The following is a 72089-nucleotide window of genomic DNA, read 5'->3' on the forward strand; positions in this document are numbered from 1 at the left end:
AAATGGAGTAACATGTGATATGTCCTTGTCCATAGGGATGCCCAGGTGACAGGGCCAAAGATGGCTTCCCGTCTTCCCGCTCATCAATTCATCATTTATTTTTTTATTTTTTATTAAATCGAGTAACTTGAATAATTATTATGAAATATTTTTAATAAAATAGTTGTTAAATTTTTATTAATTTTTTTATACAATCAATTCCAAACAGACAATTAGATTTTAAAGGAAAATTACTCAAAATTTTAAATAAAAGAAAATAATTACCTATCAAATTATTCATATAATTTAACTTTTAAATATTCAATTGAAATATATTTATTATCTGGGTCATTAAACAATAAATCTTGAAATCTACATATAATATTTACATAATAATAATAACAACAACAATAACCTAACAATTAATTATTAAGGGGTCGTTTGGTTGTCAAGCTTTCTACATGGAAATTGACATAGGTATCTAATTCTCAAATTTGTTTCACAGTTTTCACCCATTTGCCAACTATTCCAGACATTTTCATTTCTAACATATAAAAGTTTTATATTCCATTAAAAAACTATGAGTTTTCTCTTTTCCCGTCTCTGTTTTTCATTTTACATATAATTTCACTTTGAACATAGTTAACTAATTAATTAATTAATATTAATTTAACAAAAATGTATAAATATTTACTTTAATAAATCAATAATGATATATTAAAATATTTACTTGACTTATTTTTATAATAAAAATTTATTAAATGAATGGAATTATTTTTTACATAAATTATTTATTTATTAACTAATAATATCTTAAATATATTTAATTAGTAAATTAGGATTAGTTAAATTGAGTTAGTATTAAACTTCATTTTCAATAATAGTAATTTATTACTTTATTTTTTTAATAATCAAGTGATTTATGGAGATTAATTTTAATTTGATCATTCATTATGAACATATAATTATCAGTGGTTATTTATAAGAAGTTAATTATTTATTGTGATTATTTTTTATTACTCCATTCATTATTAACATATCATATTTACAAAATACTTTTTAGTATTTTTTTTATTAATATATCATATTTTTATCTCATTTTCTTCACCTTTTATATAATATATTGTCCATTTAAATATTTTTTCTTATATTATTTAATTAAAAGTAAAATTACTAATGTTGAACTTAATTAATAATAAAAATGATTAAGTGTTATAATTAGTATGATGTTCATAAAATGCATTAACTGATTAATTTTAATTATAAAATTGTTAAAATATTTATAGTTATAATTAAAATATTGAATATTTATAATTATAATTATAATCTTAAAACTATTTATAATTAAATTTATTATTGATTCATAATTAATTAATTTTTTTATTGATATATTGAATGTTATTTATTCTTTAAATTATTAATCTATTACAATTAATAATAGATTTTTATGCTTAATTCCATAAATTAAACACAAGCACAATGTATATTCAATAAATTATTAATCTATTACAATTATATAAGATTTTCATGCTTAATTTCATAAATTAAACACAAACACAATTTACAAGTCATCATTGATTCCCATCAATTTTATTCTTAGACACATCCTTAATTCATAGAGAAAACCTCAATCCAAACGGCCCGTAAAGAAATTCACTTTTTGCCCATTTCCCAATGTGGGGACCTTCCTACAAGAAATGGCATACCTACTCGTCTATTTCGATTCACTTCCAAATTATATATATATATATATAAAAGAGATTTTTCACAATAAAAAATAAGAGAAATTATTTATATAAAATAATAAAATTTAATAATTTTAGACTTTTATCGATTTTTATAGACACTTATAAACTCTCATCCGGGTCCTCTATCACTATCAATAGTGTGTTTTTTGTTATTGTTATAATAGTTTGAACTTTTTTTTATTGCTATAAATAGTTCGAAATTTATTCTATCCTTGAAAATTTCTCTAAAAAAAGTTACTTTAGGAATTTTTTTTTTTTTTAAAAAAAATGGGTGTTTTTAAATAATATATATTATATATATATAATTTATGAAATTATGAAATTATTGCTAAACGATGATATTTAATGCTAATAATTTGAAATTTGAAGATCTCCAACAAAAACCGAGTAAGTTTTGCAGGTAAATATTTTTTTGAAAAAATATCCGATTTATACCCGTTTTTAAGAATTGTATCAATTTAAATAAGAAATTAATAATTATATCAATTTAAATCATAAAGTTTTATAAATGTATGAATTTAACACCCTCCATTACATTCCGTTTGGAAAAACCCAATGTAAAATTTATAATTGTATCAATTAAACCCCCAAACTTTTATTAATGAATAAATTTAAACACAAGACAAAATTTCCTTTGAAAGTTGTCCATGCATTTACTTTAGTCATTCATTTTGTTAAATTGACATTTGAAGAAGTCTATACAAGTTTGAGAATTAATACGTAAATGATTTCTAAAAGTAATCGTAATTAAAGGTCTAAATTGATTAGATTATGAAAATTTAGGAGTTTCATTAACTCAAATTTATAAAATATTGGCCGAACAAAATCTAAAAGAGATATAAATTGATACATTTACGAAAGTTTAAGATTCAAATAGATACAATAATTAGTTCAATATTCTCATTGATACAACTCTGAAATTTGATGGCATAAATTGATACTTGTTTATGTATTTATGTATTATATAAATTATTTAGATGGAATGCGTCACGGGATCGAAACTGTTACTATGGTCCACTTGCAAGTGTTGCAATTTGCACCATTTTTTTTCTTTTGTCACTTTGGAAGATGACACTCATTTCAATCACAAACAACATGTTTAGCAGTGAAAAATAATATAAACATGTTAGTTTTATCTATTCCATTTGATTTTTTTTAAGTTCTATTCCGTTCCATTTTGTTCTTTCTTTTATGCCTATGTTCTTATATAAAATTATTAAACGTGAAAATAATTCAATAGCTAGTAATTGATATGTAGTATCTTCCAACTTTAAATTCGAGATTCAAACATTTATACCTCTATTTGTACTAAAAAAAAGTCTTATGTAATGATCAATCAATATTTCGAATGAAACTTGTGGAAACTTAAATGTTAATTTAAAGAAAAATTGCACAACCATCCTTGAAGTATGTCGTTGGTTAGCATCTGGATTACAATTACATTCATGAACTTTCGATTTGATCAATGTGATTTCTTAATGATTGCAATCGATCTCTTTTGTTAAATTAATTTTTATTTGTGGATAACTCACACATAGATAAGAGGATAATAAATGGTAAAGAATACAATAATTTTTCTTCATATATATATAATATATATATATAATATATATTATAATAATGACACAACTTCTGTTTGAGGTGTAAATATTCAAAATATTACCCCACATTTATTTTTAATAACGGTGTACTTAGATTGTACTAAAATAAATAACATATTACATAAAAGTAAAATTCCAATAATCATCCATCTTAAGCTTGAGAGAATACACACCAACACCTTTGAATCACCTGCAACTTTTGGCATTCATCAGTTGGAAGAAGTGGGTTTCGGTCTGCGTATCCGCCGTGGCGGCGGTGGCGGTGGCAAGTTGATTTTTGGGAGTTTGGGAGGTTTTTTGGGGAAATATTTTTCTCAACCAGGGTGGGATGTTTTTCAAAGATCCCCCGGCCGCCAATGAGACGGTGGCGGAGGGTGTGAGTTTGTGGTGTGTCTCCGGCAAGTAATAAGGTCGACCAACTACTTGGGTGCTAAGAAGAATCACTCCAAGAACAAGAATAACCAAATATTTTTGACACATTTTTGTGGCTGATCTTCCTCTTTTTTTTTTCCTGGATTTGTTTCACTTGCTTGTTGAGATGCTCAAACTTAAGGTGCCTTTTTATAGCAAAATTTTGCATTATTTTTGCAATTGACTACATATTAAGGCTATGTCTGCGAAGAAATCTTTTGGTCCTCCAATCATAGTATAGTCAATGATTTTTTTTTAATATTATTTTATTTTCATCCATTAATTCATGTTGAGTTGTAATTTTATTTAATTCAATTTTCAAACTTCAATATCACAATGAGAAAGTAAACAAATTGTTGGGATTAAAGTATTGAGATTAATACTAAAATTTAATGAAACCTTTGAGGGATGGAACTGTTACAACTTCACACATACATATATGAACCTAAATTGTTATAAACTAAAAAGATCAATAATTGTTATAAATTTGAAAGGGGAACGACAAAGTTATTATAAATTATGAAAGTTTATAGACTAAATTACTACCTTCATAAAAGTTTAATGATTGTTAAAAAGTCATTTTGGGTCTAAATGCTTGTAAAAAGTGTCTTGTTTGTTTCAATTAGCAAAATTTTTACCTAAATTAAATGGTAAATTGTAAATTTGGTTGTTATAATTTGGCGAAAGTTATAATTTAGTGGCCTTAAATGTTAGAATTTAATCTTTATGATTCGATAAAACTTAATAAATAATAGTTCCTATGATTCGATAAAATCTTCAATTCTTTGAACAAATGACCAAAACCTAATAGACATTTATAAATGACCACTAAACTTTTTCTTTGAATAAATCACCACTAAACTTTTTCTTTGAATAAATGACCCAAAGATTGTTTTAGAATTTTTAATCAGATTTATCAAATATAAAAAATACACCTTATCTAAGTGAAATACTAGCAAATTTCAAATTCAAATAATAACCAACAAATCCCTTGAATAAAGGAATGTTAGGTGATTTATTTTAGTGAACCAACTTTTGAAAACAAATCCTAAAAACTAGCAAAAAAGAATTGTTATTAACAACAAATTAAAAAATATAACACCTAATATAAAATCGATGGAAATTGTAAAAAAAAATTTAAAAAAGTGTCATATATCTAATTTGGGATGCAAAAATACTATGCATGAAAAGAATAAAATCTAATTTGGGATTATCCATCATATACCATATACCCACTCACCCTACTCTTTTATTAATAAGCAAACCCTCTAGACTTTATTAATTATCTACTCTTCATAATTATAAAGAGGGTATCTGTGTTGTCTTATGCTCTCAATTTCTTTACTTCATATCCTTAGTATTCCACGTGTGTATCTTATACTAAAAATGCTAGAATTTTCTTATCGATTTTGTCATACAAATATCTTATACTAAAACTAGCTAAAATTTTCATAACTTTTAGCAACACAAAATACCTAAGACAATTTTAATTTTATACCTTGTAACAACTAAAAAAACCTTGTGCTAGCTAAAAATACAATTAAAGTGAGTCATCTAAATATGTACCTTGTACTATGGTATGCAACTACCTTGTATTAAAAATAACTAAATTCTTCATAACTGAACCATACAAAATACCGTAAACTTGAAGAAACCTAAATTTTGTCAGTATAGTTTTATTCAAGATTTATATCAAAAGATGCATTATATGAAACTTAGCCCCAAACCCCTTGAACTGTACATCGTCTTAGCTTTGATCAGTGGATTATAATGTGGTCTAGTGATTAAACAAATATCTAAGGTTAGATGTTAGAGTACACCATTACATACTTTAAAAAAAAATCCAACACTTAATGGTAGAAGCTTACTGCCATATTGATTGCAATCCAAATTTTGATTATGCATAAACGTGACCTTAGTTCGTTTTAGACAAAACTTTCAAATGTAATAAAAATATTACCAAACTTTCAAATGTTTATGGTTACAAACTTTCAAACATTCCATTATTTTGGACATTCAAGCATCTTCCTCTTGTGATTTATTATTCAAATATCCTTCATTTGTTATTTGTTTAATATTTGGTACGTTAAGTATTTGGGTTTCTGATTATCTATTTAATATTTCCTTTCATTTCTTTTATTGTTAAATTGCTCTATAGATAAGTTATTTTATCAGTTTCGTTATTTTACTTGGATTTGATCTTTTTGGAAATGACTAGTCAGTTATTGGAATGACTTGTCATAAAATCAACCTTTTGCTTTTGTCCCACATTCAAAGATTTACTCAAGTGTATAATTCCTTAAGATTTGAAAATGTTTTTCTTTAATAATTTAATTTAGATCCAAAACGTATTTCATACTTAATTTAGATCTGAAAATGTTGCATGTTCTTAATTTAGATCTAAAAAGTATTTTGTATTTCATTTAGATCTAAAAATGTTTTATGTATTTAGTTCAGATTAGAAAAACGTTTTCGTCTGCGTTCTCATTAATGATTGCCGGAGTTCTTTAGAAGGCCATCAGTTTAGAAGGCCATTAGTTTTTTTTAGTAGTCTCTCTCTATTTTTATTATTCTATTTTGAGTAAGGTTCTATTTGATTCCAATCCTTCTTTGACGAATTCATGTCTAAAAAGTGTGTTGTGTTAACCTTGGGGAAAAATTACCAGAAAATGATTTGGCATAGCAGTTGCTCTATTAGCACTCCATTTTACATATCTCGTATACCGATATTGGTATTCAAACGGTACATGTATCGATAATGTTATTTGTACATATATATAAATTTATATACAGACGTCAATTTAAAATGCTACTTAAACCATATGGACGATAATTGAATGAGATGGATGACGTGTGAAGGAAAATATTTGAAAAAGAAGGTTCACACAAAAAGAAGAATGGATTCTACACAATTATAAATGCATGGTAATCCAATTGATCATCATCTCATTTTTATAATCAGATTACAATTTTCATTGTAGGGCCCAACATTCATTATGATTATAAATTGTTGATAAAAATAAAAAATGTAACTAAGTTACAGTTTTTATATTATCATTGGTTGATTACGTTTATAGATGAGTAAAAATCTAGCTTAACATTGAAAAATTTAAAACTAAAATAATATTAAAACCTAAAATTTTAATAGAAGAAATAGATGTTGAACATATATGGTATACACTGTCGGCGAGAAAATTTATAAACAAAATCAACTTGCTCCACCGTACCACTGTAACTTTTTTTTTTCCCCTTTATTTCTACTTATCTTTTCTTTTACAAAGGTAAAATTCTAAATCACTTTTAATCTTCCCAAAATCAACCACAAACACGTTTTCAAGAAGATGGATGAGATACTCATTTCAGTTTTTAGTTTCTAATTAAAAAAAAAAATAAAAGACAAATTTCTTTGATAACTGATTTATTTCCTTTATTTTAAAAAAAAAATAGAGAGATGAAGACATGCTAGAAAGAAATGTGATGTGTGAGAGATGTAAATAAAAATATAAAAACATACACATAAATGTTTTAGAAAGAAAAGTAAAAGAATAAAAAATTTGGAAACATGAAATAAAATATATTTAGAGAGTGATATTTGGTTAAATTATATGAATATTAGTCTGAAAAAAAAAAAAGAAGAGATTGAGTGAATGCGAAAAAAATTTAGAGAAAATGTTAATAATAAAACCATTATAAGGATAGGAGATCGAATTCTCACCTCTAGGATGGGGATCAAACCTCTCACCTTTAGGATGAAAGACTGTGTCAATTAACGTTAAACTAAACTCACTTTGATCAACGAGACTAATTTTAAAGAGAGAAATCGAGAATATATGATATGTTTGAGAAATAAATAACAAAGGTGAGAAAATGAACAATCACGGTGAGTTAAAATATTTTTATCCAAAAAGTTATGATTTATTTATTAAAAGAGAGAAAGATTGAGAAATAAATAAGATAGAGAAAAAGAAAAGTTAGGAGAGAAAATATATATTTAGTTTTGATTTAGAAATTAGAGAGGTATTTTAGATAAGATAAGAAAAATATATTTATATTAACAGAAAAAATTTCAAACTGTTTATAGAAATGGTGAAAAAAAAAACATCCATAGGCACCGATAGAAATAGTATCAATATTAGATTTCTATCAATTTCTATCACGGATAGATACTGATAAACTTATATCAGTCTTTATCAACTTTTATAAAAAAAGATTAAATTTTGTTATTTTATATAAATACTTTTATTTATTTTTCTATTTTTAAAAAGATCTCTTAATTAAATATAATATATTAAAGGAAATAATCAAATTGACAACCAAGTTGGACTGCTAACATGTTTTGTCTTTGTCATCCGACATTTTCAACATGCACGACAATTTTATTTTTTCCTTTTCCAATCTTCACACTTGCAAGCGGCCAAGCGACTGTTTTAGTTTCCACCAACTATCAAGAGAACATGTCTTCAACTAGCAAAGAAAATCATAGGAAACTTCTTGTATCATTATATGATAGCCTCTCCCCCTAGAGAGAGAGTTGAATAATTGTAAGTACCAAGGATTATTAACTTTTAATATGGTAATCGATGGATTATTTATTGAGTTATAACAGATTTAACAATATATATATACAAAATTGCCATGGCTTTGTTCTAACCTACTAAATTAACATTTCATTACGTAGTTACCTTTTATATGTATAGTGTTTTTTTTAAAAAAAAAAATCCAACAACTATTGATAGTGGGAAGATTTTGACCTCTAACTTCTTGCTTGAAAATATATACCTTAATTAGTTGAGTTATATGGAATTTGATGATTTTCTATTAATACTATAGAAATTATGACTTTTTATACTTGGAATAGTAATATATATAGATATATCTTAATTGCTAATGTGTATGTTAGATAATGTAGATCTATCAAATAAATATATTACTGTCCAAAGAATACATATATTGCTTTCTAAAATAGTAATTTTTTAAAAAAAGAAAAATCAACAATAACTGACTTCAATTACCATTTTCAAGATTTTGAAAGGTATGAAGATAAATTGGATATGTGAAAATAATAGGGCAAAATAGAATGAAAGATGAAAATAATATTTTGATCTTATTTTTATTATTTGAAAGTCAATATAAAAAGACTTGCACATGTCATACATTATTCTATAAAAGGAGATAATTTTGAAATAGTTGAAGTAGATCAATCTAGAGATGTTCCATGTCTACTGAATAAAACTTCGATAACTAAAAGTTGGTAAATCAATTATAATTTCTTTGTAATTGATAAAAGAACTAGTATTCGACTTTGTAAAAGAGTGGTCACTTAGGCGGCTATATCTTTGCAAGAAAAACTTGATGGCGGCTATAACATCAATTGAACCATGTGGGGCAATGTCACCTACTTACATATTAATCCAAGAGATTACTTTACCACTTCCTATCCGATCAAGTCTCCAAAATTATTTAAATCATAATTTGTCATGTGATAAATTTTTCTTACTTCTTGTTAAAAATTATGATTTTTTTTTTTTACGTGGTTAAGGTGAGATACACAAAAATAGGTACATCTCGAGATGTACCCAAGTGATGCTCTTAATCGGATGTTCTTTTTTTTTTTTAAATAGGAAACATTTGAGGATTTGGGGGTGAACATGAATATCTCAACAACGTTGACACATTCACAGCACCCTCATTATACTCCCTGGAAGGCATTTATTCATATTAAAAAAGTACAAGAAAGTCCATGTGAGATACAAAGAGCAAGAAAGGAGCTTAACAATACAGAACCACCAAAAGCAGTAAAAGAGGCTAGAGATGAGACTTCAAATTCAAAGAAATTGATTAGGCGGTATAATTACAAAAAAAAAAAAAAAAAAAAGTTGCTTTAGTACACCAAAGTACAGCAAGAGCAATGATTTCATCCCATAAAGTTGATAAGGTTACACCACATTACCTTTTGTTTAGTGTTTTCTGCAGTGTACATAAGAGTGTGGATAAGATTGCTCACAAAAGAAAGTGCAGATATAGAGGAATAGTTTCTAAGATTGGACCAAATAGAAAAAGCATATGGGTAGTGAATAAATATATGATTAATATCTTCATAATTAACCATGCAAAAAACACACCAATTAGGATTATGGTGTAATGAATGGAAACGAGACTGACATTTATCTATCGTGTTTAGGCTCCTATGCAATGCATAAAGGTGTATAAAGAATTTGTATTTTTTAGGTAAATATAAGAACTAGAGAGACCCAACATTCAACACTGCTGGTGAATTTTCAAGTTGGGTTTCATGCGATTTCACAAAAAATAAACCATTAGAAGCAAGGGTCCAAATGACTGCATCATTGTTGTTGGTATCCATAGGAAGACTCTAATTACTAGTGAAGCAATCCCACAAATCAACTTCTCGATCAAGCAGTTGTCTTGTAGTTTAGAGGTTCCGTGCATCCGTGCCAGGGTTCTAAGCCTCCCAAACAATGGGGAGAGGATTCTTTGATAGTGAAAAAAAAAAATAAGGAACAACATATATATGTAAAGCTTCTTGATTAGTCCAATTATGATACCAGAATAAGACATTGTGACCAATCTTCACCTCCCATCTAACGTTATAGAGAAAAGTATCTTGTAAACTGGAAATATGGTGTCTAGGAGCTTTAGAACTTTTGTAGCTGCAAATAGATGGGATAGAGTTAGGGAGTCATAATGATATTTAGCATCTATAAGGCTTTTCCAGAGACTTTCGATCTCAGTTAGATATCTCCATAGCCATTTATCAAATTATGTAGTATTAGAGATCTTCACTTTATCAATACTAATGCCTCTTTTCTCTTTAAATAGAGTGATATAATCCCATCGAACAAATTGTGATCAACTAGTTTTGTCAGTTTCTTCCCACATAAAATTTCTCATGAACCTCTCAATATATTTGCAAGTAGAGATCGGAGCTTTGAACATGAATAAGTAGTATGTGGGAAGAATTACTAAGGACAACTTGTATATAATCGTCAGTCTGCCCCCTTTGAAAATATATGAATACTTCCATGATTCAAACTTCTTTTCAACTTTCTCAATGATAGGATCTAAAAAACCATGTGATTTGGGATTTCTACCCAATGGCAGTCCCACGTAGATAAAGGGAATAGTGGTAAGCGGGTAGCTCCAAATAGATTCTGCAATGGATAATTGTGATTGCTTTATGTTAAAGCCAGTGATGGTAGATTTTTGCAGGTTCACTTTGACATCGAATGCTTCTTTAATGGCTATGATAATAAAGATTAGATATCTTACCAAATTGGTATCAGCCTTCGAAAACAATAGAATATCATCTACAAAAAGAAGATGGGTAATATAAAGTAGTTTATTTCTAATTGTAAAGCCAAAAATAAGGCCCTTTTGCTTAACATTTTCTAATAAACTTGAGAGGTAATTGAAGGGATCGTGTAACATCCGAGTCCTCACAAGATTTCTTAGGTTGAGAAAAGAACTTAGACTTGAAGCCTTGAAGGAATTTTTTTGGTTAAATATCTATTGGAGGAAGTAGTATTACTTAGGAAAATTTTTAAGTGTTGGAAGCATAGTAAATTGGAGTAAAAAATTTTGTTAAATGTCCAAACTATGCTATGAGAATAAGAGTTGAATCAATAACATACAAAAGAATGGAGAATTTTGAGTAAGTGTTAGTAGAGGGATTTAACTCATAGCATAGTCAAGTAGGAGAAGTCATAGCATAGTTGAATAGGAGAAGTCATAGCATAGTTGGACAAGAAAAGTCCTAGCATAGTTGAGAAAGTTCAATTCATAGCATATACTCATAGCATAGTTAAGGAAGTACAACTCATAGAATAATAGAGTAAAAATCCTAGGCATACAATGTTGGGCATATGGTAGATGCATCTTAAGGGAAACTTTGGACAATTTTGGATGCATGGAGGATATTGGAAACTATGATATAAGAAAGAAGAAACTATGCTGTGAGCATAAGGAACTATGCTGTGAGCATGAGAACCTATGCTATAAGCATAAGGAACTATGTTGTGAGCATAAGGAACTATGTTATGAGCATGAGGAGCCATGTGTTGAGATGGGGGGATAAGGTGAAAGCATAAGGGAATAGTTGGTTAAGTGTTGAAACGAACAATGCATTGAACTATGCACAACCAAGAGAGGTTAGACGCATAGCACAAGCATAGTAAACACATGAGGGAGGTTCGAAGTGATCTAAGTGTTGAACAGCATAGGACTTAAGTGATGAAACTCTAAAGGAAGATAGTTGGACGCACACCTTGAGGTGAAGGTAGGCATAGTTGGATGCATACCTTATAGTCAAGAGAGGTGATAACGGACACAAATGCACGTTATCATAGTCCTAAGTTCTTAAACAATGTTGGATTGCGTTGATGAAATATGTTAAATTGCATCCATTAAGCATAAATTCTATAATATTGCGGTCGCATGGGTTCAGCGCATTAGAACTATTGATTTTTGTATTTTTGTGTAGAATATGCATTAACGCAATGCAAAGATTGCGATCATAGGAATTCATTGGTCAAGTGCAACTTCACTGAAAGGCTTTACGTTGATCGTGCTCGCAAACATTCGCCCAAGAAGGATCGCTGCAACTTGGTCAGCGCAACATGGTGAGCGCATCGGGGTGAAAGGCCAATTAAGAGTGATGGGACAGAACGCTGATGACAGTCGAATCCAAATTAAGATGACAGCCGATAACGGTCACGAAGTATATTAAGCTTTATCGGTGATAATTATTCGGCGCGTCAATCAGGAATTAAAGCTGTCTCATCTGTACAACCGAGAGAGAGAAGTTACCTTTCACCATTGATGCTCTATAAATACCAAGTGCATTCTTCAAAAAAAGAGTTCACCACTTTTACAATCTTTTGTTCCACGAGTTCACGCCTCTGTCTATAGTTTTCTTTCATTTTAAGGTGGACGCGAGGGAGAAAGTTGTGCCGATAGATCGTTCCGGTAAGCTTGGGTGAGCATTGGAAGCTTCAAAGATAGAGAGAGGGCCGACGCCTGCGGAAGCGGGAATATCTTTAGATTAGAATAAAGATTCCAGTGTAAAAAGTCTCGGTCAGCAAGGAATTGCTACTAGGCTCTCTACCTTAAACTTCAATTGGTATTTTGTGCTCAACTTAATTATAAGAATGGAATTTCTTTCTCTATATCTGTTCACTCTCTGTGATTCACGTATGAGTAGCTAAATTAGTTGAATGGGTTGAGAAGCATTTAGCTAGCACAACTAGGGAATCTTCATTCTTTGCTATTATCTTGTTTATGTATGCTTCATTCATCCATTAGGGATATTCGGGAGGGTAGTCTAAGGACAGAATCTAGACTTGGGAAGGTCAGGTCAGAATCTAGGTTTGGAAGAACCAAATTAGAACGCATAAACAATAGATAGGCACTTAGGAATGAGCACTATTTATTATTAACGCATCGCATGCATCCTAGAGATAGGATATGATTGTATGCGGTCACCTTGCTTTCATGCACCTTGCATCAAGGCATAGGATAAGACTAGAGACTTAGGGATGAGCTCTATGGACATTTTGCATTCAACACATGCGTCTTAGATTTAGGAGCATCGCATTTACATTGGAAAATGACTTGCTGTGCATGGTAGTAACATGATCGCATAGTCTGACGCATTCTCGAGTAATGCTAGCTAAAGATCTTCTCAACCCATTCATCGCATACTCATTTCATCTATCAACGCAACTTTCGTTTCTCAAATCCACCGCATTTATTTATTTATTATTAATCAACGCAATCGACAATCCAAACACTTTATTTATTTTCCCCGTTACCGTAAAGTTTTCATCAAAATTACTAACGCAATCTATTTTTACAAGTCCCTATGTTCGACCCTGGACTTACTAGGAAACTCAGAGGAATTTATACTTGAATTCTGCTGGGAAAACTTGAGTGCACAACGCAATTCCATCAACGCATATCATCCATATTTCCATTTCATAAAATAACGCATCAAGAGGCAACATGGACGCATAATTATGCTATGAACTCAAGTGAGGGAGCTATGCTATGCGAAGTAGATAAAAGCCATGGAAGAATAAGTTGAGAAGGAATTAAACACATAGAGGACCACGTGGACTCCATTTAGGGCCTTGGAAGAGGAAGATGAGAGCATGAGACAACCATTTAGGAAGAAGTTATACCAAGAAACACTAGGAAAAGCTTGATGAATCACAGGGCAAAGTTGGACGCAAGATACACTTAAAGGGTCACTATGAGAGTATAAGCTCAAGAGAATGGTCTTGGAAGCACAAGTCAAAAAGAGGAATATGTGTTGAACGCCTTAACGGTGCATATGGGGAGAAGTTGGGCAAATACAAGGCTATTCGTAAGGTGTCATACGTTGACCTGAGTTATTTCGGGAGCAAGGTCGAATTGATAGCAAGGTGAGGTACGTGGCTCAACCAAATGAAGTCTTGGCCAAGTCAAGAATGAGGCAGATGCATGAGGGAGAATGCAAAGAGGTTAAGTGCCACCTCAAGGAGAGCTATGCGTTGACCTATGCATGGTGAAGACATCTAAGTCTTGCATGCAAGTAAGAGGTGTTAATAAAGTGTTGCGTTGGGCTGTGCATGGTGTTGACACTTAGGTTTTCCATGAACAATAGGTATCATATGTTGAGTGATGGAGTTGACAATCAACAAAAAAAAGCTATTACGGATCTAAGCACTCTAAGTACATCGATTTTAAAGGAAAAGTATGCATGTTTAACAGAAAAACAGAAATAGGATTTAGGAAATACAACCTTTGTAGAATCCACTAATTAGCTTTATTCTTCACCAATTTCTTCTCCAATCATATTAGTACACCACCACCAAAGTCTTCTCTATTATCCTCAAACCTTAGATTGAGGTGTGGACTTCAAGTTGAAGAGAATGTGGAGTGTTTTGAGAGCTTGAAGAGGGAATAATTTTCTGGATTTAGAACTTCACAAAAATGGATGCATGAAGCTTCAATCTGATCTTCAACCCTCATTATAAAGCCCCAATCCATGCAGATTTGATTGAATTTGATGTTGTCACTTCAAACTCCAATTAACTTGGTGGCATGAGGTGGATTTCAAAGTGGGAGCATCCCAATTTTTCCACTTCATATTTTTAATCCAGTTTTAACATCTTAATTTGATTAATTGAAAAAACTTAATAAAAAATTGAATATCAAATTCAATTAAAAAATTTTTTATAACAATTAATCAATTTAATGATTCTAAATATAAATTCAAAGTTGAAATTGGATAATTAATTAAATTAATTAAATTAATTTAATTTAATATCAAATATTAAATTCATATAACACCTTATCTAATATTTAAATCATATTTAAATATTATCAACTCTCTAAAACCGAAATGTTTAATTCGTTAATTAAATATTAACTATATCAAATATAATAATCCAAACTCTAAACTGAGATTGAATATTCCAAATTCTCTCAACATGCTATTCTATGGTTTAATCCTTTTACAAACTTGTAGAGAGACATAATGGACCTACAGATCATAAGCTCCAAGGATTTGAGATTAGTTGACTAAACTCTTTCAACCGAATTCATTATTATTCATTAACTACCTAGACATACCACTATAGCTCAGTAGTTGCACTTTCCTCACTATAGATATATTTTTGTCCACTTGTTTTAACCACAATTAGTAAGTTGATCCTTCACAAGTTGTTCATATCTACAGCTAGGTCAAAATTATCGTTTTACCCCTATAATACATCGTTCCTCATAAGTCTCCACTGAACTTTTATTGAACAATTGGTTTATGGTCCTACCAATAAACCATATTCCTCTCTGTATGAGAGGGTAGGGCCCCTTTTTCAAGACCAGGAATTAGTACTTAAGGGAACAACCAATCTGCTAACCCTAAGATGGGTTGGAGTAAATTCTTTATTGCAGGACTATGTCCTCAACTATTTATTCGGTCTTACCCCTAAAATGGGAAGCTTATTGAGCGGTGATATTGAACCATTCTCACCTATGCAGATTAAAGGATAATCCCGAATAAACAGGAGCTCATAGTTAGATTAGGATTAAAATCAAGTTACCTTAGGTCATCGAATTGAAATGGTCAGTTTCAATAGTAAACAATCGTTATAAAGAAAAGTGTCTATTTCGTGGTCTGGTCTTATGCAAACATCTTTTGCATAGGATACCCCCACTCGCATGTCTCTACATGAACGAGTTTGGGATCACATCATTTGTATCAATATACAAAGAGAGCTGCATCCATAGTGTCCCCAGGATAAAGTACCCAATCTTATACATATACTTATAGACTTTTTTGACTATATACTAAAATTTGATCATCTTTTATGTCTCTACATAAAGTTTAATTATTTACATTATAGAAATGGGTTAGTTTATTGGATTTATAAAGGGATGCAATTCAATAACACCTTTATTGATAGAAATTTCAATGATAACTTTATTGTGAATAGAATATGTTTTATGTTTATAAACAACGAGTTTTTAAGACATTCCCAACATTGAAGGCATGAGGAGGATGACAAGATAGTCTTAGGTGCCTATAAATAGGAAGCCTTATTTCACCTCATAACTTGATGTTTCCCCAAAGAAGACTAAAAAAGAAGAGAGTTAAAGAGATTTATGGTTTCGGAGGGAGGCTTATGCGTTGAGGAAGGTGCCTATGCATTGAGCATACTGGCCATGCACCCAACCAGTCCATGTGTTGAGCAAAGTAGTCAATGTGTCTAGAAGAGCTGCCATGCACCTAACTACTCTAAGGAAGCCCTCCCCTACACCTACTTTTGTCTAAAAGTGTTCAAAGGCTTAGTTTCATATCAGTTAGAGTTGGTAAGCTGAGTTTAGGTCGTGAAGGTATTTGATAACTGGCAAAAATGTCAGTTATTATAAGCCTTTTATTTAGAATTATGAGGGCTAATAAGTAGAAAATGCGGTGATAATACTTAGAATTTGCGAAAAATTGAGTTTTGCGTTGATTAGTACCTAAATTCTCACTGACCCTAATATTATGCATTACTCCGTGCCAAAGTGTCTATATTTGTAGCTATCGCAGGAATCAAACGCATGCGTTGGAAAAAAGCAATCGCAGACAAATGCATGTGCTGAAGCCAGGCGACCACAAAGACAAATGCATGCGCTAAAAATCGAGCTATCGCATAGACGAATGCATGCGGTGATCGCATGTGCCCATCACATGGAAGTTGCGGTGATCGAATGCGTCCATCGCATGGAAGTTGTGGTGATCGAATGTGCCCATCACATGGAAGTTGCGGTGATCAATTGGAAATTATGGCCACAGAGTTACAACCATAATAAAAGGACGATCGCAAGATGGGTAGAATGCATTGATACTTCAGCTGAATCAAGCTCGGACGCATACCTTGGGAGTATCACAGGATAAGACGATGTGACATTGCCTATACCGCAACAAAGCAGCAGTGAAACATAACGCAATCATGATAGATGTCGGCATTTAAACCCTATAAATAGCCTCTTCGACCTTTATTTCAAAGCATCTGAACTTCTACCTCAAGGCTTGAGCAAGATTTTAAGTGAGAATTCTTCACCTCCACAAACTAGACCAAGTGACGACTGGAGCTTTCACCGGAGATAGAGCTTGAGAGAGACATCTCCACCATTCATCCATGGCACCATCGACAGCCTTGACACAGAGTTCTTCATTTCTCTTCTAATCTTTGTATTGCATTACATTTTAGCTTAAGATATTAAGACATTTTGTAATCAATGCATCTCTTGATTCCTTCAATGCCATCTTCTTCATCATCTTTATCTTTATCATTATTTACCTTCATCGTTTATTTATCAAAGGCGATCACATACTTAATCGTGTAGCCTAGAGATAGGATGCATGTAGCAACCCACCGAGAGGTGTGCGTTGTGCGAGCATAGTGAGTTAATCCTCTTTGCTTGGTGAAAGGCTGTAGTAATGCTTGTCTATGGGTTGTTGCATTGCTTGTCTATAAGTTAAATAGCCACATCTAACTGCCTGAGAAGGTAAGAGATGGAATGCACTAAAGCAAAGTATGCATTGTTCCTAGAGATAGGCACAATCTTATGTTCAATACAACCATGCACTATATAAATATAATCATGCGGTTGATCACCGAGAGGTGTGCGATGCGTTAGTGTGACGAGTTGGGATTACTCGAGCGATTTAAGATAATAAACATTACTATGCGTTAATGGTTATTATGTATCTACCTATTCTCATCGCAAGTCTTCTATTACTCAATCTGTTTAGATAGAAGTAAGAGTAGTATGTAAATCCATTAAACTTCTTCTTTTTATTTTTATTCATCGCCCCAAACGCATTGCTTCACAAGCATTATTGAGTGACAAGTCCCTATGTTCGACCTCAGATTACCCGAGAAACTTGCGTTTGAGTTATACTTGGGTCGAGCATAAGAAAACTTGTAATAGGAATGCATGGTCATTGCATACTAGATTAACGCATTTTCATTCCAACGCATGACCTCTGACGCATGGGCATAAACGCATAGCTTAAGCCATGTCTAATGCATGATTGCGTGCGCAACCTCATCCATAATTTTCTTCCAACAGTATTCTAAGGTTATTCTAACCTTAAACATGAGATTTTAAGTTGAAATTGTGCTAATGTAGACCCAATACTCAAAGAGGAACTGAGATACTAAATGACTTGGAAGAATGAGGACAACCCTAAGTTGTGAGTGGTATTTTCCTTAAGAGTTTAGTGTGAAATTTCGTACATGTATAGATATATGCGTAGCTTTTATGTGTTGAGAATTTCCTAAAACTCGCAGTTCGTAATCATGAAAACATATTCTATTTATCAATAAAAGTATCATTGAAGCATTTATTCAATAAAAGTGTTATTGAAATTGCATTATATAATAAAAATCCAATAAACAAATCCATGGCTATAGTTTGAATAAAATAACTTTATAAAGTAACATAAAAGAGGATCAAGTTATAGTATATAGCCAAAAAGGTCTATAAGTATATAGTTGAGATTGGGTACCTCGTCTTGGGGACACTATGGATGCGGCCTACTTTGTATACTAATACAAATGATGTGATCCCGAGATCGTTCATGTGGAGACATGCGAGTAAAAGCATCCTATGCAAATGAGTTTTGCATAAGATCGTACCACAAAATAGTCACTTTTTCTTTATAATGATCGTTTACTACTAAAACTGAATATTTTCAATTTGTTAACGTAGGGTAACTCGATCTTAATCTTGAGTTAACTATGAACTCTTGTTAATTTGAGATTATTCTTTGATCTGCATAGGTGAGAGTAATTTAACAGCACTGATCAACAAGCCTCCCATTTTAGGGATAAGACTGGATAAATAGTTAGGGACATGGTCATTCAAGATGGAACTCACTCCTACCTGTTTTAGGGTTAGCAGAGAAGTTGTTCCTTTAAGTATTGATTCCTAGTCTTGAACAAAGGGGCTCCACCCTCTCATGGGCGAGAGGGACATGGTTTATTAGTTGGACTATAAACCAATTGTTCAATAAAGGATCAATGGGAACTTAATAAACAAGATATATTTATAGGGTAAAATGATAATTTTTGACCTAGCTGTAAATACGAACGACCTTTGAAGGATCGACTTACTGATTATGGTTAAATCAAGTGGACAGAAATATATCTACAGTGAGGAGAGTGCAACCATCGAGCTATAGTGGTATGTCTCGGTGGTTAATGAGTATTAATTAACTTGGATTAAAGAGTTTAACCGATTAATCTCAAATCGTTGGAGCTCATGGTTTGTAGGTCCATAATGTCCATCTACAAGCTCGTAAAAGATTAAACCTTGAATTATAAAATTGAGCGAATTTAAAATCTTCAAATTCGAAATTAGGGTTTGGAATTTGAAGTGTTTAATTTCAATTGTAGGGTTTGGATAATTATATTTGATATAATTAAACTTTAAATTTATCGAAACTAAATATAATTGAAGAGTTTAAAATATGTAAATATTGATTACATGAAAAGGATTCATATTAGGTGTTTTATTAATTTAATATTTAATACTAAATTATTATTTAATTAATTAAATTGTTTAACTAATTAATAAATCTATTTTAATTTATGAGTATTCAATTTGTTAGAATTGAATTTTTATGTTATCTAAATTAATTTTAAAGTAAAATTAATTAGATTTAAAATTTATAAAAATTAAAATTGAATTTTAATTTAAGTAGAAAAATCCAACTTTGAGGTTTGTTAGTGGATTTTTCCACATTTTGACACCTTGCCCACTCACTTAGTGCTAATTGAAGTGTCAATTAGCTGAATGTTTGAGTGTCTATATGTTTAAGCTTGTTAAATACTTCATAATTCATATTTTTGAAGGCATGCAAACTGATTTTCTGAGATTGGAAGCAGAAACTAGTTTTTGCCTTCCAACTCTCTCAAACCCTTTCAATTCCCTCTCAATTGAGAGTTTCCACCGCTCAATTAAGGCCGAGAATAGTAGAGAAGATTCTCTTGATAGTCTACTTAAGATTTGAAACTCAAATCCGTGGAGTTCTAGTAAGGATTGAGAGGAATTCTACAAAGGTATACATACTTGAAACCCCTTTACTTGAAAACTGTTTTAGCATGCTTTGAACTCAAAGTAAGTGTAATTAGAGTGCTTAAGATTATGTTAGCTTCTGCAATTTTCTTGTTTATTCTATCAATTGATATCAGAGTATGATTTAAGCACTTAATTAACATTAATTTGAGTTTAGTGGATGAATTTCTTGCATTGCATGTTTGGTGATTGAAATGGTTTTAAAATCAATTTTGGCACTAGAATTCTCTTTGATTCAGTTGTTAAATTTGTAATTGGCTCTTAGTTGATGGGCCTTAATCTATGGTTAAGAGTCTGTAACTTTATTGGAGTCAATAAAGTTAAAAATAGGTTGTAATTGAAGATTCAAGCAAGCAAGGTAAGAAGCAAAAAACTATAGATTCAACCATTGCCTTTGTAGCGTCATGACACTATTCTTAGAGCGTCACGATGTTGTTCATCCTGAAGCCCGAGGCATTACAACGTTGAGATGGAGCATTGCAACGCTACTCATCCCAACATAGAAATGCACACACAATAAGTCCGGTTCGCAGGAGTAAGCATGTTCGACCAATTTTGGCTACCAAGGGTCCCGTTCAACCCAAATTTGTCTAGTTAAGACCATTTTGAAGCATTTAAGGGCTGGTTCGGGCAGTTCGGGTTCAGTTCAAGTCTGTTTGAGCGGTCCAGAGGCACTTTAAAGCTGTTTTTTTTATTGTTTTTATAATTAAATTAATTTATTGCTTGATTAGGATGCCAAAGTTGGTCCATATCAAGTGTTGTTTAGATGTTTTATGCATATAATGTATGTTATATTTAGATTAAACATAGATGTGCATATTGTATGCCATGTAGATTTTAAATCCCACCATAGGAAAGCATGTTTCATGCATTGATATATGTTATAAATTTGTTATAATGTATATAGTATGCATGAGTAGGGTTTCATAAGTTTAATATAATTGTTATATTAATGTATGAAATGCTTATGTGAATGATATAACATGTCTATAGTTTTCTAAGAGTAATAAAATGGGTTACACATTTAAAATCTATAACAAAGATAAGTGACATGTTCACTTAGGTTTAATAACAACTTGTTTTAATAGTTAAAATAAGTCGTTATCTTATAAAACACGGTTACAAACTCAATCGGTCTATAATCTTGTGTAAGGCTGAAGGTACTTAAGTTTAGGGTTTATGTAACACCTCCTACTTGGGGATTTTAGCCAAATTACTAAGTGTTGTTAACATGTTTTATGAACATGTGTGAGCGATGTAATCATTTTATCATTAGACAACGTAGGTTAAAATCCAAATATAAACGTTATACATGAATAAAACACATAGACTTAGGAAGTTTTTTAGTCGAAATATACCTAAGTACAAAAGATATCCAAATAAATAGAACACTTCAAAAGTATATACGATATATTATTTTTAGCTCTCGAGTCCCTATGACTTCCACCGTGAGATCCATGCTCAGCTTTGTGTTGCTTTTACCGTGGCTACTCCATTCGAAAAGTGTTTGCATGGGTCAATATCAAGGTGAATAGGGGAAGTAGTTCATAATAAGTGGGTGCAGGAAATGTGTCAAAAAATCCTACGGTCTCTTCCATTAGTTTGAACTATTAGATTCCTATGTTGCACTTGTTGTCGTTTTTAGGCAGCATTAGCTAGTCGTTTTTACGGCGATACTCTCAGAGGTTTGTAACATAGGATTCGGAAGAACCCAAACTTCATAAATGAATAGGGTTTCTTAGTTTCAATTTGACCATTGTTTTCCTATTCAGGGGAATATTCATACCGTTCTATGGAATCTGAAAATGGAGGGTCACACTTACAAGAATTACTAAGTGTTAGCTTAATCAAAAATGGTAACTAAATGACTATAAGAATAGGAGTTATTTTGGATATAGTATTTGGTCAAGATTGTCTTACTCTAGTGAAAGAGTATTTGACTGCCGAACAGTAGCATCTTTTCTAACTCACTAAAGTATCATTGCAAATAAATTAAGAAATATAGATAGTTTATTACTTTTGCTAAAATTGGATTTAGATGCAATTTACTTATAGAATTTTTTTATGTTTCAACATGTCAAACTCGATTATATAACTCTTAGCTTCTGACAAATTCAATGGAAAGCACGATACTAGTAGTTGATGATTTAAGATTTATTTTGACGGAGGAACGTCTTCTTCTTTCCAATCATAACTTAACCCAAAATGTTCGAGATATCTATGACAGATGGATCCGGGCAAATGATAAAGCCAAATCCTATATTTTGACAAGCATATCTGATGTACTTACCAAAAAGCATGAAACCATGGTCACTGCAAAATAGATCACGGTGTTGTTGCAAGGGATGTTTGGACAGTCATCCTCATTGGCACAACACGATGCCATTAAATACCTTTATAATTTGAATGAAGGAAGGGGCCTCTGTTAGAGAACATGTCCTGGACATAATGGTCCACTTCAATATAGCGGAGGCAAACAGGACTGTCATAGATGAGAAGAGTCAAGTTAGTATGATAATGGAATCTCTTCCGAAGAGTTTTTTAACTTTTCGTACGAATGTTGTAATGAATAAGATTGATTACAACTTAACTACTCTTCTCAATGAACTCCAAACTTACCAATCTTTAATGAAAAATAAGGAATGGGAAGCAAATATTGTTTCCTAAAAGAAATTTCAGAAGGGTACTTCATCCAGTTCAAGACCCTCTGAAAAGAAGTCTGGATCTTCGAGGGATAAGAGTATCCAGATGAAGAAAAAGGAAAAATGGAAGAAACAGTCTCTTGCCAATAAAAGCAAGATGAAGGTTACAAAAGAAAAATGTTTCCATTGCAACATTGACGGGCATTGTAAACACAACTGCCCTAAATTTCTTGCAGCAAAGAAAGCTGAGAAGGAAAATCAAGGTAAATTCTATTTTCTTGTAATTGAAACATGTTTTGTGGAAAGTTCTTACTTAACCTGGATATTGAATTCAGGGGCCGCTAATAATATTTTCATTTCCTTACAAGAAAGTAGCTCCTGGAAGCAGCTATCAGAAAATGAAATGACTTTCAAGTTAGGAACATGTGAAGTCATTTCAGCAGAAGTAGTGGAAGATATATAGTTATTTTTGGAGATTTCTATATTTTACTTGTATATTATGTACCTAAACTGGAAAGGAACTTGTTCTTTGTATCTTGTTTGCTAGAACATATGTACAAAGTCACTGTTGATATAAATGAAGTGTTCATTAGTTCAAAGGTGTTCAAATGTGTACAACTAAACTTGAAAATAACTTATATGTGTTAAAACCAACTGAGGCAAAAGCCATTTTAAATATAGAGATGTTTAAAACAGTTGAAACTCAAAATAAGAAAAGAATGATTTCTCCTAACGCCTATCTTTGGAACTTAAGACTTGGTCACATAAATCTCAATAAGATTGAGAGATTCGTTAAAAATGGTCATCTAAATCAGTTAGAAGACAGATCTTTACCTCCATGTGAATCATGTCTTGAGAGAAAATTGATCAAAATTTCTTTTCCAAAAAAAGGTCTTAGAGCCAAAGAATCTCTAGAACTTATACATTCAGACCTTTAAGGTCCGATGAATGTCAAATTTCAAGGAGGATCTGAATATTATGTTAGTTTCATTGATGATTATTCCAGATATGGTTGTGTTTACCTAATGCATCAAAAGTCTAAAACTCTTGAAAAGTTCAAAGAATATAAGACTTAGGTTGAGAACCTATTAGGTAAAAGGATAAAAACACTCTATCAGATCGAGGTGGTGAGTATATAGATTTACAATTCCAAAACTATTTAGTAGAACATGAAATTCAATCCCACTCACAGCACCTGGTACACTACAACAGAATGGTGTAGTAGAAAGAAGAAATTGAACTTTGTTAGATATGGTTCATTCAATGATGAGTTATACTCAGTTACCTCAATCGTTTTGGGGGTATACAGTACAACTTGTTGTACATAACAGGTTCCCTCAAAAAGTGCTTCAGAAACACCATATGAGCTATGGAGAGGACGTAAAGATAGTTTACATCACTTCAGAATTTGAGGATGCCCGACACACGTATTGGTATAAAACCCTAAGAAGTTGGAATTGATAGAATAACACATGCGTAGCGAAAGAAAAATGGGTCTAAAGTACTCTAATTAGGTTAATTTCAAATAATAAGCATGGAATTATGAAGGAGTAATATAACATGCAACGAAAGACTTCAGAATTAATAAGCATGTAAAGTACATTTAATTTGATGTTTAAACATGATGTTCATACGACATTCATAAGATAGTTTGAAACACATATTACCTTTGACAATCTCTTCCACAAATTCATATTCCACCAACGTAGAGCTTGAATCTTCAAGAAGACCACCACCAGGATCTTCTCCACTATGCTAAAAAAGAAATGTGTGGTGGAAACACTCAAATCAAGCTGAATTGAGGATGAACTTGTGAGGGTTGAGTAGGGTTTTTAGTTTTTCACTTCAACAAGTAAACTCAGATTCCTTGATAATCTTTCTGCATCAAGATTCTATATATAGATAGAAATCATGCAAAACCAATAGGCTGCATGGAAGACACCATCTACTTGGTGATTATCACATAATTAAATTAGATTTTGGTGATACTCCATTAAAAAGTAGTTAGTGAATTTTCCTAAAATTTGGAAAAATCCACTAACTTAAAAATGATTTCAAAAATAATTTTATTTTATTTTATTTTCTTTAATTAGTTTTATAAAATTAATTAAAAAATAGTTAATTTAAATAAAACTAATTTTAATTAATTTTTAATTAAAATAATATTAATTTAATATCTTAATATTAAATCAATAAAATACCAATTTCACCAATATAAATCAATTTCATATTTAAATCATAATTTAAATATTAAATTGATTTTTCAATTTCATTTAGTTTCAATTAAATTAAACGTTTTTAATTGTATCATATACAACCAATTGAAAACCCTAAAATTAAATTTAAACATTTCAAATTTATAACCTTAATTTCATACGTCAATACTCATTTTGTTATTCCAATTTAAGAGCTAATAGAGGGATCTAATGGACCTACAGATCATGAAATCTAACAATCTATAATTAATTCATTAAACTCTTTAATCGAATTAATTACTATTCGTTAACCATCAAAGCACACCACTATAGCTCGATAGTTGCACTCTCCTCACTGTAGATATATGTTTGTCCATGTAAACCATAATCAATAAGTCGATCCTTCACACGTCGTTCGTAATTACAGCTGGGTCAAAATTATCGTTTTACCCCTGTAAATACATCTAGTTCCTCAAGTTCCCACTGACCCTCTAATGAATAATTTGATTCATAATATTACTTATGAATCATATCTCTCTCTATTATGAGAAGGTAGGGCCCCGATTGTTCAAGACTTGTAATTAGAACTTAAGAGAACAACCTATCTGCTAACCCTAAAATGGGTAGAAGTGAATTCCATCTTGCAGGGCTATGTCCCTAGCTATCCACCTGGCCTTATCCTCAAAATGAAAGACTTGTTGAGCAATATTGTTGAACTACTCTCACCCATGCAGATCAAAGGATAATCTAGAATAAACAGAAGTTCATAGCTAGTTTGGAATTAAGATCGAGTTATCCTAGGTTGCTTTTGTATGAAATAGTCAGTTTTAACAGTAAACGGTCGTTATAAAGAAAAGTGGCTATTTCGTGGTCCAGTCTATATGTAAACTTATTGCATAGGATGCCTCCACTCACATGTCTCTACATGAATGATTTGTGGATCACATCATTTGTATTACCTATACAAAATGGGCCGATCCAATAGTGTTATCAGGATGAGATACCCAATTTCATCCATATACTTATAAACTATTTAGGCTACATACTATTAACTTGATACTGTTTATGTCACCACATAAAGTTAAAGTATTCATACTATAGCCATGGGTATGTTTATTGGATTTTCATAATAGAATGCAAAATCAACAACTTTATTGAATAAGATACTCAATAATATTTTATTGATAAATAGAATGTTTAACACAAAATTTACGAACTGGGAGTTCTAAGACATTCCTAACAATCTCCCACTTGGACTAAAACTCGAGTGAGAATAAATATATACAATACAATGTCGATAAACATAAAGGAAAAATACAATAAACTAGGACATCTCTAATACCATATATATTCTCCCACTTGCCTTAGATTACGTTGCTCGGAGTCCTAGTCCAACCAGGTGGCCCTCGAACACTTTAGCCTAGAAGGCCTTCGTAAATGGATCACAGTAAGGTTGTCTTCAGAAGCTATCTTCATGACGATCATGTCTCCTCGGTGTACTATCTCTCTGATTAGATGGTACTTTCTTTCAATATGTTTTCCAAGTTTGGGACTCCTTGGTTCTTTTGAGTTGACAACAACACCACTATTGTCATAATATAGTGTGATGGGTTGGTGTATATCTGGAACTACTTCCAAGTCAACCAAGAATTTGCATAGCCATATTGCTTCTTTAGCGACTTTACATGCGGTAATGTATTCTGCTTCCACTGTGAAGTCAGCGATATAACTTTGTTTAATGCTTCTCGAAACTATAGCTCCTCCATTGAGAGTGAAAACTAATCCTGAAGTAGATTTCCTTGAATCGACATCAGTTTGGAAATCAGAATCAGTGTATCCAGTAAGGATCAAATCCTTAGGTCCATACACAAGCATATAGCCCTCGTTCTCCTTAAATACTTGAGGATGTTTTTGACAACAGTCCAATGACTGTGTCCTGGATTGGACTGGAACCTACTGACGATTTCAACTGTAAAGCATATGTCAGGACGTGTACATAACATTGCATACATTAAACTTCTAATTCCAGATGCATATGGAATTCTTTTCATTTCCTCAACATCTTGAGGTGTCTTAGGACACTATTCTTTTGACAAATGAATTCCATGTCTAAAAGGTAACATATGTTTTTTAGAATTTTGCATATTATATCTTGACAACATCTTGTCAATATAAGATGCTTGAGATAGTGCTAGGGTTCTATTCTTTTGATTCCGAAAGATCTGTATTCCTAGAACGTATTGGGTGACCTCCTCAGATATTTCCTAGGATACATGTGAGTGAGGACAAAGCATATTGAAATGACCAAATTTGGTTTGTGGGGACAAGTTTGAGAATTAATGCATAAATGATTTTAAAATATAATCATAATTAAGGGTCTAAAATGATTGGATTATGAAAATTTAGGAGTTTCATTGACTCAAATTCACAAAATGTTGGCAGAACAAAATCTAGAAGATGTGTAAATTGATACAATTACGAAATTTCAAGATTTAAATAAAGACAATTATTAGCTCAATATTCTAATTGATACAACTCTAATGTTTGAGGGCATAAATTGATATTTATTCATGTATTATCTATATTTATCAATTTCGATAAAACTTAATGTATCAGACACCAATTATTTAGATGAAATTTGATGGTTGGATCTTGAGATTGACTAAATTTTTAGCCCAAATTGTGATTTGGTTATCCTCAACTTAATGACAAAAAGTTTCTTACGATTTTTCATTGGTAATTGAAAAAATATGTTGTTAATGATAGGGGATGCGTCACGGGATCGAAACTGTTACTATGGTCCACTTGCAAGTGTTGCAAATTGCACCATATTTTTTTTTTTTTTTGTCACTTTGGAAGATGACACTCTCTTCAATCACAAACAACGTGTTCAGCAGTATAATAATACTCGGCCATTAATTTGATTATTTCCTTTAACATATTATATAGTGATTTTGTTTATAAAAATAATATAAACATGCTAGTTTTATCTATTCCATTTAATTTGATTTGATTTTTTTTAGTTCTATTCCATTCCATTTTGTTCTTTCTTTTATGTCTATGTTCTTACATAAAATTATTCAACATGAAAATAGTTCAACAACTGATAATTGATATATACTGTCTTTCAACTTTAAGTTGGAGATTGAAATATTTATACCTTTACTTGTACTAAAAAAAGTTTTATGTAATGATCGATTAAATTTTAAATGAAACTTGTGGAAACTTAAATGTTAATTTAAAGAAAAATTGCAAACCATTGTTGAACTATGTCGTTGGTTAGAGTTACAATCACATTCATGAACTTTCGATTTGATCAATCATTCCTATGTGATTTTTTTAATGATTACAATCATTCTCTTTTGTTAAATTAATTTTTATTTGTAGATAACTCACATAAAGATGAGGAGAACAAACCTCTCATATGAAAATGAAAAAGAATCTTGTGGAGGACGATTAAAAAGATAAGGAAATGATAAAGAATACAATCATTTTTCTTCATATATATTATATAATAAGTGACAACAAGGTTAAATATTCAAATATTTAATTACCCCACATTTATTTTTAATAACGGTGTACTTAGATTGTACTAATAATAAATAACATATTACATAAAAGTAAAATTCCAATAATCATCCATCTTAAGCTTGAGAGAATACACACCAACACCTTTGAATCACTGCAACTTTTGGCATTCATCAGTTGGAAGAAGGTGGTTTCGGTCTGCGTATCCGCCGTGGCGGTGGTGGCGGCGGCAAGTTGATTTTTGGGAGTTTGGGAGGTTTTGTGGGAAATATTTTCTTCAACCAGGGTGGGATTTTTTTCAAAGATCCCCCGACCGCCGATGAGAGGGTGGCGGAGGGAGTGAGTTTGTGGTGGGTCTCCGGCAGGTAATAAGGTCGACCAACTACTTGGGTGCTAAGAAGAATCACTCCAAGAACAAGAATAACCAAATATTTTTGACACATTTTTGAGGCTGATCTTCCTCTCTTTTTTTCCTGGATTTGTTTCACTTGCTTGTTGAGATGCTCAAACTTAAGGTGCCTTTTTATAGCAAAATTTTGCATTATTTTTGCAATTGACTACATATTAAGGTTATGTTGGCAAAGAAGTCTTTTGGTCTTCAAATCATAATGTAGTCTATGATTGCTTTTTGAAAATTTTGTTGTAAAATAGAGGAGTAAAATGAGAGAACATGAACACGAATATCGATAAATTGTAATATTAAAATAAATATAAATATATATATATATATATATAAAGTGACAAAAGTAAACTACATGAATAAAGGAAAGGAAATTATGGAAATAGGACAATATAGAAATTTCTCTCTTTATTCCTCACCAAAAGTGCATACTCAATAAAAGTCTTATCCATTAAAGGAGTGTTTGAGCGCAGATTAATAATCAAAAGCTTAGGAATCAAATGTTCGAGGGCTTATTTGAGGTGTTCTGAAACCTATAATCATAAACGCGGGATGCAAGGTTTGGAAGCCCGAGATTTTGAAGTCTGTGTTTAGGGTGCAGACATAGATTTGGGTAACCTTATTTTTTTTCTCTATATTTTAATGGTTGTTTGTAAACTGTATAACATTTAGTGTATTTTGCATCAATTTTTTTGATAATTCTAAAAGAAAATTTTAATTTAATCTGGGTCTAAAAGTAGCTAAGAGGCAGATTTATCACTGGGCTAGCTAGTGATTTTGATATTAGGTTAGTTATATATATATATATTATATAAAGAACATAAAGTTGAGGAGGGCTCGAGCCCCTTGAGCGTATACTAAATTTGCCCCTGAATAATATATGAATGATAATAACTTAGTAATTTTTATACAAAAAATAGTTTTTACTAAAAATAAAATAACAAAGTTTTGAAATTAAGTTTTATAACAAATTCAATTTGCTTTTAGATTTCTAATTTATCCCCTTTTAAATAACAAATATATCTTTTGATAACAAAGTAATAATTTTGTAAATTTAGTATCATAACACATTTATAACAAAGATAATTTTGCTTTAAATTCCTAAATTATTGTTTTTGTGTAGTCTCGGAATGAATTTTACGTTTGAGTGTTTGCATTTAATAGCATTCTTTATTCATCAGTCCATTTATTTATTTTGTGAAAAATGAACAAGGAAAAGAAAATGAGAAATTGAAGGGAAAGTGAAAAAAGAAGGAGGAAAGAAAAAAATTATTGTTGACAGTCAATGGATAATCATCACCTATGATGGTAGGTGTCCAATGGTTGCAAAGAGAATTTAATGACCCATGAACATCACAATAGTCACAATGGTGAAGCACTAGCGAGATCACAATGGTCAAGTGCCGGTGAGATCACCTGCCAATGGTAAAGATGATCAACAATCGCTGATGATTAAGACGATTGGTTGGTCACCTAGTTTCACAATAATCAGTCACTAATGGTCATGGTATTTGGTCGTTGACCGCCACTACGGTCAATTGTTAACGGTCACAACGGTCGATCGCTAATGTTCAAGATGCTCACCCATCGACGGTGACGGTCAATGTGATCGGTCGCCAACGGTCAAGACGATTGATCGTCGATGGTCAAAACGATCAATCTTCAACGGTTAAGATGATTGGTTGTCGATGGTTAATCACGAAATTGACCAATGTTTGTTGCTGATAGTCATCGATGACTATTGATAAGAGGTAAAAGATGAAGGAAAATTTTTCTAAGCCCTATGCCATTCATTAAAAATATATACCAAATCTATGAGTTTGGTTTCTTACCCCCAAGATTTTTGTTCCAAGTGCCCAACATGCGTTTAGTTTCAAATGTCAAATCCCCCTAATTTCAAACCTAGTGGCCAAACACCCCCCCCCCCTCCCCCCCCCCCAAAAAAAAAAAAAAACCTTAGGACCATCCTCACAACCAATCAATGAATGGATGTTGATCGGTCGATTGTCGACGGTAATGTTGGTCAATTGGTCATTGGAGGTCATGATATTTGGTTGTTGACCATCACTACGATCAGTCATTAACAATCACAACAATTGGTTATTATGGTTACAATGGTCAAACGCCAACGAAATCGCCCGCCAATGGTAAAGACGATCAACAGTCGCCGAGATTAAGATGATTGGTTAGTCACCTACCGTCACGACAATCGGTCGCCAAGGGTCATGGCATTTGATCATTGACCGTCACTACAGTTGGTCATCAACAGTCACGATAATCGGTCATTAACGGTAGATCATTGACGATCAAGAGGCTCACTCATCGACGGTGACAGTCAATGTGATTGATCACCAACGGTCAAGATGACCGTTCGTTGATGGTCAAGTTATCATCAACGGTCAAGACGAATGGTTACCAATGGTCAATCGTGAAGTTGACCAACCTTTGTTGTTGACGGTCATCTATGACTATCGATAAGAGATAGAAAATGAAGAAAAAAATTTCTAAGACCTATGACATTCATTAAAAATATATTCCAAACCCATGGGTTTGGTCTCTTATTCCTAGGAATTGTATTCCAATCCTATAGGCCAAACACCCCCCTAAAAGTCTTATCCATGTCACATTATTAAAATATAACACTCAAAATACATAGTACAAAACATTCTTCATACTCAAAAGAGATTATCTTACCCAGACAAGAACCTAAAAACTTAGTTCAAATGCACTAAAACTATCTGAAACTACAAATAAAGAGTTTAAGACTTAATTAGAAGTTCCAATCTACAATCAAACTTAATTAGAAGAAAAAAATACAAATCAAATTATAGTAAATAATAAACATCAATCTTAGTGATAGAGTTGACATTCAACCAACAGAAGCAATTACGATCTTAAACACTTTAATAACATTAATTTTAGCAAAGAATCATATGTGTTCATAACAACAATATTAAAAAGGTTTCAAGACTACAACATTTGATGAATCCCTTTAGAACTTCAATCCTCCACGAAATTCTTCTTATAAGTTTGTTGTAGACAACTACAAAGACTTCTCTACTATCCTCTTGGCATTAGATTGGATGGCGGTATCCAAATTGAGATGGATTATTAGTGAAAATTTGGTGTTGAAGAGATGTTTGTGCAAATAAGTCAAGAACTGAATTTCTATCAATTTTGTGAAATTGCATGAAGTTTTAAACTCATTAAAACTTTCCTTTTTATAGAAAATTAGCATGCAATATAAATTCATCATAAATTGACACCCAATTTAGCACTACCACTTTGGATTAGGTGGAATGAGAAATCGAAAAATGTGGGATAATCCCACTTCCAATTTTCCTTTATTTATTTTTTTATTTTAATTAAATGAATTTAGTCCTATTAAATAAATTTAATGAAATTAATTAAATTTAAATTACACAAATTCAAACTTTATAAAATTAGTTTCAAATAAATAATAATCAATGAATTAAATTAATCAATTTAATTCAATATTAATTTAATATCAAATATTAAATTAATAAAACATTGAATCCAAATATGAATCCATATTTATATATTTAAATCAAATTTAAATATTTTCAACTTTCCAAATCTGTTTAATTCAATAATTAGACGTCAATTATATCATATATAATAATCCAAACACTAATTCGAATTTGAACATTTTAAATTCACACAACACGTTATTCTAAGGTTTAATCCATTTACGAGTTAGTAGAGGGACTTAATGGACTACAGATCATGAGCTCCAACGATTTGATATTTATTGGTTAAATTCTTTAAATCGAATTAATCAATATTTGTTAACTACCAAGACACTTCACTATAACTCAGTAGTTACACTGTCCTCACTATAGATATATTTCTGTCCACTTGATTTAACCATAATTAGTAAGTCAATTCTTCACAAATTGATCGTATTTATAGGTAGACCAAAATTATCGTTTTACCCTTGTAATATATCTTACTCCTTAAGTCCCCACTAATCCTCTAATGAACAATTAGTTTATGGTCTTATCAATAAACCAAGTCCCTCTCAGCCATAGAGAGGGCAGGGCCCCTTTGTTCAAGACCAAGAGTCAGTACTTAAGGGAATAACCTATGTGCTAACCCTAAAACGGGTAGGAGTGAATTCTGTTTTGTAGGACTATGTCCTCAGCTATCTATCTGGTCTTACCCCTAAAATGGGAGGCTTATAAAGTAGCGATGTTGAGTCACTCTTAACCATGCAGATTAATAGATAAACCCGAATAAATAGGAGTTTATAATTAGTTCAGGATTGAGATCGAGTTACCTTAAGTCATCGAATTGAAATAATCAGTTTTAACAGTAAACGGTCGTTATAAAGAAAAGTGACTGTTTCGTGGTCTGGTCTTATGCAAACATCTTTTGTATAGGATGCCCCCATTCGTATGTCTCCACATGAACGACTTTGGGATCACATTGTTTGTATCAATATACAAAATGGGCCACATCCAACCCTATCCATATGTTTAAAGACCATTTTGGCTATATACTAAAACTTGATCCACTTTTATGTCTCTACATAAAGTTTATGTATTCATGTTATAGTCAAGGGTTCATTAGTTTATTGGATTTTATTAATCTATAAATGCAATTTATATATTCAATAACAACTTTATCGAAATATTCTCAATAACATCTCTATTCTCTTCTTCTTCTTCTTCTTCTTCTTCTTCTTCTTCTTCTTCTTCTTCTTCTGTAAACAAGTGAAACATGTATCTCATGAATTATATATATATATATATATTTATCATATCAAGAAATCTTCCTAGAACTTAAGTCTAAATTAATTCCATATCAGCTTCTTAATACTAAATTTAAATCCTCGCAACAATCTTACTATTTAGAATTGAAGTCTACTAAAGTAAATAAATGTCAATAACTATTTAAAAGAGATTCTCATCATTATCAAAAGAACTTAAGTCTGTCAAAGTAAATTAATATCAACCAACATTTGAAAGACATTTTCATCATTAACAAAATACCTCAAATCTATCAAAATAAATATGTTCAAATAAACATGTAATTTTGAGTTGTATGATATACCTCTTCGACACCAAAAAATTCTCCAACTTCAAAACTTTTTTCTTCAACCTACTCCTTCCACAAAACATTGCTTTCAAAATATAAACATGAGAGATCAAAGAGTAAACATGAACCATGAAATATAATCACAAGCATTGGGCATGAGTGATAAATCACTTGGCCTTTTAGGGACACTAAGCATTGGGCATTTATATTGTTTATAATCTTTATAATACTCTCCACTAGAGTAAAAGGTTTACAAGCTTAATTGGTGCATTTGTGAACTAAAACAAGCATCTCGATCTTGGAATATAAGATTTTATACTGTGATTAAATCTTATGGCTTTAATCAAAATGTTAATGAGCCTTATGTTTACAAGAGAATCATCAACGGTTCAACAATTTTTCTTGTGTTATATGTGGATAATATCCTACTTATTGGGAATGATGTAGGGTTACTGACAGATGTAAAGGAATGGCTAGCCACCCAGTTCCAAATGAAATATTTGGGTAAGGCATAGTTTATTTTAGGGATCCAGATCATCAGATATCGTAAGAACAAAACGGTGGCCTTGCCTCAAGCATCATATATTAACAATATGTTTGTCAGATATTCGATGCACAATTTCAAGAAGAGTTTATTACCTTTAGGCATGGAATTGCTTTGTTTAATGAGCAGTGTCCTAAGACTCCTCAAGAGGTTGAGGAAATGAGACGGGTTCCCTATGCATCAGCCTTTGGCAGCCTTATGTATGTAATGTTATGTACCAGATCTGAAATTTTCTATGAAGTAAGGATTGTCAGTAGATATCAATCCATTCCAGGATTAAATCACTGTACAATAATCAAAATAGTCCTCAAGTATCTACGGAGAATGAAGGGCTATATGCTCATGTATGGTGTTAAGGATTTGATCTTTATAGGATACATTGACTGTGATTTTCAGACTGGTAAGGATTTGGAAAATCGACATTAGGATCTGTGTTCTCTCTGAATAGAGGGGTTATAGTTTAGTGAAGTATCAAGCAAGGATGCATACCAAATTCCATTATGAAAGTTGAATACTTAGTTGCTCGTGAAGTAGTTGAAAAGATTATTTGGCTAAAAAAGTTCCTTACTGATTTGGAAGTCATTCCAAATATGTCTTTGTCCATCACACCATATTATGATAATTGTGGTGTCGTCAAAAATTCTAAGGAACCTAGGAGCCGTAAAAGAGGAAAACATATTGAGTGGAAGTATCATCTCATTAGGGAGATTGTGTAATGGGGAGATGTGACTTTCACACATATTACCTCGGAGCACAACGTTGCTGATCTATTTACAAAGGCTCTCACGGCTAAAGTGTTTGAGAGTCACATAGAGTGTCTAGATCTACGAGATATGAGTCACCTAATCTAGGGCAAGTGGGAGATTTTGTTGGGTATATTGTATGCCCTAATTTATTGTATTTTATTTAATACTGTACATCCCACTCATGGTATTTGATACTGTCTATACTCCATTTTATTGTAATGTATTTGATACTATACAATCCACTCGTTTTGGGATAAGTGGGAGATTGTTGAACTTTATGTCCTAAATCTCATGTATCTTGTGATTTGTAAAGACAAGTTACGTATTTAATAAAATAAAAAGTATTTTATTGATGTTTAGATTACATTAATTCAATCCAATAAACTAAGATCCAAAGTTATCTTATGAAACTTAAACATGTATGTGGAGACATATAGGTGGATCATGTTTAATTGATAACCTAAATGGTTTATAATATATGGATAAGGTTGGGTATCTTATCCCAGTGACACTACAAATATCACCCACTTTGTAAATGTTTCAATTGTTGTAAAGTGCTACAAAAGATTTGATCCTGATCATTGATGTGAGATATACGAGTAGGGGTATTTTATACAAAGAGTTTATATAAGACTGGACCGTGAAAGAAAAAAATAAGTCTGAAAACAAAACTTAAACGGCAGTCTTGAATTTCAAAACTGAAAATGTAAACATAATAGAAACATTAAAATATGAGTGGAAACATGTAAACTAGTCCCCGATGGCTTGATCAAGGATTCCTCTTGCTAGTCGTCGGTGCATCTCTACTCTTATCTGAAACAACATGAGAAAGAACGAGTATAAAAATACTCAGTAAGTAACCTCACTACTAGGGTCAGGCTAGGCATCTATGTCTTCTAGATGCCTACCTCTGGCGGAACATAAATACTTCTCTAGTCCTCATGGAACTCATACATGAGTAACTGATTTTGATCCTACTGTATTTAAGTATACCCACTACCTCTAGTAAGTCCCGTAGGACCCACAACCTCTGGTGAATTCCGAAGGAAAGCACCACTTCTATTGAATCCCGAAGGAAACACAACCTCTTGTGGATCCCGAAGGAAACCACCACCTCTAGTGAATCCTGAAGGAGACACAACCACTGGTGATCCTCAAAGGATAACACCACCTTTAGTGAATCCCGAAGGAAACACAACCTCTAGTGAATCCCAAAGGATAACACCACCTCTAATGAATCTGGAAGGAAACACAACCGCTGGTGGATCCCGAAGGAAACCGCTACCTCTAGCGAATCTCGAAGGAAACACAACATCTAGTGGGTATCTAACAAATCAGTGAGGACACTATCACAATCTCAACATCACAAGTATCATAACATGGTTCTATACCATACATATACATCCCAACATCATAGTTCTACAACATACATATACATCTCAACATCATGGCTCTATAACATACATATACATCTCAATATCCTCATATCAAATACAACCTCATGGAATCAAATATCATCTCATGCTAGCATTCAAGTATTTATATGCACATTTAATCTTTCAGATCCTCATACGAAAACATACATCGATTATACTATACTATCGGTCTATCATACTATCATTATGTCATAATATCAATTTATCATGCTAGCATACATTTAGTGCCTGGCCCGTGGGCAATTTCTAGTAGTAAGATCACTTACCTCAAATCAAAAGTCCAAATATTTCCTTCCAAGCAACTACTCGATAATGAAACTCAAATTAAACCTACAACATAAACCCAACATTTAATTCACACTAAGGCTCCGCTCATCAATATATACAATCAACCCCAAAAATAATTTACCTAAAGTGTGACTTGATCAAGGTCACTTCTAAGATTTTGCTCCAAAATCTCCACCAAATTCCACAAAGAAAAATAACCTCTAATTCTGATGGATAGCGACCTTAAACCTTCGAAATACAATAGTCAAGTCATTACTTAATCCAATCATTAGTGGGTGTCTGGAGATCAACCTCAAGAACCACAAATGTTATCAAATTTCTTGTTGGAAACGAACTCGAACCCGTTGAACAATACGTTGCGCACTCCAAACTACTCCAATCTTAGATCTAAATTCCAAATATAATAGGTATCTACCAAAAAGGAAATCTAAAATTTAATGGGCAAATAAGAACCACAAAACTCAATCGGACTTACCCTAAAAACTTACCAACACTGGCCGAAATTTTTTCTTCCACGAAGTTGGACAACACCTAGAATTTTCTCAAAACACCAATCTAACCCCAACTGCGGCAGGTAACGAACAAACTGAAACCAAGTAAAAAAAAACAACAATTTAACCCACGAAATCCATCCAAATTGTGAAACCCTTACCAAACACTCAACCAATAACAGAGACACAACCGAGGGACAAACGAACGGTGAACGACGGTGGTTGAACGAGCAGGGCGGCGCTTGGACGGACGAGCCTGGTCGATTGGTCGAGATCGGCGGCGAATAGCAATGGAGATCTTGGACGAGTAGCTCGACCTCAACCAAACAGGGTTGGGCGGCGTCGGACGGCTGTTGGAGGCGTGGTCGACTCTTTAGATCCGACGCGGATGACCTCGGGGAGGCGGGACGGCGTACGAGGGCGATCGACACGAGGGGGCGACGGCGAGGGTTTTCACAAGGGGGGATCGCGCAGTCCGTGAGGGGTGGGAGAGAGAGTGAAAGAGAGTGTCTTTTCTTTAAAAAAAAAAAAGAAAAAGAAAAAGAAATAAAATAAAATAAAATTTTAATTGATTTTTCTTTATTTTATTTTATTTCCTTTTATTCTTTCCTTCTAGACTCAGGTGTATAAATAAAATCTCTTTCTCTTCCTCTTCAAAACCAAAATTCCAAAATTAAAAGTAAATTCTCCAATTTAAAATAATTTTTAGTAATCAATATTTAATTTCCAAAATAACAAAAATTTCCTCAAATAAAAAAAATTACTGAAATTACACTACTAATAAAAATTTCGTGGAACTAATTCTTTCTCTATTCCAATCACAACTTCGACTATGACCATGATCTCGACTAGAATTGTTAAAATTTAAAATATTATTTCAAGGAATGGTGTACCATTAGTTGGTCGAAATTCATGATTTGTTTTTATCAGTAACTTATTACTTTATTTAGCCTTGAGAAGACATGAAATGAGTTCATAATATTTTTTAAAATATTTATCTCAATATCACTACTGCAGGAGAATATTCGAGACATGAAATGTAGAAAATGTCTTATTTAACATATTTGTATCAATAACTTTCTCTCAGCATAATGAAAAATTTGAACTGATTTTAAATAATGCAGAGTTGTAATGATCACTTACTCATTTGAAATCTTGGAGCCTCAAGTACATCTATTCATAATGAGTTTTAAGAAGAATAATTGTCTTTTAATGTTCATATTATTATGACATCCAAGTGTATTTTAACATCAAACATTCATGACAAATAACTATTACCATTAATGTTAAGAGTTCTGAATCTAAATTTTGTAATATTTGCATGGTAACACTATCACAAGACATTATATTTATATTAGAAATTTAATATATATATTGGAATGCAAAACAACATTTAATTTATTAACTCTAATAAAGAGGAAAAATGATCTACTTTTAGGATCTACCTTAAACAGGGAAAAGGACAAGAGTTTTGTTGATAATGTGTTGTAAAATTGAGGAGCAAAATATAACACAATTAGGGTAAGACATTATTTGGACACTAAACATATGTGTAGTTATAAAATACATGAATAACTTGGCAGTAGATACATGGACAATAAGAGATAAACCACTTGGCCTTTTAGGACACTAACGATGTGCATCTATTTGTTTATAATATTTATAATAATTTTCATCCATTGAGTCATGGTTAGCTGTAGTTTTATTTCATTGATTCTTCAACCACTTCAATTTTACATTGAAAAATAAACTCAATTTTCCATATCTTTTTCCTTCTAGACATTTTTATCTGAAGAAATTATTAATTAGTCTCCTAATTTGAATGTGTAAAGATATAGTCCCATATACTTAAAATTTTATAGCAACAATTTAGTAACTAAATTTTAATATATATTAATTTATATCTTACTATAAAATTTATCTAATTTAGTCATTTTTTTTGTTTGAGAAATATGTAATTTATTCATTATTTTGAAAAATAGTGTTAATAGATTTGATGAAATTTCTTACCTATATAAATTAACAAATTGATTAGGGATTAAAAGTATTGATAAACTATAAAAATTAAGTCGTTAGGTAATAAATAAATAATACTAAAATTTGGTGAGATTTTTCTTAAGAGGCATTAAATTGTTACAACTATAAAAAGTATATAAACTAAATTGTTATACACTAAACATTAGTAATTAGTATTAATAGAAGTGGAAGCACAAGGATCATCTAAACATTCAAATTCTCTAATTTTGGCATAATATAAAACATGCTTCTGGAGAAAAAATGGGTTTCAAGACATACCTCTTGTAGAACTTCTTCAAAGCTCCATTTCTACCTGCTATCTTCTCCATATCTTGTTGTAGACCATCTCAAGATCTTCCCCACTATTCTCTTAGGGCTCTAGATTGAGTTGTGGAACTCAAAACAAGCTTGAATCAAGGGATGAAGGAGTAAAGCTCACTGCAGCAACCTTGTTGAAGAACCATTCTTCAAACTGAATTTTCTCTCAAAATTCTATAGATTGCATGCCCGATTTTCACTCCAATCTTCTAATTATATTTGTCAAAAGCATTCTAACCGGCCTCGTCCCATTGAAAATTTTTTTATATTTAAAATTAGTCTATTTATAGACTAAATGATCATTTTCATGGAGACTACTTTTGAACTTTGAATTTGGAATAGATACATGTGTGTGCTTGTATGAAGAGATAACTTTTAATGATTGACCTGACATTTCAAAGAGTGATAATTTCGTACAAAATGACAAGCAAGGGAAGAATCGAGACCTACCATACCAACTTGCCGATAAAAGGTTGAACGTCGGCAACCAAAATTATATTTCATATTTATTTATTTATTTTAATTTATTTTTATTTTTATATTCTAATATATTCAATGACATTTCAATCTGGCACACTATTTATATGATAAAAAACAAAAAAAATAAAGAAGAGGTAAAATAGTCTTCAAAATGTTCAACTTGGCCTTAATATTTTAAAAAATAAATTTTGGTTATTTCTATTAGCAAAATTTTAGCATAAATTATTTGTACTATGAATATTTTTTATGTAAATAATTTGATCGAAGGAAATGAAAAAATTAATCAGAGATTTTTCAAAAAAAATAAAAAATAAGAAAAATTATTTACACAAAATAAAAAAAATTATAGAGATTGATAGAAGAAATCTATCAATATCTACCAATGATAGAAACGGATAGGCGTCTATCAATAGACGATGATAGAAGTCTATCGACATCTATCGTATTTTTTTTTTACTATTTCTGTAAATAGTTTGTCATTTTTTCTACATGTGAAAATTTTTCAAAATAAAAGATACGAATTAATTAAATGAGTTTTTTTTTAAAGTAGAAAGACTCAAAAGGAGCATTATAAACAAAAGTTAGGAATACAAAGATGTTATAGACTTATAATAAAAAAAAGAGGCTAAAATTAAATAAAGTTCGAAAATTAAAAATCAAACTAATATTAATTAAAGTGGAGAAATAGAAGTCGGCCGCCTTAACTTCTTTCTTTTTCTTTTTGCAAGAGTACAACCGACAGCCGCCACGACGGACCAGTCTTTTACCAAAATATATGCTAATTTTTTCCATCAATTTTAAAGCAATTGATTTAGGCTTAGATCGGAATTGAGGTAACTTTTAAAACAATCACCGGTGATTATTCATTTAGAATGAAGAGGATATATATACTACCTAAATTTTGGTGAAAACTAAAATAGATATCAAAATACATAAATGGAAAAATATATAAATTAAATATAGAAATATATTCTAATAATATACAAAAAAAAAATATGAAAATATATTTTATAATACCCCTCAAGTTAGAACATGAGGATCAAAAAATGCCAGCTTGTGAAGAAGATAAATAAACCTTTATTTTCCTAAGGCTTTCCTAAACATATCAGTAAGTTGTTCGTTAGTACATAGAAACATGATCTATCTCAATATGTTTTGTGCGTTCATAAAACACTAGATTTTGATTAATATCTAATGTCGATTGACTGTCACAAAATAAATTTATGGCATGAGGATGATCTACCAACTCCCAAGTAACGCTTTAAGTCACTTTAATTAAGATGTAATAGAAGTCATGGAGCGATACTAGACCTCTACTGATGATCGAGGCTCCATTTCCTGCTTCTTGGCTTTCCCAGATATAGGAGAACCATCAAGAAATACAAGTCAATCAGTGAGAGAGCACCGAGTCAAGGGACAACTAACCCAATCCAAATCACACCAATTTGATAGAGATATATGATGACTAGAGTGAAGAATAATTCATTTACCTGGATAACTTTTCAAATAGCAAACTGTATGAATTGCAACATCCCAATCAACAAAATACAAAAGACATATCGTTAAAATCCACATTTATTTATATTCATAATTTTCTAAGCAATGGTTTAAAAATTATATTTCGTTTGCTCTATATAATTGTTATAAGTTCTATCAAGAAAAATAGATTTAATACCTTTTTTAAAAAATCAATACGGTGTTATTAAAAAAAAAAAATGGAAAGTTGCCTTCAACTTATAAAATATTATTGGATAGATTTTGGTTATGTGACAAATAGAGTAAATATGTAAAATAAATCTCAATTTTGATGAATAAAATTGAAAAATTATTAAAAAGTAATAGTAGGAGATAGTTTTAAAAATGATGTGAAATGAAGATGTATTTTAAAAGTGACTGTAATGGATTTAATAACAATCTATTATATTAAACACAAAATAGGTTAGTATTCTTTCAAAAATCATTTTTTAACCCTCTCAAAATCAACCCTAAACACATTCTTAATAAGACGTGTTAGATAATTATATCAGTTTTTAGTTTTGATTAAAAAAATTTGTTTGATAATTGATTTATTATTATTATCTATTTAAATTAGAGAGATGAAGTCATGTTTTAGAGAAAGAAATGTGGAAAAACAAGCAAATAACTATTTGAGAGTCGATGAATTGATTTGTGAAAGAATCTAACGGAAGTATTTGAGGACCCCTTTGCTTTCCTATTTCCCATTTCCAATTTTCTATTTCATGTTTTTTGTTTTATCTTTCCTTTATTTTAAGAATTAGAAATAAGAATATGTTTGATTTCTATTTTCTATTTCTGGAGAAAATTTAGAAATAAGAATATGTTTGATTTCTATTTTCTATTTTTGGAGAAAATGAAACAAAAACAAAAATTTATTTGATAACTATTTCTTATTCTCGATTTGTATTACTTTTTTTTTTTTAATAATATAATATAAAAAAGATATGTCATACATTAAATATCGAAAAAGAAATTATAACAACAGTTTATATTATCTAATATAAATAGGTCTCGATGCACAACTAAATACAAAAACATAGTTGTATGTATCCTCAAATTTGATTGACAATATCATCTCTCACTTGAGTCATTGACTTAAAATGATAAGATCCAAAAACTACTTTTTATTGGATTCAAAGGCAAGACTGGTAGATTAAATCTAGACACCTTCAATGTCAGATACTAATAGAGCCAAAGACAAGTTTGGTCGATTTGAGGAACAAAAATGTACAAATAAAAAAAAAACGAACGGTAGAAATTACTTTTTGTATTTTCTCAAAGTTGACCCCCTTTTTAGAAACGTTTTATAAAATTGAGAAACAAAGAACATGAATGGTTATCAAACAAGCCAATTTCATGAAAAATGAGAAACAAATCAAGAAATAAAAAATGAGAATGTCATCAAACAGGTCCTAAGTAACTGATGGTTTTTAATAGAAAAAATCTCAAAAAATATTCAAATTTTAAAATTTATTGGATGAAATTGAAAATTTAAGATTAAATTAATCACATCTCTATTTTCTTTGTCATGTAATGTTACATACATGTACACCATAGAAGGCCACGTTTTTTTTTTTTACAAATACAAATATGAATTAATACACATCAAGTTTCATTTTTTTTTCTTTTTCTTAAATGAATAAATAAATAAACATCAAGTTTGTTTATGAATAATAATAATACATCAAGTTATCCGTTAATTTATTTTTACAATTATCAAATACTTCTAGAGTAATTATAATAGTATCTCTAAATATATTTTAATTATTTAAAATCAGATTAATTTTCTACTTTGTGACCTTCACATTATAATAATAACTAAAACTCAGTTTGGTAACTATTTGGTTTATAATTTTTAGTTTTTTAAAATTAAGTCTAAAACACGATTTCGAAGTCTAAATTTCTCGTTTTGTTATCTACTTTTTACCAATAATTTTAAGAACCAAACTAAACTTTGAAAACTAAAAAAAAATAATTTTTGAAAATTGAAATTTGGCTAATAGTTCAACTAATATACTTAAGAAATTAAGAGGAAATAGATTTAGTTAAATTCAAAAATCAGAAACTAAAGTGATGGTTACCAAACGGAATCAAACTTCTAACCTTAAACTCGATAGTATAGAGATTATATGAGTTGTACAATGTCCATATCTTTAGAATAATAATAAAAATATTATACACTAGGTTTAAGTAATTAAGTGACGAAATGCTATTTCGTCACTAAAGTTAAACCAAAATGACGTGGATTGAAAGGGCCCATTCTTGATTTTGCAGAAACTTCTCCCTCCATTAACATCAACCACAAAGTTTTTCGTTGTCAATTAAAAATAAACGTTGATTTAGTGGTTGGACTTGAAAGTCAGAGAACAAATCCGAGTGAAACTTTTTAGGTAACAAAAAGTGACGTCGTCTTCCATTAACAAACCAATCACATTATAATCTAATTATAAACGTAAAGGTAATGTAACGATATCAAAATAAATATAGATTAACGGTAATTGGAATGACTTTCTTCGTTAGTGATTAAAGGTTTGATCTCTCATCCTTGTATTTGTTACCGTAAAAAAAGGTATAGTGTTACCATATACAAATATTACATTATAAATTAGCATATTAGACTCTCTAATTTTGGCCTATTTAAAATCTTCCATATCTAGTATTCTTAGTGTATATTTACCCTTTTAATCCTATGTAATATATATTGTTGTTTTCGTTCTAGAATAGATTTTGAATATTGAGCAGGTAGAAAATAAGAAGGAATTTAAGTGGGTTTATTGGGTTTTTGGTGAAAAAAAGGTCTAGTAGTATTCTTGTAATTAAGGGACAATGACATTTTTGTAATAAACTCATCTTCTTTGTTTTAGGGCTGAAAAACGTGAAAAAAAGAGAGAGGGCAGCCGACTTGTGAGATACACACCGTGAGAAAGAGAGAGGCGTCCGGCGAGAGAGGACGGTCATCAGAGGCAGATTTCAAGCTGCGTGAGTTCTCGCCGGTCAGGATGTCCAACGGTGGGCCACGATTCCAGCGGTGGTTTTTTCGTCCGTCCGGCATTGGTGGCAAGGATCGACAACAAGTTTGTTTCTGATCAGCAGCAGGTTTCGTCTGGCAGTCTTGTCAGGTTGTCCGTCCGGCAGTGGTTTCGGATTGGTGTGGGTGTTCGCCGGTAATCCGCGTCAGGGGAAACGTGGGTCTGCAAGGGGTGCGCCGGTCAGAGACAGGCTGCAGTGCGCTTGACGTGGATTGGTTTTTCAGCGTGTTGTTCTCGGTTTTAGAGGCGTGCGGATCTCTCGGAATCAGTGGATATCTAAATTACGGATAGATGATTATTGTTGATTATATGTAATTGTAAATTCGTAATAAAATTGATTCAAGCTAGTTTTCAAAGTGGATGTAGACCAAATTGGTCCAACCACTGTATATCTTGGTGTTTATTCTTTATGCATTTTGTTTGGTTGTCTACACAGTTTAAAGTTGTTGAATTTGTTGAATTTGATGGGAAAGGTAATTTTAGGTAATGTAGGAAAAAGATTAGAGCTATTTTGGTACAACAAGCCAAAATCTTAGACGAAAATGACCTTCCGCAACAATTACAGAAGCTGAAAAAAGAGATGGATGAGATGACCTATTCAACGATAATTTTGTATCTGTCAAATGGAGTGCTTAGGCTAGTAGATGAAGCCACTACTTTATAGAAAAAATTAGAAAGTATTTATTTGACTAAATCATTGCCAAAAAAATTATATCTAAAAGAGAAATTCTTTGGATATAAGATGGACTCTGGTAAAGGCTTAGAAGAGAACTTGGATGAATTCAAGAAGATTATAGTTGATCTCAATAACATCGGTGAGAAGATGTTGGATGAAAATCAAGCAGTTATTCTTCTGAATTCATTGCTTGAATCGTATCGAGAAGTTAAGGCAACTATTAAATATGGATGAGATTCATTGTCTATGGATATAGTGTTGGATGCCTTGAGAACGAAAAGCCTCGAGATTAAAAAGAAACACAAGGATGGAGAGTTACTCATGGCTAGAGGCAGAAGTGAGAAAAAGAACGAAAAAGGAAAAGAGTCGAGATCCAGATCAAAATAAAAGGGAAAAGTCAGAAAGTGTTTCCTATGTCATGAAAAGGACACTTTAAGAAAAATTGGCTTTTGAATAAGAGCAAGGAAGCATCAAGTAGCAAGCATGCAGGGAATCTAGTGCAGCAAATGTTACTGATGGGTATGATTCAACAGAGGTTTTGATGGTGTCCAGCAGGATATTCATGATGCTTGGATCATGGATTCAGGGTGCACGTTTCACATGACTCCTAATCGGGATTTCTTGATAGTTTTTCAGGAAAATGATGGGGGATCAGTTTTTCTTGGTGATAATGGTGCTTGTGATGCAAAAGGAATTGGGTCAGTTCGAATTGCAATACATGATGGAATGATCAGAATTCATACAAATGTAAGATATATTCCAGAACTCAAATGAAATATAATTTCTCTAGGCGAATTAGATAGAGCAAGTTATTCCTATAAATTTGAGAATGAAGTTCTGAAGGTTATCAATGGTTCTTTGGTTAAGCTAAAGGGGACCTTGAGGAGTGGACTATATGTGTTGGAGGGTACTATAGTTTCAGGTAGTGCTACTGCTGCATCTAGGAAAGTGTAACATCCCACATCTTTTTATTTATTTATTAATAATGTAAAACTTTTCTCTTTTCAGCAATTGTCGTTAGTTGAAGGGCATGTTTAGAATTTTGAATTTAAAGTATAAGTGCGAGGATTTAAGTGTTGCCGTGGAAATTATTCAAAATTATTCGATTTGAAAAGTTATGGCAGGAATTAATTATGTTTGGAAGGAGGAAAGGAATTAAATAGTATAAAGTGGGTTAAGGAAAGGATTTAATTAGAGATATACTATTTTCCTTTTTTTTTTTATTATTATTAATTTAATTTCAGTTTTTTTAATTCTAAAGAATCCCCCTTCTCCTCCGCCTCAATCTCTTTTCACTAGCGTTTTTTTCCCTTACAGTTCTCTTCTCGATCTGCCTTGTCAGCTCAAGGATTATTTTTCGTTCCAATCCGAGTCGCCTGCTGTTTCCTACTTTTGAGAATCCCGAATTCGTTAGGAGCTCTGAGCAGTTGTCGCTTTTGATTTTTTTTACCATGTCTATGTCCACTTTTCTCTCTTGTCTTCAGTCCTACAATACCGTTTCCGCCTACATCGCTGTCCGTTCACAATAGATCCATTGTCGTGCGAAGTCGGGCTGTGCTCGAGTTCTATGAACATGGTTGCCACCATTCAACTCCAGTTTCCGCCGCCTGTACTCTTGGTTTGAAGTAGATCTTGGTATTTGTTAAGTGTCAATGTTATAGATGGATTACTTGAAACGGATTTTTTGTAACCACATTTGATTTTTGGATTTAAAAATTAATTTAATTCATGTTTTGAAGGTTTTTAAATTGTCGCTTTTCGTTGGAATAAATTTAACTTTGTTATGAGTAGATATTTGGAGTCGAGATTTTGGAATGGTTGTTAATCAAGTCCCTTGGATAGCTTTAAGGTATTGTGGTTTTGAATCTTAAGTTTCGCAATTATTGTTGGACTAAAATTTTATGGTTTTGTATTCGTATGGTAAGGGTCGTTACTTCCAATCGAGGTCATCGTTTGGTTGTCGGAGTTATCTGTGGAATTTCGATTAAGTAAGTTAATCTTACTACTGGAACTGCCCACGGGCAAAACTTTAGTTGTATGCTAGCATGATAAGCGTATGTTATGGTAATATGTTAGCATATTGATTGACAGTATGACCTGAATCAAAGTAAATGTTTTCTGTGCTATCGATCTGATTTGTTTACATACACACCTAGGTACTTGATCGTTAGTATGTGATAGTATGTGTTTTCATATGTCGATGTCTGATCTGCTGGTGTTGAGGCATACTTGCATGTTGTGGATTTATGATGTAAGTTAGGCATGGATGATGTATAATATGTTGTTAAGAAATATGTGTATGTGATGAAGCCATGTTATCAAGGATTTTTATTTATGTTTTAGAACTGTACAATGTTGAATCTTAGCACGTTAAGACTGTGTGAATATCCTCATTGATTAGTTAGATGCTCACCAGTTTGTATTTCCTTCGGGATTCACCAGTTTGTGTTTCCTTCGGGATTCACCAGTTTGTGTTTCCTTTGGGATTTACCAGTTTGTGTTTCCTTCGGGATTCACCAGTTTTGTGTTTCATTCGGGATTCACCAGTTTTGTGTTTTCTTCGGGATTCATCAGTTTTGTGGGCACACTTAACTACAATAGGATAGGACTCAATCTCTTATTTGTTACATGTATTCATGTGCCATAGGTGGGTATCTAGAGGACATAGATGCCTAGCCTGACCCCAGTGGTGGGGTTACTTATTGAGTATTTCATGCTCATTCTTTAATATGTTGATGTTTCAGGTAAGGGTAGAGATGCACCAGTGATGGCTCAGCGGAATTCGTGATCGTGCCACTGGGACTAGTTTTTACGCTTCCGCATCATGACATTTAGAGTCCTTATTTTTCCCTTAATGTTTAGTTTTATTGTTTTAAACTTATTATTAAGGATTATTTCTTTTATATACTTTTAATAGTCTTTACGAATTATGGGTACCCTATTATTGTTTTAACAATTGCATTTAATAGATGTCTTTTGAACTTCTCTTGTTTAAACCTTTATTTCAACATAATTGGGCATCGTTTTAAATTCTATACATGCATTTATTTTAGTAACGACCTAACCTAAGTCCTAGGGGGTCGGGTCGTTACAGAAAGAAACAGATACGTCTATGTTATGGCATAACAGATACGTCTATGTTATGGTCTTCAAGCTCTTTCATAACAAGATTTACTTAGAGGAGTTAAATGTTGGGTTTTATGTCATAAAACTCACAGTTTGTAAAATGATAAACATTTTCTATAATCGATATACTTATTATTGATTTCATAAATTGTATAAAAGTAAAAATCCAATAAACTAAGACTCATGAGTATTGTATGAGTACTTGAACTTTATGTGGAGACATTGGAATGGATCAGGTTCGAGTAAATAGTCAAAATGATCTATGGTACATGAATAAGGTTGGGCACCTTATTCTGGTAACACCATTGGATACGACTTACTCTGTAGTTGTTACAAAGAGTTATAAAGTGCTACATACAATGTAATCCTAATTCGTACATGTTATGACATGAGGAGTGGGGGCGTCCTATGCAAGGAGTTTGCAAAAGATCAGGACCAAGAAATAAGTCACTCTTACTTTATAACGTTGTTTACTATTTAAGACTGACTATTTCACTTAGATGACCTAGGTAACTTGATCTGAATCTTGAACTAACTATGAACTCCTGTTTATTTAGGATTGCCCTTAGATTTGCATAAGTGAGGGTTGACTCAACAATGCCTGCTCAATAAGACTCCCATTTCAGGGGTAAGACCGGATAGATAGCTGGGGACATATGGTGCAAGATGGAGTTCACGCCTACCCGATTTAGGGATATGAGAAAGGTTGTTCTCTCAAGTACTGAATCCAAGTCTTGAACAAGAGGCCCCACCCTCTCACTGGGCTGAGAGAGTTTGGTTTAATGATTGGATCACAAACCAGTTATTCATTAAAGAATCAGTAGGGACTTGAGGAATAAGACGTAATCTCGGGGGTAAAACAAATATTTGTCCCAGCGGTTATTACAAACAACCTATGAAGGGTCCACTTGCTGATTATGGTTAAATCATGTGGACATAATATATCTACAGTGAGGGGAGTGCAACGATGGGCTTTAATAGAGTGACCCATTAGTTAATGAATGAGGATTAATTTGGTCTAATGAGTTTAGCTAATTCATCTCGGATCGTTGGAGCCCATGATCTATAGGTCTGTGAGGTCCCCCTATTAACTCGTAACGGACTAGCTCTAGAATAGCGTAATAAGTTAATTTGAAACGTTCAAATTAGAATTAAGGGAATTAGTAGAGATATAATTACATGTTTAATTTGAGAATTAAACGGAATAGGAGAATTTATATATTTAAATATGATTTAAATATATAAAAATCGATATGTGTTAAAATTAATTTAATATTTGATATTAAATTAATTAAGTTTTATTTAATAATTAATTTATGAAATTAATTAAAATTTTCATTTTTTAAAAATCAAAATAGATTTTATAAAATCAAAATTTTATTTTTGAGATAAAATTTGAAAATTAGAAAACAAAACACTAAAATGGAAAATATTGATTTTCCATTATCCATTTCTTCACTTGCTCACACAAGAAGTATTATCTTGGTCTTGTCTACTCCAAGCATGAGCTGAAACTCATGCAAGTCTCTCTTTTGCTTGTTGATCTGCAATATAATGAAGATATTGGAGTGAAAATCGGGCATGCAAATTATAGAGAATTTGAGAGAAAATTCGGTTTGAAGAAAAAGTTCTTCAACTAGATTTCTATAGTGAGCATTTCTCCTTCATCCCTTGATTCAAGCTTGTTTTAAGTCCCACAACTCAATCCAGAGCACCAAGAGAATAGTGGGGAAGATCTTGAGGTGGTCTGCAACAAGATTTGGAGAAGATAGCAGTTGGAGAAGGAGCTTTGAAGAAGTTCTACAAGAGGTATGTCTTGAAACTCACTTGTTTTCTGCAAAAGTATGCTTTATATTTTGCCAAAATTAGTGAATTTGGTTGCTTAGATGATCCTCGTGCTTCTCTGTTACTAATACAATCTTACATTAAAGACATTGAACTCCCATTTTATGAACATTGCATCATGGGAGTCTGCTAGAGTAAAGTTTGGGAAAAGGGAAGCATTCTACCAAAGGAATTTTGGATTATATTCATTCAGATTTGTGGGGTCCTATAAAGGTACATTCTATAAGAGGTTCAAGATACTTTATGTCGATCATCGATGTTTTTTCAAGGAAGGTGTATATGTATCCACTGAAATAAAAGAATATAGCTTTTGGGAAATTTCTTGAATGGAAAAAGTAGGTTGAGAACCAAACAGGCAGGAAGGTAAAGTATCTGAGGGCAGACATCGGTTTAGAATTTGTGAATCACAAATTTGATAAATTTTGCAAATTTGAGGGGATTAAGAGACATTCCATTGTTACGTACACTCCACAACATAATGGTTTAGCTAAGAGGTTTAACCGAACAATTATGGAGCGTACAAGATGTCTCTTGACAAATGCTTCATTACCCTTGTAGTTTTGGGGGGAAGCTGCCCAAACAGCCTGTTATCTCATTAATAGGAGTCTGTCTTCTGCTTTAGACCTAAAGACTCCTCCAAAGATATGGACAGAAAAAGCTCCAAGTTTGGATCTTCTCAGAGTGTTTGGATGTTCAATTTATGGTCATGTTAAGGAAGGGAAGCTAAATAAGAGGGCACTGAAATGTCTGTTTATTGGCTATCCTCAAGGTGTTAAAGGATATAAACTTTGGTGCTTAGAAGACGACAGAAATAAATGTATTATCAGCAGAGATATGACCTTTAATGAAACAGAGATGCCATTTTTTGTCAAAGAGCAGTAGAAACAACAGTCAGTTGATCAAATTGAGGCAGAAGTTAGAATCGATTCTAAAGCACGACTATCAGATAGTTCAAGCGAATCCAGTTATCGGTCATCTAGTTCTGATGGTAGACAGCTTCAACTACAGAGGACTTTGATTAATGAGGGAGCTTGTGAAGAAAGTTCAAGTAGCAGTTACTTACAAAACTATCAATTTACACGTGACAGGCCTCAGCAGGTGAGACAGGCTCTTACGAGGTATGGTTATGCTAATTTAGTTGCTTATGCTCTTACTTGTGCAGTTGAGTATTGAAACAGAGCCTTTTACTTTTGAGGAGGCAATTATATTTGATTCAAAGGAATAATGGAGAATGCTATGGAAGTAGAGTTGTTCTCATTGCAGAAGAATCAGACATAGTCATTGGTTCCAGGGCTTCTTAATCAGAAACTCATTCAGTCAAAGTGGAAATCAAGCCAGGTACAGAAGGTGACAGTAAGCCTAGGTATAAGGCTAGACTAGTAGCCAAGGGCTACACTCAGAAGAAGAGAGTTGACTTTCATGAGATTTTCTCTTCGGTGGTGAGACATTCGTCCATTCGATTAATTTTATCTATTGTTGTTCACTTTGATATGTTTGTTGAACAGATGGATGTCACCACAGTTTTTCTTCATGGAGAATTGGAGGAAGTGATCTACATGTCTCAACCTAAGGGCTATGAGGTGAAAGGAAAGAAAGACATGGTTTGTCGTCTTCACAAGTTCATCTATGAACTGAAGCAATCGTCGAGAAAGTGGTATATCAGGTTTGACACCTTTATTCTCAAGCAGGGGTTTTATAGGAGCTCATATTATGCCTGGGTATACTGGAAACTATCTTAGAAAGATATATATATTTATTTACTTCTATATGTAGATGATATGATCCTGGTGTCTAAGGATTATTCTGAAATCTGTAATCTCAAGAAACAATTGAGTAGTGAATTTGAGATAAGAGACTTAGGTGAACGAAAGAGGATCTTAAGCATGGATGTGAAAAGAGATAGACATAAAGATTTGTTAACCATTTCGCAGGAGAGTTATGTGCATAAACTGCTTGAGAAGTATAATATGTCTGATTGTAAGGCAGTTTCGACACCCTTAACATCTCATTTTAGACTTTATTCATCTCAATGTTCTGTTATTGAACAAGAAGGGTTACATATGTCTAATGTTCCCTATTGTAATGTTGTTGGAAGTATTATGTATTTGATGATTTGTACTAGGCCTGACTTGGGATATGCTATGAGTATGATAAGTAGGTTTATGTCAAATATTGGGAAAGAGCATTGGAATGCAATTAAATTGGTGCTTCGACATTTGAATGGTAGTGCCAATGTATCATTGTGTTTTAGCAAGGTTGTGATAAATCAGCACTGTTGGAATGCTTCACAGATGCAGATTATGCTACAGACCTTGACAAAAGAAGGTCTCTATCAGGCACATTTTTCGTTTGTTTGGTAATGTGGTCAATTGAAAGGATGCTCTACAGTCAGTTGTTGTTTTGTCTACTATTGAGTTAGAGTATATTTCAGTGGGTGAAGTTATGAAAGAGGCAGTGTGGTTGAAAAGGATAGTTGGTGAGTTGTTATCGCAGGAGCTCATTCCTATCGTTCGTTGTGATAGCCAGAGTGCTATTCATCTTACGAAGAATCAATCGTATCATGAACGGTCTAAGCATATCGATGTCAAATTTTATTTTATCAGAGAAGTTGTGGCCCAAAAAGATGTTGAACTGGTTAAGGTTCATACAATTGAGAATTTTTCAGATATGTTAACCAAGGTTCTTCCAGCCCATAGGTTTATATACCTATTAGATAGGCTGAATATTAAATCCGGATGATATGGAGATTGGAGAATCAACTTGGTACTTAAATATTCTTGTTATGAGGGAGATTTGTAGAAAATAACAAGGAATTTAAGTGGGCTTATTGGGTTTTTGGTGAAAAAAAAGGCCTAGTAGTATTCTTGTAATTAAGGGGCAATGACATTTTCTTAATAAACTCATCTTCTTTGTTTTAGGGTTGAAAAATGTGAAACAAAAGAGAGAGGGTAGTGGACTTGAGAGATACACACTGTGAGAAAGAGACGGTCGGCAGTGGCAGATTTCAGGCTATGTAGGTACTTGCTGTTTAGGACGTCCGACAGTGGGCCGCGATTCCAACGGTGGTTTTTTCGTCCGTCCGGCGTTGGTGGCAAGGATCAGCAGCAAGTTTGTTTTTGATCGGCAACAAGTTTCGTATGGAAGTCTTGTCAGGTCGTTCGTTCGGCAGTGGTTTTGGATTGGTGTGGGTGTTCACCGGTAATCCGCGTCAGGGGAAACGTGGGTTTGTAGGGGGTGCGCCGGTCAGAGGCGGGTTGCAGTGCGCTTGACGTGGGTTGGTTTTTCAGCGTGTTGTTCTCGATTTCAGAGGTGCGCAGATCTTTCGTTATCAGTTGATATCTAAATTAAAGATTGGTGATTATTGTTGATTATCTGTAATTGTAAATTCTTTATTGCTCGTAATAAAATTGATTCAAGCTAGTTCTCAAAGTGGATGTAAATCAAATTGGTTGAACCACTATATATCTCGGTGTCCGTTCTTTATTTCTTTTGATTTATTCTGCTGATTGTTTATATGTTCTGTTTGGCCATCTAAGTTAGGTTCAAAACTCTCACAGAGCACTTGCTGATGTTACCTTTGAGTTATTATGGTTTCACTAGCTCTTTGCTAATATGGGTGTTCCTCAACAACTTGGTAATCAACTTTACTGTGACAATCATAGTACTTCATTAACTCAAGTTAGTATGTAATCTAACACCTTGAATTTGAAGGAGAGTGTTACCATATATGAATATTATTTTAGAACCTTCCATATCTACTCTTCTTTGTGTATATTTATTTACTTCTTTCATACTATGTAATACATTCCAATTTATTGAATAACAGGGTAAATTAGGAAAATGAGGTGGTTTTAGAAGTTAATCAGGGGAAGGGGTGGTTTTCAAACTATTTTAGATAAAGGGGGTGAAATCTAGTCTTTATTGGAATGTGTCTGTTCAACAGATGCATTCTGCAATTTTTTAATGATTTGTTGACCAGTCCAAGTTGAATGCGTCCTTGAAAAGACGACACATTCAGTTCATTAAATAAACACTTGATGAATACTAATTAAAATACATTTGAAAAACTATTTTAAGTGGTTTTCAAATACTCAAATTTTTTTCAAAATGATTTATTTTTTAAATTAAACAGTTGAAAATGTATTCTAAACCCACGCTAAGTTTTATTAAAACTTATCAAATCAGAAGGCTTATTAAAGTACAACATACTGAAAAATTTGACAAAGTAGTTCTTAAATTTCTATCCATTATTTACGTATGATATGAAGGATCCTATTGACACAATGTTTTTTGGACATAAACAAAAAATGAATTTAATACATTAAGCAAATGGGAACTAAACAATAATTGACACATGTATAATACTTCTTTTGAAGGTGGAAGCTTCCTCCCTACTTTAATTGTGTACTAAGAAAGAAAATGAATTTAATATATTGTGGGGGGGCATTATTGGCACCCAGAAGTCAAAAGTGTTCAATGCATCTTCACTTTCTATTGATAAATGAGGGAGAAACAGGTCTGCATATGTGTTGGATTGGAGTGGTCTTGTGGGCAAGAAAAACCCAATAAAGGCTATAAAGATAAAGAAAAAAAAGATGAGTGCTAACTTGAGGACAATGATGATATAAAAGACAGTAACTTTTTCTCTGTTCATATCTCTTGAGATTATCCAAATCAATGGAAGAAGCTTTTTGGTAGACATTTAATTAGTTTAAAAGTAAATGCACATGTAGAAATACTTGTGTACTAATAAGTTGTTAGAACCTTGTTCTACATTTAGCTAGTTAAGTAGAGCGTACATGAAATGATATGGGATTGAATTTTTTAATATTTTGCATCCTACACAATTGACCTTCTTAATTAAACAAGAACCTATTTGAAATAACTTAGAAAAAAATACTTTTGAAAAGTTTATTTTTATTTAAATACTTTTAATAAAAAATCATTAACAAAAACATATGTGTTTGGCAACTCTTTTTCGAGTGTTTTTATATTTGGTTTGTTATATACTAAAAGTATTTTTATTAATATCAAATTATTATTAAAAAAAATTCCAGGGATGCTGGTAGATGGAGGCTGGTAGTAGCGGTCGTCGGAGGTTTGCCCGTGACAAATGCTAAAGGTGGTGGCCGAAGTTTCTCAAATTAGGACAAGATTAACCATGACACTCAAAATTCATTTTTCTAAAAGTTGGTTTTAAGTGTTTATCTTAAACCAACTAATTTTATAAACTCTTTTTTTTTTTTTCTTTTTCAAAAATCCATTTTAAATGGTTGTCAAATACTTGTTTTTTTTCAATTTTTTTTTTAAATTATTCACTTGAAAATGTATTCCAAACATACTTTTAATCTTAAATTATATGGTATATATTACAAATGTGAGTGTGCGAATATTCATATCTCATACCTTTAAACAAGATTAATAATGTTATAGTGCTATCATGGGATGATCAAGTAGTAAATAAAGGGTATGACCTTGATAAAGAATTAAAAGACAATGGGTTCAATCTATAATGACTACCTACTATTTAATATCCTATGAATTTTCTGACCACTCAAATGTTATAGAGTTAGGTAGGTTGTCTTATGCATAAGTTGGTTGAGACGCTCACCAATAACCAGAAAAGAAAAGATACCTTCAGCCTTATTTTTTCGAGGTTTTGTCCCCTCCCAAAATAACCCTTTCCTTTATGGAAATTACAATCTATAGAGTCTCTCCAATTTCTCACCATCCTCCTCTATGGTATATTCTACTCAATTAACTACCATTTATTATAAATATTATGATGATGCCCATTAGATACTCATACTTAATGTCCATCGACCATGTGTCGTACTCCAATTTTCAAAGTGTTGTCCATATGTCTCAACATTATATATTATTAATGTCTATGTAATTCATCCTTACTTGGCAAATTGTCTATAAATAGTGGTATTTGGTGGATTTTGGAAGACACACCGGACAAATCCCATGAAAATTGGAGAAAGTGGAGAATTTAGATAAATTTCTTATTTTATATTTTGTTAATTTCTTGTGGAGAAGGGTCTACAAAAAAGTTCCAAATTATTTTGTCGAAGGCTTTTTCAATATCAAACTTAATGAGAAAGCTTTTGAATTTACTACAGCGCAAATAGTCCACGATTTCATTAGCAATTAAAATAGGATATCTGATTTGTCTGCCATGTACAAAAGCGGATTGATGGGGGATATGGTATCGGGGAGCACCTCTTTGAGACATTCAGCTAGGACTTTGGCCAAAAATTTATATATGCCAGTGGTAAGACTAATCGGCCTATAATCAGCCACTTTCTATGGTGTAAGCTTCTTCGCTATTAGAGTAATATAAGTTGCATTGATAGCCCTGTTGACAATATTTTTTGAAAAAAATCGTGGAACATATTCATAATTTAAGGCCAGAAGATGTTCAATTTTTTTTTTTAAAAAAAGTTCTATAGTGAATCCGTAAAGGCCAGGAGTTTTATTGTGCCTGAGAGCTTTGACACAATATCGTGACAAGATGGATGTAAAGATGGCTTTCCTAAATGGTAAACTTGAAGAAGAGATTTACATGGAACAACCTGAGGATTTTGTAGTCCATGGTCAAGAAAATAAGGTATGTAAATTAGACAAATCTCTCTATAGACTAAAACAACTCCTAAACAATGTCATGAAAAATTTAACGACCTTATTCTATCTAAAGGTTTCAAGGTTAATGAAAGTTATAAATGCATCTACTATAAGTTTGAAAATAATATCTGCACTATCTTGTGTCTATATGTAGATGATTTATTGATCTTTGGACAACTTGCACGTCATAAATGATGTGAAATCAATATTGAGTGGAAACTTCGACATGAAAGACTTAGGAGAAGCTAGTGTAATCTTAAGCATAAAAGTGAATAGGTCTGAAAAGGGAATTTCTTTGGATCAATCTCAGTATATAGAAGAGATTCTAACGAAATATAATTACTTTGACTGTAAACCAGCCTGTACTCCTTATGACCCTAGTGTCAAGTTGTTCAAGAACACCGATGACAGTGTCAATCAATCTGAGTATGCAAGCATCATAGGCAGTCTTAGATACGCTGCTGACTACACTAGGCCTAACACAGATTACTTTGCTGGTTTACAAGTAGACATAGTAAAGAGCATTCAAATGTTATAGAAAGGGTAATGAGGTACTTATCAAAAGTTTCCCGCTGTCCTGGAAGATTCAACGATACTGACTGGAACACTCTTTCTGATGATTTAAAGGCTACAAGTGGCTATATCTTTAATATAGCAGGCAGAGCTGTCTCTTAGAAGTCCAAGAAACAGACTAATTTAGCCCAATCTATGATGGAGTCAGAAATGATAACACTAGCGACAGCTAGTGAAGAAGCAGATTGGCTTAGAAGTCTGCTATCAGAGATTCCCTTATGAAAAAATCTAGTACTAACCATATTGATCCATTGCGATAGTACTGCAGCAATCGTAAAAGTTCAGAATCGTTACTACAACGGAAAGAGACAAAAAACAAATTGTAAGCACAATACCATTAGAGAGTTTCTCACTACTGGTGCAGTTAGAGTGGATCATGTACGGACAGATGAAAATTTGGCAGATCCTTTGACGAAAGAACTGGCCAGAGAGAAGATTTTCAGAACCTCAGAAAGGATGGGACTCATGCCTATAGAAAGATGAATCACGGTGAGGAAAACCCAACCTGTAGACTGGAGATCCTAAGAAACAGGATCAATGAGTAATAACTGATCACGAGTAATATATAGTGAATCATGCTAAACCAAATTCAAAGTTTCATTCCTATGATTTATAGTCTGAGCAGGATATCTTGAAGCATAAGAAAGGTTGAACTCAGTTCTTAATGAGATCTATACTTGATAACAAATGAGGTACCTAGCTACAAGAGTACTCTTGATAGACTCACCTATCTGAATGTGGAAGTGAGGGCCGCTTCCTATGGAGTTTTTAGGCAAACTCTCTAGAGTGTTCACTAAACTGGGATACACGTGCTAGGCCTTAAAGCATGGGCTTTCGTACTACACCCTAATGACACTCTGTGTGAGATGCTGTTAGAGATAGAGTTCAAAACCAGGGGTTATTCTAGTATATTCTGAATCATCTACACTACATAAATGTTCAAGTTGTAAGACACCTTTGCTTATGCACAGTGTTGTATAGACCGAAACTGCTCGATGATTTTTTTTTTCTCTTTTTGATTAAATTTTCAAGTGGAGGATTGTTCGGTGAAAATTTAATTCTAAAAAATAAGAGGGAACCAACATTTGGTTGCACATTGAAAATTTTTTATTTGGAAGCTTCCCTTATGTACTCCAACCTTGAGCTTTGGGTTTGGGCCCCAAGGGGCACCCATGTTTTGGAGGGAGTGAGGAGATAGATCAATGTGAGTTCGATGGACGTCCACATGCCGCCGCCGTCGTTCGGTCGAGCGAGATATGTGTGTGATTATTATTTTTAATAAAAATGTAGTCTTTCCAGTCGAGTCTTCCACACGTTCTAAGGCTCTCCGTCTCTTTCTCACTCCTATAAAAGTTGTGGCCTTCAGAAGATCATTCACACAACTTTTTGCTTTCATTCGAAAGTTCTCCTCTCCTCTCCCACTCTTCCGTTTTCCGAGCAGTGAGTTAGAAAGGATGCATTTTAAGTCGGTTTTCTTTTTAGACTGTTTTATCCTGAGGACGACGTGACAGTATTTCTGACCTGCTTGCACACTTGGGCAAAGCCACGAAACGTTTTAAAGAGAGAGATCTCCGCGACTCTGCCTATAACGAGTTTCTGTTTTGCAGATTTTGTTCTTTGCTTGACTGCCGTGCCTTGACTGTTTGCTGTTCGTCGTATGAGGGTCTTGTTGTTTACAACAATTTTGCAAAAGTCTTTATGAGCAAGTCATCGGTTATAAAGTTTAAAAGGGCAGGAGTCCCATTTTAGAGATTCAAACTCCAGCATGATGGGGAAATGATAAGAGGTAATGCAAGGGAGACGACTGACGTAGTGATTGTGGAATTTGGTTTCCCAGTGTTTGTTATATAGGAATCTGTCCAATTTATACAATGCTCGGGATGTTCTGATGTTGGACCAAGTAAAGTGATTGTTGATAGAACTAGGCAGAAGGAGCTTAGCCTTAGTAATGAAACTATTGAGCTTCTTTATATTCGTACGAGAAGGATTGTTGGATGTTTTCTCATGAAGCCATCTTTAAACATTGAAATCGCCCCCAATTATCTAACTAGTACTACATAGAGCAATCAGAGAATCAAGCTCTTCCCAGAAATCTTTCCTTTTTTTTCTTTTCGCAGGCTCATATATGCCCGTGATCCACCAAGTGGAGTTGTCTGTTTTTTGAAGCATTATGTATAAGGTGAATTTTCCCACATAGACCTTTGTAACATTGTGGATGAAAAAGTCCCACATTATTATGACTCCTCCAGATGACCCCAAAGTTTGATTGAAGGCCTCGTCGATTCTTATAGAGCTCCAAAGAGACTTATTAATTTTGTTATCAACTAGGGGTAGTTTTGTTTCCATAAGGATGACAAAGTTAGGTCTAGCAGTCGTAATGACATCCTTGACAATGGCTTGTTTATAGGCAAAGCCTATGCCTCTGATATTCCATGAAAATCACGATTTTCATGGAGCACTAGTTGTCCATTGTTCAATGGTTTCACCCGTTGGCTTTTATCACTGGCCTGTAAATAATACTATAATTATTGTCCGTGAGCCATTCAAACAAGTATTTCTCAAAATTCTCGATGCATCTCGGTTGCTTGCTAGACTTCTTTCATACATTAGTGCTTACTTCCTCAAATAACTCTTCAAATAACTCTTCAAGATTGCTGTTTATAGTATAGACAGACACTAATTAGAAATGAACTAACATAGTTTATTCCAAAATTTTCATCAAGATTTAATTTTTGAATAAGTAGTCCACATGAAAAATATTGATACAACTTATATTGCAAACTATTCTGTGCATTATCTTCTTGTTAACATGCAAATTTCCAGCACTAGTAAATCTTCCTGATTGGCATGATCTTGAGTATGATTTATTAAAGACAAACATCTGCAAAGTAAGCTTTGGAAATTGTACATTGATGTATCACACAGTACATACTTTGATGTTTAAGTTAAACTTAAATTTTTACGGGTAGCATAATAAAGATTAAAGGGAACATTTGGTGCGCAAGTTTGGAATGCCAAGTCTGGAAATATTAATCGTGTGGGAGGTTTTGGAAGTCTGGGTTTAAGAAACCTATGTTTAGAGTACAGGCTTAGACGTCTAGGAATGAAGTGCAGATTTATTAAAATTTTATAAATTTTGAGTTTGTGAAATGTTTTCTTATATTTAATAAGTGGTTAGATTTTAGATTAGTTCAAACTTGTCATCTTATTTATTTTAATATAGTTAACTTTAAAATAATATAAAAAATTTAGAAGAATATATATATTTTTAATTTTGAAATATAAATTTGAGTAAAATTATAATTTTATTTAATTTATTGTTTTATAATTTGATGTTTTGATTTTATTAGGTTTTGAAATAAAATTTTATACAGACATTTGTCACGTTTACTAATTTAAATTGAGGTTTTCTGCACATATAAGTTAAATAAATATACTTAATTATGCAAAATTCTGGTTCAATTTACTTTTTTTTCCCCTCTTTACTATTCAATTTTTATTAAAAATGTGTATAAAATAATAATAATAATAATAAGAAAAGTATATAAGGGATGCTTCTTATAGTGATGAATAGAAAAAAATAAAAGAAATCTCCTGAAATAAATGAAACATATAAACAAAGGGAAATGAGCGAATTAAAAAAGATAATCTAATAAATAATAATAATTAAAAAAAAAAAAAACTCCAAATAAGAAAAATAGAAGAAAGAGAGTTTATTTAAAAAATATTATTATCATTAAACTAAGAGCTTGTTTGGAATGAATTATAAAACTTTTTATTTAAACACTATTGATTTAAAATAAAAACACATGTGTTTGAAAACTCTTTCTTAGAAGTATTTTTATATACGAGTTTATTTGGTTTGTTATATACTTAAAAATGTTTTCCAAAGTTGATAGATGGTAGTCGAAGTTTGGCCAGAGTCGATGGTCCGAAGTTTGACAGGAGTCGTCGATGGTGGTCCTTGAAGTTGGCCAATAACGATCACCAGAGGTGGTGATCAAATTTGGTCGACGATGGCCGAAGTTTGGCTAGAGTCGATGGCCAGAAGTTCATCGACAGGATCGTCGGAAGTCCACCGATAGAGTCATCGGAAGGGGTGATCGAAGGTGGCTGATGATGGTCGTTGGAGGTGGTGGTCGGTGTTGATCTATAGCGGCCATTGGAAGTGGTGTTTAGAAGTTGCCAACAAACCTCCTAAATTAAATTAGAAAAAAATAAGTATAACTAAATCCAAGGGAAGGGAGTAGAAAGTTGGCTTCCTAAACCTTTATTCCAAATAAGAATTGGGCTTAATGTCTAACCCATCCCAAGTTTAATCTTTGAAACAAACCCCTCTAAAGATTTCATAAACTTACCTCGATGGAAGCTTATTCTTTCTATTTATAAGAGATTTATGAGCTCTTTTTTTTAAATAACTTATTCTTTAGTGGAATACCAAGTGTAAGGCAGTCCCCTCAAGACATTGATCTTCACTTATTGGACTACCTAAGTCTGGTCGCTGTAGGGGTTTGACTGGTCGACCAAGGACTTGCTGACCGATAAGGTCAAGGCTAGTGGGCTAGTGGACTAGTTGGTCCTAGATCTGATAAACCCATCGTCTATCTTGACACAATCATAGTCAAGCTCTTGCCTTTCATTTAAGAAACAGGAATACGGATACGGCACGATACTGACACTATCCACGTTAATTTTTTTAAAAAATTTAGGACACGAATACGTCAAGGACACATTTATTAGAACATACATTTTTAAAATATATATCGTTTTTAAACAAGAAAAAAATTTAAAGTTAATGAATGTATTTATTATTATACATAAAAAATTAATTCGATGTATTTCGCTATCAAATTTTATTATTTTTGTCATATGTATTGACTTAGTATATGTAAGAAGAGTTTGATGCATATCTACTAAATATTGGTCCAATTTTGGCTTTGTATACTAGTGTCTAACATATCTATTGTACTAATAAGTTTATGATATGTATCCAATAAGTGTCGGAGCATTCGAGTGTTCGACACGTATGAACACAGATACTCTAACAAAATTAAAGTGTCCATTTTTCTTAGCCTCTCCCGTCTATTCATTTTGGACCCTTCTACTTTTGAAAGATTTTCATAGTCATTAGTATATTGGTTTCAGTCTAATTTTACCTATAGCACATTCTTAATCCCAAAGGAAGAAAGAAGTCAAGGGTTAAGCTATAGAGATCTTGAAAGAAAAGCATATACAAGGAGAAAATTTAGGACGATGCATACATAGCTATTAGATCTCACAACAAACAAACATATTACAGAGAAAAAGACTCCAACTTCAACACTAACAATCATTACAATATTACGAGATCATATCACTGAGGGCAGCCAACATAGGCTTTTGCAGTAGTTTTATTTATTCGTCCCCAACAATGTGGCCAATCTCAACACAAAGAGACACCTTCACTCGGACATAGGTGGCTTGTGTTGAAACGTTTGTCATTATTAAACTTTATTTGTAGTATTTAGTGTGACTTTTGGGTTTTGTAACTTTTAGTTTTTTGTAACTAATAGTGATTTTTAAGTTATAGGAGTTATGTGAGTTATGAGCATTTGATGACATTTTTAAGTTATAGGAGTTATATGTGTTATGAGATTTTTATAACCATTGGCCTTCCTATGTTTATGTTTGTAAGCCTATATAAAGACATGCTTAGTTGAATGGAAAATATATCTCTCATTTTTTATATTTTTCCTCCATGTTTTTTCTAACATAGTGGTATCAGAGCTAGTAGAAAATATTGAGAGAAAAATGGTCAACGGTGGGATAGGTTCACTTCAACTACCAATGCTTACCAAGCTCAACTATGACAATTGGAGCATCAAGATAAAAGTGTTACTAGGAGCATAAGACGTGTGGGAGATCGTGGAGAACAATTTCCAAGAGGCAAAAGCTGGAGCCAATCAAGCGCAAAGAGATGCGTTAAAGGAGACAAGAAAGAAGGACAAGAAAGCCCTTTATATCTTGTATCAATCGATGGACGAAGATACGTTTGAGACTATCGCCAATGCGAAGATATCAAAGGTGGCATGGGAAAAGCTCCAATCGACTCATAGAGGAGCCGATCGTGTGAAAAAGGTACGGTTGCAAACCTTACGTGGTGGAAGGACGGGGAGAGATAAATCTCAGGTAAAATGTTATAATTGTAACAAATATGGACATTATGCGAATGAGTGTTACTCATCTCAAACAGAGTCGATTGATCGAAAGCATCAGGACCGATCAATTGCTAGCACATCAAAAGCCCATCAAGGGCAATCCAATTATGCAAAGGAGAATGGAACCTTATTTATGGTTTCAAAGGGAGAAGAAGAGAGTCAAGATAGTATGTGGTATCTTGACACAGGAGCCTCGAATCACATGTGTGGAAAACGCGAGATGTTTGTAGAGTTGAACGAGATGGAGAAAGATAATATTGTTTTTGGAGACAATTCTTTGGCTGCCATCAAAGGAATAGGTAAAATTCTCATTAGGTTAAAAAATGGAGAAAATAAATATATCACAAATGTTTATTACATTCCCAATGTAAAAAATAATATATTGAGTGTAGGAAAATTGTTAGAGAAAGGTTTTGAAGTTCAAATGAAAAACAATTGTTTGTATTTGAGGGATAATCATGAGAGACTTATTGTAAAGTCTCCATGACCAAAAACCGAATATTTCCTTTGAATATATGTAATGATGTTTCAAAATGTTTGAAGACGTGTTATGAAGATCTCTCTTGGCTATGGCATCTACGGTTCGGGCACCTCAATTTTGGAAGTCTAGAAGATTTGTCGAAGAAGAAGATGATGCGAGGTTTACCACACATTCACAAGCCAAACCAAGTGTGTGAAGGGTGTTTTTTTGGCAAACATCATCGAAGTAGTTTTCCGAAGGAGTCAATGAAAAGAGCAAAGAAGCCTTTAAAACTCATCCATGCCGATGTGTGTGGAATGATCAAACTAGAGTCTCATGGTAAAAATAAATATTTCCTTCTCTTTATTGATGATTTTCTAGAAAAACATGGGTGTACTTTTTAAAGGAAAAATCGAAGTATTTGAAATCTTCAAGAGATTTAAGGCACGTATGGAGAATGAAAGCAACCTTACAATCAAGGCCATGAGAACCATTTGAGGTGGTGAATTCACATCAAATGAGTTCAAACAATTTTGTGATGAAAAAGGCATCTGACGTCCGTTAATAGTCCTAAGGACACCGCAACAAAATGGCATGGTGGAGAGAAAGAATCGGACAATCTTGAACATGGCAAGAAGCATGCTAAAGAAAAAGAAGATGTCGAGGGAATTTTGGGCGGAGGCCGTAGCTTGTGCGGTTTATTTGACAAATCGAGCACCAACCAAAAGTGTGCTTGACAAGACGCCTCAAGAAGCATGGAACGGAAGAAAGCCCGGGATTGGTCACTTCAAGATGTTTGGGAATATTGCATATGCTCATGTGTCGGAAGAAAAAAGGACCAAGCTCGATGATCGAAGCGAGAAACTCATCTTCATCGGCTATGATGCAAGTTCAAAGGGTTATCGTCTTTACAATCCTTTGAATGGTAAGGTAATGATTAGTCGTGATGTTGTTTTTTATGAGGAAGCCTCTTGGGATTGAAATATACATGAGGAGGAGTATGATTTCCTTCCATATTTTGAAGAAGACGATGAAAATGAGCCGACTAGGGATGAAATGGGTGAAGGTTTGCCCATTCCAGTGCCACCTCATTCGACCGATCGATCATCATCTGAAGGTTCATCCAGCGATTCGGAGAACGAAATTGGCCCAAGAGGAACTCGAAGTCTATGGGAACTTAATGAGGTAAATGAAAATCAAAATGACTTAATTCTCTATTGTCTATTTGGTGATAGTGAGCCTATTAGTTTCCAAGAAGTCATTGCAAGCAAGAAATAGAAGGATGCAATGGATGAAGAAATTCGAGCGATAGAGAAAAATGACTCATGGGAGTTGACCAAGCTTCCAAAAGGGCACAAACCGATCAGAGTGAAGTGGGTATACAAGAAAAAGAGAAAACTCAATTGCGATGTTGAAAGGCACAAGGCGAGACTAGTAATGAAAGGGTATAAGCCAACGACATGGCATTGACTATGATGAGGTATTTACCCCTGTTGTTCGCCTTGAACTATTCGTTTGATTATTGCTTTGGCAGCCCATAATCATTGGAAGATACATCAAATGGATATCAAATCGGCATTCTTGAACAAAATTCTTGAGGAAGAGGTCTATGTGGAACAACCATTGGGTTATGAAGTCAAGGGTGAAGAAGATAAAGTGCTTCGATTGAAGAAGACCCTTTATGGTTTAAAGCAAGCACCAAGAGCATGGAATTCGAAGATTGACAAGTACTTTCAAGAGAAGAAGTATATGAAATGTCCTTATGAGCATGCCCTCTACATCAAAATGCAAGGTGAAAGCATACTAATCATTTGTTTATATGTTGATAATTTAGTATTTACCAGAAACAATCCTAGCATGTTTGATGAGTTCAAAAGAGAGATGGCAAAGGAGTTTGAAATGACGGACATTGGTCTCATGAGTTACTATCTTGGGATCGAGGTCAAACAAGGTGAAGATGAGATTTTTATATCCCAAGAGGGCTATGCTAAAGAAGTGCTCAAGAAGTTAAATATGAATGATGCTAATCCAGTTGGAACACCGATGGAATTTGGAGTCAAAATCACCAAGCAAGATGGAGGAGAGAAGGTAAATTCTACATATTTCAAAAGCTTGGTTGGAAGTTTGAGATACTTGACATATACAAGACCAGATATTCTTTATTCGGTTGGAATTATTAGTCGATTTATGGAGGAACCGACAGCAACACATTGCAAAATGGCAAAAAGGATACTTCGCTACATCAAAGGGACGTTTGGGTATGGTCTTTCCTATGTCTTTTCTAGCAATTTTGATATTGTTGATTATTGTGATAGTGATTGGAGTAGTGATTTGGATGATCGAAAGAGCACTACGGGGTTTGTGTTTTTTATTGGTGAAACGGCATTCACATGGATGTCAAAAAAAGAAACCCATAGTCACATTATCAACATGCGAGGCAGAGTACGTCGCAGCAACTTCATATGTTTGTCATGCAATTTGGCTAAGAAACTTAGTGAAGGAGCTGAAGTTTCAAATGGAAGATCCAATGGAGATTTTTGTTGACAACAAATCGGCCATTGCCTTAGCCAAAAATCCGGTATTTCATGGGAGGAGCAAGCACATTGATACCAGATTTCACTACATTCGGGATTGCATTACGAAGAAAGAAGTGGAACTCAAATATGTCAAGTCACAAGACCAAGCGACAGACATTTTCACAAAGCCCCTTAAGTTGGAGACTTTTATCAAAATGAGGAGTTTACTTGGTGTAACAAATCAAGTTTAAGCGGGGGTGTTGAAACATTTGTCATTATTAAACTTTATTTGTGGCATTTAATGTGACTTTTGGGTTTTGTGACTTTTAGTTTTTTGTAACCAATAGTGATTTTTGAGTTATAGGAGTTATGTGAGTTATGAGCATTTGATGACATTTTTAAGTTATAGGAGTTATGTGAGTTATGAGATTTTTGTAACCATTGGCATTCCTATGGTTATGTTTGTAAGCCTATATAAAGGCATGCTTAATTGAATGGAAAATATATCTCTCATTTTTCATATTTGTCCTCCATGTTTTTTCTAACAGCTTGCACTTGCCATCATAAGGGGTTTTTCTGCATGGTTTTGGGTGTGTTGGTTTGCCACTTACCCACCAACCACTTCATTTCGTTATTAGGATAATAAGGATCATTTTGAGTTAACGCTGGCCGGTGAGCCTCGGCTGGAGACTGAGCGGTGAGAAGCACCGCTGCAATTACAAACACCATCACCCATTTTAGACACATTTTTTTATTACCTCTTTTTTGCTTTCAACTTATCAGATCGATCTTCACTGCATAACTTTGCCGCAATTTTGTTCCCTTTTATAGCAATTATTGTGAGTGTAAGTGCGCATGTCTTTTTCTCTTTTGGCAATATTTCTTTTTGGGCTACTACTTTTTCAGAGACCAAAAGTTATCCTAACAACCTTTCAGGGTGTGTCTAACTGTTTGGTAGGACTTATATACATGATTGTGTATATTTTCTTCTTTTTGTTTTAAAGTTATACAAAGTTTATAATACTTTAATCTGCAATGTATTTTTCATTTTGGCTTAGGTACTTTAGGTTTTATGCATTTCAATTTATGTGTGCGAATAAAATATTTTAGTTTGAAATCTTATTTATATGGTCACTGTTTATAAAAATTTCTCACAAAAATAAAATTTTAAGAAATTTTTTATATTGGATGTAGGGTTGTGTATTCTTTTTTTTTTTTAAAAAAAAAAGATCAGAACAATCATGTTTCATAGTCCATGGATTTTAAAAGGAATAACATTTTATAGGTACACTGAGTAAAATGGAAAGAAAATTGAAAACACAATCACCAAAATGGATGCTTTAAGTAAAAGTAACGGGACGTAAATTGAAGAATCTTTAAAAAAAAAATGCAAAATAAAATAAAATTTGAACCTTTTTTATGGTAATTTCTGTTGATTATACTTGAACAGGAACATAGGCATTCTTAATTTCAATTGCCAAATAATGTTGAGAAAGCTTTGATAGCATCTCAAGGATCCTATTTGATATTGTCTGATTTGACACGAAGTAGTTCTTAAATTTCTATCCATTATTTATGAATCATATCAAGGATGCTATTTGATAGTACCGAAAAGAAGCTTATTGTCCCATTTAATTCGAGGTTGTTTCTAAGTTTTACGTATTTATTTCATGATTTTACAGATATTGAGCATTTAGTAGATAGAACGTGACGTTAGTGATAAAATGAGCTAAAATACACCAAAATGGAGCTTAAATACATCAACCGGGAAAGAGACAAAATGATCAAATCCCCTCCGATGGCATACGTTGCGGCACTGCTCAACACCATATGCGGCACTTTTCCCTGTGAGGAAGGATTTTGTGCAATGTAAAGAGCGCCATGGTGCTACAAAGATGAAGACGCGCGTTTGGCGCTACGGCACCGACGCCTCCCACCCAAGGTCGTGAAAACGCCACAACGCCATCCCAATTATTCTAAAAAGGCTATCATCCGCCTAGGTTAAAGATAATCCGATCCCAACTAATTTCCACCCAATTTCTCTTTATTTTTGTCTGTCTTTTTCATCTTTGATGTATCCAAACTCTACCTCCTTAATCGTAATGTCGATTATGGACTAAGGTATCTCATTATAGCTTGAGTTTTAGGATTTTCTCCCTATTTATATAATTTGTGAGCATTTGAACTTGGTTTATTTGTAGTTGTTGATTTCAATTCTTATTTAATAGATTTTGATCATGTTGTCTGGCGATTGCCGATTATATGATTACCGCTCGAGATTGGCATATAATAAGTGACATATAATTGTATCTTAATCTACAAAAGGCAATAGGTTAGATTAGCTTGTGAATTAATAACAATAAACATCGCTCTAATCAACCTAGGATGAAATCCATTGAATGTTTAATTAGGTGCTTAAAAATTAAGTACTCAATATAACTTTGCCCTAGATCTCAATGCAATTAGGTCAATTTGGATTTGCATGCTTTTTATTGATTCACTTTGGACTAATTAGTTAATCAGGATGGTTAATTAGTTTTTCTAATTAATTTGGTTAAGTACAAACAAACATTTAAGTCAAATTTTGAGAATTCAATGATTGAATATACAAAATAGGAAAATTCAGTAATAACCCGACCTAGGTTCTATTTCATTGATTATAACAACTTTATTTGACTTTCTTTATTTTTATGCAATTTATATTCTTGTCAACAAACTCAATCTCAAATACTCCTGATTACGTGGGGCTATAAATAATTTAATTGAAAAACTTAACGATTCTCCTACATTCGATGTGTGCTACTACTACTTCATATTAGGTACAAATGGTTAATTATGTGATCCAGAATTTGGAGACAAATTCCGCTGATCAATCCTACTGTGACACAAATTTTTTTTGGGCACAAAAAGAAAACAAATCAAATATTCTAAAGTAAATATGTCAGCTGACTCATGCATATTACTTAAAGTTGTAAGCTTAAACCCCTGTACTCTAATTGTGTAATAAGAAAGAAAATGAATTAATATATTGTGGGGGACATTATTGACACTCATAGGTCAAAAGTGTTCAATGCATTCTCACTTTCTATTGATAAATGAGCGACAGACAGGTTTGCATATATATGTGGTGGGGGTAGTCTTGATCAGCAACAAAACTCAATAAAGGCTATAAAGATAAAGAAAAGATGAATGCAAATAATAAATGACAAAGTAGCTTTTCCTCCATTCACATCTGATCTTGAGATTATCCAAATCAGTGGACTATGCTTTTTGGTAGACATTTAATTATTCAAAGTAGATGCACATGTAGGAATACTTGTGTGCGTGCCAATAAGTTGTTATAACAGTGTTATACATTTAGCTAGCTACGACTAGAAGATGTACATAAGATGATATGGGTTTGAATTTTTTAATATTTTGGATCCATCGAAACTGTGTTCTCAATAAGAGACAATATTGTAGTCTTGAATCGTATTTGTTAAAAGAAGAAATTTTGGATCAATCACAAATTACCACGTTATTTACCAAATTAATGACGAATTTACAAATCAACTAATTTATGACTAACTAAAAAAAATGGACATATGTCCTGAGTTAAAATTGAAGATATAAATTGGCGAAACCCGAGGATGCCACGTGTTTTCGTCATGACTATTGGATTGAATCAAATAATTTTATCCAATTTGATATTATTTTTTGGGCTAAATTCTAATTGAGCCAAAAAAAAAAAAGACTTAGTTTGACCCAAATTTTCAAATAAAGTCATCCAATTAGTGGAGTCCAAGGGCCGGGTTCATGGACCAACTACACCCAAGTCCACAAAGCCTACTTGAGAACTCTATAAATAGAGTTCTCTTCATATGTGAAGATCAGCAATTCTGCAGTCCAGAGAGCCCAGGGAGAATTCTCCCAATAATCAGAAGACTCGCAGACTCTTGAAGCTGAACACTCCTTGAAGATACAAGTCTTTCGAAGATATAAAGGCTCTTCCAAGACTCTAACTAGAAGAACATCACACATTTTGCTTCCTCAAATCAAACATATGCATTTAACCGAGAAAGAATCAGAAGATCAAGTTCTAGAGATCGAACCACATCCGTGTCAAATCAACCCAAATACCAAGTTCAACTCCACGAAATCAATTTCTCAAGAAATCTCGTGTGAACAAATTGACACACCTAGTGGGACCTCTCTACCTCTCATCTCTCTCTCAACATCCAAACAAATTGATGGTATTAAATAAAGTTGCATCCAGAACTTCTACTACAAGCGACACCTACATGGGACCTGTTACCCGCAGTCATTCAAAGGGAATCATGCAGAAGCAAGAGCAAGGTTCTATCATTGTGAAGAGATTCTGGGAACTACTGACAGGATCTCCAAAATGTGAGATCGTCATCAACGAAAATCCCTTGCTTAACAAATCTGCTCTTGCTTTCGATTGATCTAGGAAAGAATCACACCCTAATGTGATATCTGTTATGATGGAAGATGTAACGGTTGAAATGGCCAAGGTGGAGATGAAGAGGAAAATAAATTTCATGATGAAAGCTATTGAGGAGCGAGATCATAAAATCGCTGCCTTAAGAGATCAGATACAAACTCATGAAATTGTTGAGTCGAGCCAAACTCCTGCTGACAAGACCCATGACAAAGGGAAAACCATGTTGCAGGAAAATCTACCATAGCATTTAACTTTCATCACCTACCTTTCCATCTAGCAACTATAGGACACGATCACCAACTCTATTAGAGCTCAATATGGAGGCCTATCTCATACTTCTCTTATGTACTCCAAGTCGTATACTAAGAGAATTGACAACTTGAGAATGTCTGTTGGATACCCTTCCGAAGTTCCAGCAGTTGGATGGAAATGGCAACCTAAAGAAACACATTGCCCACTTTCTTGGAACATGTGAGAACACGGGAACAAGAGGTGATTTGGTAGTCAAGCAATTTTTTCGAACCCTGAAAGGAAACGCTTTTGACTGGTACACTGATCT

General features: G+C 32.7%; 1 long non-coding RNA gene across 2 annotated transcripts; it reads right to left on the reverse strand.

Moving 5' to 3' along the window:
- Positions 1-33972: 33972 nt before the first annotated feature.
- LOC120070139 lies at positions 33973-38284 on the reverse strand. 2 transcript variants are annotated; one of them, XR_005479802.1, is made up of 3 exons: positions 37336-38284; positions 37193-37256; positions 33973-34263 (listed from the first exon to the last, which is right to left on the reverse strand). It is a non-coding gene; the product is annotated as an uncharacterized LOC120070139 (long non-coding RNA). The 2 variants fall into 2 exon arrangements; XR_005479801.1 differs by lacking the exon at positions 33973-34263 and adding an exon at positions 35969-36303 and having other exon boundaries at positions 37336-38283.
- Between the last annotated feature and the right edge of the window lie 33805 nt (positions 38285-72089).

This window comes from Benincasa hispida, unplaced genomic scaffold, assembly GCF_009727055.1.
Source record: "Benincasa hispida cultivar B227 unplaced genomic scaffold, ASM972705v1 Contig968, whole genome shotgun sequence".
Classification (NCBI taxonomy): domain Eukaryota; kingdom Viridiplantae; phylum Streptophyta; class Magnoliopsida; order Cucurbitales; family Cucurbitaceae; genus Benincasa; species Benincasa hispida.